Raw genomic sequence first — 72,089 nt, forward strand, 5'->3', positions numbered from 1 at the left:
TTTTCCCTCACTCCAGAGTAGGCTATAGTGTGGTTTTGAAGATATTCAGGGAGACACATTGTAAGGGGGTTTCAATGTGGGGAGATACAAGACCATTGTCTCAGGGTACTAAAGTATGCTTTCTGGTTTTCATCTGTACCCCAGATCATTCCTGGCTATCTTTTTGTTGTTGCTGTTGGCAAAACATTCCATTGTTTCCAGTGCCATCCATTACATCATTTCATCCTTTCCCAGATGAAGTGCAAGCATTTCTCTTTGGCATTCTCAATCATTGATCTGTTGTGCCAGATTAATTCAATGGGTCATAGACCTGAGATCTCACAAATTATCTAGTCCCAACTCCTCCTCTTGCAAATAAAGAAAGTAATGCTGAGAAAAGTGGCTGGCTGGAGTTCACACAGCAAATTCATAACAGAGCTGAGATTAGATCCCAAATCTTCTGCTTCAGAAGATCACAGATCTAGAGCAGAAGGGGACCTGGGGGGGGGGCGGTTCCCTCATTTTACAAATGACACAACTAAGGCCCTAAGAGGTTAAGGGACTTGTCCAGGGTCATCCAGATAGTAAGAGTCTGAGTCAGCTTTGTCTTCCTCCAGAGTCAGGGCTATGTACTATACCATACCATACCTTGCCTGGCTTAGTTCAAATCTGACCCTGATATGGGAATGGCGATGATGAAGAAGAAGAAGAAGAAGAAGAAGAAGAAGAAGAAGAAGAAGAAGAAGAAGAAGAAGAACAACAACAACAACAACAACAACAACAACAACAACAACAACAACAACAACAACAACAACAACTAATTTCTACAGCACTTTCTGGTTACAAGGCAGTTATTGTGGGATCATGGATTTAGAGCTAAAAAGGACTTTGTTGTTGTTGTGTCTAATTCTTTGTGAACTCATGGACCATAGCTCACCAAAACTGTCCATGGTGTTCTCCACTGGATTAAGGCAAACAGAGGTTAAATGACTTGCTAGGATCATAAAGCTAGAATGTGTCTAAGCCCAGATTTAAATTCAGGTCTTCCAGATTTTTTTTTAAACAAAGAGTAAAACACTATTTTTTTAATCAACTGATCAACATTTATTAACTGCTTACTCTGTGTCAGATACTGTGCTAATCATTGGGGATACAAATGTGGGGGAAGAAGAGATAGACAGTTCCTTCCCTCATGGAGCTTATCATCCAGTGGTTGTAGATAAGACAAACTGGTTGACTGTTGTCTTTTGTTCTTGAAGGGGATCAAAATGACAGCATTATGTTGTGGTCAAGGTACAGTGTGTCTGACTGTTGCTTATCAGATCAATACAGGTTGGGATGGCTTTGTCACAGGTCAGGCACAAATAATCCATATGAAAATTTGGAGTTGAGATATCTCTAAATTTTCACATCTCACATTTCTTTCGAGCTACCGCAATTCAGCTTTGCTCATAGAGTACTGTGCCTTCTTTGATGTGGTCATGCCATGCTGGGCAGCCTTCTGCCAATGTCTCCCTTGTCTCACAGTTGATTCCAAAGTTCTTCAGAGAGACCTTGAAAGTGTCCTTGTATCACTTGTTCTGACCTCCATGTGAGCACTTGCCTTGTGTGAGTTCTCTGTAAAATAGTCTTTTAGGAAATGTACTTTGGGCATACCAACAACATGGCCAGGCTAATGGAGTAGCACTAAATAGTTGTGGTAGATAAGATAAAGTTACACTAGGAAACTGAAAAAGAAGGGGTCAGGGGGAGGAGGAGAGAGTCACAGTTTCAAATTAGTACAAATTAGTGAGAAATGAAAGGCACTAAAACACTATTTAAATGTGAGTTATCATTTATCGAACTGAATCCAATGTATATGAATATACCTTGTAAATTCTAAAGGTCAGTCCCTAAGGTGAAGATTATGGCTATTAGATTCTCTCTCTTTTTCTGAGACATTTCTCCAAATGATTTGCATTTCTTCCTACCTATATCATATTTCAAATGGATCTCATTGAATATGCAACGTTGTACCTTAATGACTTTTTTTTTTGTGGGGCAATGGGGGTTAAGTGACTTGCCCAGGGTCACACAGCTAGTACGTGTCAAGTGTCTGAGGCCGAATTTGAACTCAGCTCCTCCTGAATCCAGAGCCAGTGCTCTATGCACTGCACCTCCCCCTGCCCCATAATGACTTTTGAAGTGTGCAGGCAGCCACAGACAGAACACTCTGGGCCCAGTGAACAGAGTGTTTCAGATGATGATTATGGTTTGGTTTTCTTTATGGGTCCCATTTCTAAGCAAACTCCCATTCCTCCATCTTGTGACTATATCTTGACTCTTCTTGAGAAGTATTGGAATTCGGTTGTTTTATTAGAGACCCAGATATCTAACCCTCTTGTGCAGTTGAAGCATAAGAATTTGCAGAGATAGCAAAGAGAGATAGTAATTCAGTTCTTGAATTTGGAGGTAAAAAAATCTGGGTTCCAGTCCTGGCTTTGTCTGCTGACTCTGATAGCTTTAGCCTCATTTTTTCCTAGAAACAGAACTCTAAGACATTCCTTGGTCATCTCCTTCCTATGCTACCTACACTCTTGCTATCATACTTATCTCCTTCCCCCTGTAGCTTTTGATGCTGTCCAGGACTCTTCTGCCTCTCATAGATGATCTTTTCTATTATGAGAATCCATTTCTATAGTACTTTAAGGCAGACAATAAGCATTTATTAAGCACCTCTCTGTGTTAGGCATTATGCTAAGTGCTGGGGATACAAAAAAAGCCACCCCCGCCCTTCAAAAAAAATTTTTTTTAAGGTTTGTGAAGAACTTTCTCCACAACTATCCTTAGAAGTAGGTTATAGGGGCAGCTAGGTGGCACAGTGGATAAAGCACTGGTCCTGCATTCAGGAGTACCTGAGTTCAAATCAGGCCTCAGACACTTGACACATACTAGCTGTGTGACCCTGGGCCAGTCACTTAACCCCAATTGCCCTGAAAAAAAAAGAAGTAGGTTATATATGAATTATTACCCCTAATTTATAGAAGAGCAAATCAAAGTCCATAGAAGTAGAATGATTTCCCTCATAAGGCACAGTTGATAAATGTCTGAGGTAGGATTCAAACTGATGTCTTTTGACTCTAGATCCACCAGTCTTGCCATTATACCATAATATCTATCACCCAACCCATGTGGAGGAGAGTGTGAATGAGGGTGGAGTGGGGAGAGTAGACTGGGGTTGGGTGAATCTGAGCATCAGGGAAAGAGAGAAAGGAAAGTATTGCCCATTTTAAGTGGACATTAACTACAATCCCCTATGGCCTAAATCATATGACAATGTTGCTCCCTTCCTGTTTTCAGGCCCCAGCTTCCCCCAGAAATGATATGTGAGCTGCTTATTCTAACGCCAGGGCCTCCTTAGGATATTCTCCAGGAAAGCACCCTGGTCAGAAGGGCCTGGGAAGGGGCTGTCAGCATGTAAATTAAGGTAATTACCCAGCAAATATGACTTCATTGGAGCTTGTCAAACATGTTGAACTATTTCCCCACCCACATTTGGGACTTTCTGCAGACCAAAATACTTTCCCCTTTGGTTTATACACCCATGTAGACTGGAAGGCAAATTTATTCCTAAGGTTCTGATTCATTTACATTGAACTCACTACCGTGTTATTTTGTAAGAGTGGTTTGAAGTTTAAGAAGCCCCTTGAGACATCTCTATAAAACCCTTTCAAGCCTTTGTGTTCTTAGGAACAGGAAATTATGTTTGGATAAACACAAATAAACTAAAAATCCCAAAGCTAGAGCTCCATCTGCAACCCACAGAACCTCTGACGTTTGTACAGACTCTAAAGTTGCCGGTGAGATTTGGATATTCCTGGTGGCAATCAACAAACCAGGCTCAGAGAAGTATAAGAAATGGTGCCACCACAAAGAACTTGGACACACATCGATGAGTAAAAGAGAGCTTATGACCTACCTGTGTGACCTCTGGCAATAACAAGGAAGACAACAATAATAGATAGCAAATAGTATTTTAAAGTTTGCAAAGCACTTTACAAATGCCATCTCATTTTATGCTTACAACAACCCTTGGGAGGGAGGGATGACTACTATTCCCACTTAATAGATAGGGGAATTGACAGGATTAATTGACTTGCCCAGGTTATACAGTGTCTGAGCCTAGATGTGAACCCAGGTTTTCCTGACTCTGGGCAGGCAGGTGGAACAGTGGATAATGCTGGGCCTGGAGTCAGGAAGACTCATCTTCCTGAGTTCAGATCTAGTCTCAGATACTAGCTGTGTGACCCTGAGCAAGTCATTCAACCCTATTTGCCTCAGTTTCCTCATCTGTAAAAAATGAGCTGGAGAAGGAAATGGCAAACCACTCCAGTATCATTGCCAAGAAAACCTGAAATGTGATCACCAATGACTTGAACAACAACTTCCTATTCAATGTTCTGTATCATTAAGTTGCTTCATAAGGCAATTCATATGACATCTTTGGACCTCAATATTCCCACCTATAAAAAGAGATGGTTAGAGGAAATTGCTGATAAGATCCATTATAGATATAAATATAATTTTTGGGGGGTGGGGCAATGAGGATTAAGTGACTTGCCCAAGGTCACACAGCTAGTACATGTCAAGTGTCTGAAGCCAAATTTGAACTCAGGTCTTCCTGAATCCAGGATAAATGATTTATCCATTATGCCACCTAGTTGTCCCCAAAATATAATTTCTATGTCTTATCTCATATAATTATAAACTCAGGCTGCTACAGAATCACATCTTCAAGAAGGATGTGGAGGGAGGAAGGCAGAGCGAAAGAGAAGTAGAACCTTGGGCTTGTGATGAAGAAACATTAGTTCTAGTCTCAATTCTGTTACAAATAGTTTGTATGACCTTGAGCAAGTTACATGTCCTTTCTGTACCTAACATTCTTCCCGTGCAAAATGAGGGGGCTGAATGAAATACCTGATCTGTAAAGTCATTTCCAGTTATAATGTTCTGTGACTTTAAATTTATTAAAAGAGAATTGGGAAAATGTTTTGTTTTTTTTTTTGTCATGAGATTTCATGGGAGATTGTGTGCAGAAGCAGGTCTGGGAGCAGGAAAGAAAGGGAGTCTACAGGCTATCTGCCTGACCACAGCTAAGGGAGCAAAGACAGCATGCAAAGAAACAGAGAGTAAGAGGGCCCATCTATCTATCTGCCAGTTGGAGAACATTCCTCTGCCCAAGCTGCTGATTCATCTGTGTGAGCACATTGACCCAATGGTGATAGTTGCCATAGAAACTAATAAATAGACTCTCTGGGTGGATCCTGGTGTCTCCCAGTATGTTTCACATTAGAAATAAATGTGAGGGGGCAGCTAGGTGGCACAGTGGATAAAGCACCGGCCCTGGATTCAGGAGTATCTGAGTTCAAATCCGGCCTCAGACACTTGACACTTACTAGCTGTGTGACCCTAGGCAAATCACTTAACCCCCATTGCCCTGCAAAACAAACAAACAAACAAAACAAAACAAAACAAAAAAAGAAATAAATGTGGCATAGTGGATAAAGCACCGGCCCTGGATTCAGAAGGACCTGAGTTCAAATCCAGCCTCAGACACTTGACACTTAACCCTCATTTACCTGAAATAAAGAAAGAAAGAAAGAAAGAAAGAAAGAAAGAAAGAAAGAAAGAAAGAAAGAAAGAAAGAAAGAAAGAAAGAAAGAAAGAAAGAAAGAAAGAAAGAAAGAAATGTGGCATAGAAGTCCAATCTGTATGAAGCTCCAATGTTTATGAAGACAAAGTTGGGGCTGTCTGAGGTGTGCTCAGTGCATTGGGTCGTATGCTTTGGTTCCAGAAACAAAGTGACACCTTTCTATTTGGTGCTCATGTGGACTTTTTTTTTTTTTTAATGTAATGTCAGAAGGCTCAGAATTAACTGTTTCCTTATCTTTCCAGTTCTATCTGCTTTATGCTGGATGGCTTGGGGAAACTGATAGGACATTCAGTTCCAGGGCCCCATGAAACACCAGATGGAGTAGATCTCTAATGCTTGTCATATGCATGCATGTGTGAAAGACATATGCATGTATTCATATATATGTATATATATGTGTGTGTATACACTGCATACCTATGTATATATGCATGCGGCTATATATACACATATCATGCCTGTGGCATGCATGTTTTTATGTATGTTTACAGTACAGCACGTGCACAATACATTAAAATACACATATATGTATACCTATTCACATTATAAATGCACAGAATGTATATTTGTAATATGTACACATGTGTATAATGTATATGTGCATATGTACAGACATGAATACACGCATGATACATGCTTATCTGTTAAGCACATTCTATGTATCAGGCAACAAACTGGATACAAATGCATATAACTAAACGTGGCAGTCCTTGTTTTTCAGAAGCTTGCATTCTAATTGGAGAAGACAATGTATAAAGGGGAGGGATGTGTGTGTGTGTGTGTGTGTGTGTGTATGTGTATGATGGGGACAGGGTGAGCCAGGGAAGAACATGCACCTTGGTATGCTTTGAAAGTGACTCCATAGTTGTGTGGACGCCTAGTTCTGGGCATCAGTGGATGAATGGGAACCTGTTGGAGCTCGTGGCCTGAGGGGCAGAGTCTAGGGTTCCAGTGGGTGGGGGTGAAGAGGAGGATAAAGAGGGTGAGAGGACAGGTGGCCTGGTTTGGAAATGGTCTTTAGTATATGTACAAACCTATGCATTTCCCAAGAAGCAGCGAAGGGGCTCAGGGGATAGAGCGCTGGGCCTGCCGTCGGGAAGACCTGAGTTCACATACTGTCTCAGATACTCACTAGCTGTGGAACCGTGTGCATGTCCCTTAACCCATTTACCTTAATCCACAGGGGAAGGAAGTAACAAACTTCCTTTGCCAAGTATCTTTGCCATGAAGAATCATATATGACTGAACAACAACAATACATTACACAATCACCTATTTACATATAAATGCTGATCCATGCGTATATACTTGAATAGACATATAGTATTGGAGTTGGTCTACTAACTACAGAAGATTCTTATTTATCTGATTTCCACAGATCTCAGATAACTGAAATTTTCATGTTTTCCACATTCTGTATTGTAGAAACAATATGGAATTTTGTTGTTGTTCAGTCATTTTTGACTCTTTGTGATCCTATTTGGGGTTTTCTTGGCAAAGATACTAGAATCATTTTCCATTTCCTTCTCCAGCCCATTTTACAGATAAGAAAACTGAGACAAACAGGGTTTAGCAACTTGCCTTGTGTCATGGAGCTAGTAAGTATCTAAGGACAGATTTGAACTCAGATCTTCCTGAATTCAGGCCTGGCACTCTATGCACTGAAACATCTAGCTGCCTAACATGGAATTAGTGAAAAGCATATTGACGCTGAAGTCAGAAGACCTGTGATGAAGTGAATGTAGGCAAAGTACTTAACATTTCAAAGCCTCGATTTCATAGTCTGTGAAAAAGTGAATTATAACACATATCCCACCTCTCTCCCGGATGTTTGGTGAGTATAAAATGGATAAAAAGAGTTCTCACGTCTATAGTGCTTTAAGGTCTTCAAAGTGTTTGAGATAGCTATTGTGTTCCATATTTAAAACAATCCTGTGAAGTTGTGATATTTTTCTCCCTAGTATATAGATGAGGAAAGTGAATCTTTTTTTTTTTTTTTTGGTGGGGGCAATGAGGGTTAAGTGACTTGCCCAAGGTCACACAGCTAGTAAGTGTCAAGTGTCTGAGGTCAGATTTGAACTCAGGTCCTCCTGAATGAGGAAAGTGAATCTTAAGGACTCTAAATAACTCATACAGAGTCCCACAGCAAGTAAGAGTGAAGGATAGGAATCCAATCCTGATATTTCTGGTGGGTTCAAACCACAAAATAAGTAAAAGGGCCCTTGGAGCTACAAGCTAAAAGTTCCGAGGCCTCTTACTCTATGGGGAAAAAGTTACATAGACATGTAAATTCTCCAGGACAGAGACTGTCTTGCTTCTTTTGCATAGTTACTAGCACAAGGTAATTATACAATAGACAATAAACTCCATTTTTATAGGCTTTTTCATTATGATGTGGTGTCTATAAAGTTTAGAATGTGGAAAACCAAAATTAACCACTCTTAACTTCACATATACATTTGATTATATATGTAGGGGGGAGGTAAGGCAGGGGGAGAGAAAAAGAGACAGACAGTGACAGAGAGAAACAGAGAGAAGAGGCAGAGACAGAAACAGAGAGAGAAAGAGAGAGGGAGAGACAGACAGACAGAGACAGAGAAAAGAGAATATTTAAACTTGGGTTTTTCTTCCTGACTCCAAGCCTAGTACTCTATCCACTGAGCCATGCATATGAAAGTGTTTTATAAACTCTAAGGTTTAGAGATATATGATATATTTTTATCTACTTTTGTGAGAACTTAGATATAAGCAAGTCATCATAAGTTTATACAAAACAGCAACTTTTAGGTTATGTCTTTAGGTCACTATAGATTTAGTCCAATCTCCCACACTTTCTATATCTGTACCTACATTCCTGAACAGTGAATGTTGAGAGTCCTATCTCCAGTCTCCCTAGTTCTAAAAGTTGGCCTCTATTCCTTCCTCTCCCTGTCTCTTCCTCACTCTTCAAATCTAGTCAGTCACTGAGTTCCATTTATTTTTCTTTATAACTGTTGCTGGCAGAAAAACTGATGAAGATTGCCAACCCCTTCTAACCTCTTCTAGTCTTAGTGAGTGATGCTCCTTGATTAATTTGCATGGGATAAGGGCCTTAGGCGAGTTGAAAGAAATTCTCTTACACTGAGCTGCTTCAGGATGAAATTTTCTCACACTTCCTCAACAGAGGCTGAAAAAGAAATCAGTCAAAAAAGGCAGATTTAATGTCTAAGGGTTTCCCTAGCTAACTGACTTCCTGGCTATAGCTATGGGTTCCAACTATGAAAGGCAACACAGCCCTTGAATCTGTGAGCTATAAGTTTTGAGACCTATTGCTATACAGGGAAAAGGTTGCTTATATAAAATTGAAAAAGAATTCAACTGGAAAGAACCCGAAAGATCACTGAGTCTAATACCCTCATTTTATACAGGGTGGGCCAAAAGTCATGAATATTTAATAACTCCTTTATTTTTTGTTTTTTATTTCCAACACCACAGCATCATATACAGTATATCTAGGAAATGAATTTACATTACATGTGAACAATCAAATCTCATAAATACAAAAAATAATTTCCAAAAAGTTATTAAAACATCAGACCTCTTTGTGACTCTTGGCTCATATTGTATACGAGAATGCTGAGATGGGCAGCTAAGTGACACAGTGCTTAGAGCACTGGACCAGGAGTCAGGAAGTCCTGAATTCAAATCTGACCCCAGACACTTACTATGTGAGTCTGGGCAAGTCATATAACCCTGTCTGCCTCAGTTTTTTCATCTCTGAAATGAGTTGGAAAAGGAAATGGCAAACCATTCCAGTATCTTTGACCCCCCAAAAAACACCCCATAAAAATAAAAAAGACTTAGCCCAAATGGGTCATGAGGAGTTGGATTGACATATCTGAACAACAAAAATAACATACTGTGACTGAGAGAAGTTAGGTGACTTGCCCACAGTCACAGGTGTCTAGGACAAGATTTTGACCCCCAAGTCTTCTTTGATTCTAAGCCAGGAGTCTACTGTACCATGTTGTCTTTCAGTAGAGAATCAACAGATAGTAGCAAAATGGAGACAGAAGCACCAGACAAGCAAATGACATCTCCAGCTCAATAAGTAAGCAGCAACATCAAGGGTAGATAGAGAGAGGAGTTCCAGAAGACATATCCTCCTAGGAGCATGAGCATGACTCTGTGTGTTGCCTATGTGTGTGCCTTCTCCTCCCAGTGGAATGGGAATCTGTAGGAAAGTGTACCATTGAGTATTTGGGGGTGATTTTACTTGTCAATTATTTTGCTATACCAGTTAAATAAATACATTTTAGGGCAGCTAGGTGGCGCAGTGAATAAAGCACCAACCCTGGATTCAGGAGGACCTGGGTTCAAATGTGGCCTCAGAAACTTGACACTTACTAGCTGTGTGACCCTGGGCAAGTCACTTAACCCTTATTGCCCCACCAAAAATAAATAAATAAGTAGATAGATAGATAGATAAAAAATACATTTTGCTTCGAATAAGTGTCTTCTTGGTCTGGTAAAAGAAATGTCAGTGGGGTTTTGCGAGCTATGAGTTTGAGTTAATGCTAATCCAAAACAGGTCGAAACAAATATGGCTTTCAAGTGGCTCATGATTAAAAGGAAGCCTAGGCTGCATGATGTGGTGACTAGGTGGTGCAGTGGATAGAGTGTTAGGCTTTCTGTCAGGAAGACTCATGTTCCTGAGTTCAAATCTGGCTTGAGACAATTATTTTCTGTGTGACCCTGGACAAATCATTTAACCCTATTTGCCTCAGTTTCCTCATCTGCAAAATGAGCTGGAGAAGGAAATGGCAAACCACTCCAGTATCTTTCCACGAAAACCCTAAATGGAGTCATGGAAGAGTCAGACACAGCTGAAAACGACTGGAAGGCTCCATAACATTTCCCACATCTGATTCCTTTCTTTTTATTCCTTATGTCTCTGCCAGATCTCCAGAAACTGATCTCCTAATGCCCTATGCTACTGAAATAATCGAATCTCCATGCCCACCTTGGATGGTCCTTCCCACCTGGAATCGATCATATTTAACTTTGAGGCCAGCCCTCATGCTGCCATGTCCTAGGAGGATCCATTTAATGTCAGCTAGAAAACCATTTCAGCAGGGGTAAGAGAAGAGATGCATTTCCTTATGTTATGTTGTATTGATAATATTCTTTCTTTGCCTCTCTTGTTTCTCCAACTCAATTATAAATTCCTTGAGGACAGAGCCTTGAACTCATATATCTGTATATCCCTGGAACCTACCACAGTATCTACCATGGTAAATGTCTATGGATGATGATAATGCATATGATGATAATTCTGAAAACTTACATGATCCTGAGGCTATTTTCTATTTGCAAGGTGTTAGAGTTGGGAGGGTCAGAGGCCATTAAGTCCAGCCCATTCCTGAACAAGAATCCTTTTTGACATTCAGTTTTTTCTTGAAGACCTCTTGGGGAATCTATGGTCTCCTGAGGTGGCCTATTTGATGCCCAGATAACAAACTGTTAGGAAGCTTTTTCCTTACATCAAGCACGTGTTTCTTTCACAAAGTCCCGCTTCTTTACACCTTGGGGCATGGAGATGAACCTTGGCTCCCAAAGCTTATTCCACTGGAGCAGAAGCTCTGGCTGTAAAACCTTTGAATCTCATTGGAGCAACGGATTGTGTCTGCTGACCGAGGACCAGTTAAATAAGTGGAAAAGTATAGGCCAAGTCAGCAAAGAGTTAGTGGTCCAGTATTGTTTGAATGTAGAGTTCAGGAAGGAGAATGATTTGAAATAAAATTAGAAATCCTTTAAATTTGGAGTCAAATTGTATAGGCCCTTAAATGCCAAACTAAGGAGTTCATATTTTGCCCTACTATAGGCAATAGGGAATGATTTCTCCTCCATAGAGACCTTATCCTCTCTGATGCCTTCTTCGCTTCTAGGCTGATCACTATGTATCTCTAGTCATCTTCCACAATCTTTGCATATAAGATTGTGTTGTTTATCTTCTTGTCTATAGAAAGAAGAAAATGTATTTTAAAAATCAGGGGGGGACATCTAGGTGGCACAGTGGATAAAGTACCAGTCTTGGATTCAGCAGGACCTGAGTTCAAATCCAGCCTCAGACATATGACACTTACTAGCTGTGTGACCTTGGGCAAGTCACTTAACCCTCATTTCCCCGCCCATCCCCCCCCCCCCCCAAATAAGGAGGCTTCTATTGGGAAAACTTTCTCATTTGCCACACAAGCAAATCTTCAGTCTCCGAATTCTCATGTCAATTCTTATTAATCATATGAACCAGGGGCAGTTAGATGGTACAGTGGATAAAGCACTGGCCCTGGATTCAGGAGGACCTGAGTTCAAAGCCAGTCTCAGACACTTGATACTTACTAGCTGTGTTACCCTGGGCAAGTCACTTAATCCTCATTGCCCTGAAAACAAACAAACAAAAACAACAAAAGAAACCAAAAACATATGAACCATGCAATATGCCAATGTAATACCTGGCTCATTGTGGTTCCCAAGGACTAAAAACAGGTACACACTGGAGAAGGAATATAGCATAGTACAGAGAGCACTCCAGAGTCAGGGACATGTAAGTTCAAATTCTGCCTGCAACACTTACTCTATGAATATAGGTACGTTGTTTAACCCCAGATGAACTACAGGTTTTTTAAATGCAAAAAAGTAATTTTCAAAGATTTAGAGTTGGTGGATATTACCTATAGTATTGATGGGGCAAGGTTGTTGTAAAGTTCACATTAGTTAATGTAGGGAACATGCTATTATTATCAAAGAACAGAATAAGCAAAAAATTTTTTCAATAACATTTTAATAAAAGGCAGTGTTGCCTAGTGGATAGAGAGGTAGTTTTGGATTTCCCCAGTTGAACACATTGGGCCTAATCTTATTCCTTATTCTTCGCCATGTCCCCCAATCCCTTCAACCCTCAGTTGTTTCTTAGTCTATCAATTTTGCATTGGCTCCACTTTCCTCCCTTTCCTTTCCCTAATCCCTCTGTAAATCTGTTCAATCCTAGATTATGTTCCTCACTCAAATACCTTGCTTCCTTGCCAATTTTGCCTTGCCAAACCTCAACCCTGGAATACACTCACCATCTATCTCCACTCCCATTCTGCAGAATGGCATCAGAGAGAATCACAAAACCAAAGTTGATTGGGTCCACTAATTTTATGTTTCATAATCTCACCTGGGCCCTCTCTGAATAAAGGAAATCTTTTTCTCTTTCTAATTTGAAATTCCACTCATCACAGCAGCTTTTCCAGATCTTTTCATCCCTCTTCAAACTACCCATAACTCCTATCCCCTTACCCTCTCTCATCTGAGGACCTTATTTCATCGGGGAAAATAATTTTGGAGCCATTCACCAAAAGCTCCGTCTTTTTTCCATCCTCCTTATCTCACACCACTAACACATCCCCCTCCATATCTCTAAAAATACCATGGTCATTTTACTAGATGTTATATGACCTAATAATCTAAGAAACATTATTTTGTATCCACATAGTAATTTACACTTGGAAAAACAAAAGGTTTCTTTCCTTTTTATTTTTCTGTCTTTCTGTTAATTATGGGTATTGGTGGAAGGAAGAAAGACATGGAGTAGAAAAAGGGTATAAAGTACCAGAAGAGAAAGAGCATGAAAATTATTGCTGTATAATTCATCCAAGGCACCAAATTACATTTTGTGAATCCAAACTAAAACTTCAGATTTGAGTATAACATTCACCTTGGGAGTTTTGGTGAATTCATCTCCATGTAATGTTGTTATAATTCATAAATCCCATTGTTCAATATGAAGGAACTGACTGGTTGGGAGCAGGGTTGTACTTTCCACATGGTCTAACTCCTACCTCTATGGTTCTAACCCTATAATCTACAGATTCTTGTGAACCTTATCATCTATATTGGTTCTTATTGCCTATGCATTGGTCTACATCCAATCATACATTTTCTCAATTAACAAATACTAATCACACAACAACTACCATGTGGCACTTCTGAAAGTCAAGTTTTCTATTCAATTCAGGTTTTTTCATCACAAATTCCTGAAAGTCCTCTTTTTCATTGAAGTCCCATTTTCCCCCTGAAAGATTATACTCTGTTTTGCTGGATAGGTGATTTTAGGTTGTAGTCCCAGTTCCTTTGCCCTCTGGAATATCATATTCCATGACCTCTGGTCCTTTAATGTAGAAACTGCTAGATCTTGTGTTATCCTGACTGTGGTTCCACAGTATTTGAATTCCTTTTTACTGGCTGCTTGCGATATTTTCTCCTTAACCTGGGATCTCTGCAATTTGGTTATAATATTCCTGGAAGTTTTCCTTTTGGGATCTCTTTCAGGAGGTGGTCAGTGGATTCTTTCAATTTCTATTTTACCTTCTGCTTCTAGAATATCAAGGCAATTTTCTCTGACAATTTTTTGGAAGATGATGTCTAAGCTCTTTCCTTGATCATGGTTTTCAGGTAGTCCAATGATTTTCAAATTATCTCTCCTGGATCTATTTTCCAGGTCAGCTGTTTTTCCAAGGTGATATTTCATATTGCCCTCTATTTTTTTATTTATTTGGATTTGCTTCATTTTGTCTTGGTTTCTCATAAAGTTACTAACTTCCATTTGTTCAATCCTAATTATTAGGCAATTATTTTCTTTAGAGAGCTTTTGTATCTCTTTTTGCATTTGGCTTTTCAAGTTGTTGACTTTTTTCTCATGACTTTCCTGCTTTGCTCTCATTTATCTTTCCATTCTTTCCTCCACCTCTCTAAATCTTCCTTCTATCTCTCTTACTTTCTCTTCAAAGTCCTTTTTGAGCACTTCCATGGCCTGAGACCAATTCATATTTTGGGGGAGAAGGTAAAGATGCAGGAGCTTTAACTTTGTTATTATCTTTTTCTGAGGGTGTATTCTGGTCTACCTTGCCCCCAAAGAAGTTTTCAATGGTATGATGTTTTCTCTTCTTACTCATCTTGACCACCTATTTCTTGGCTATTAACTCCTTCTTAAAGTGTAGTGCTGCTTCCAGGACACTGTTCTGAGCTACAGCTTGGCCCAGGGGATGATTGGGCCTGTTCTCAGCCTGCCTGGCCTGTGAGTAACCACAGCCCACTTTCTCTTTGACCTGGAAACACAAGTCAGTTTGACATATGATTCTCTATGGTCCAAAGCTTGGCATGCCTGTGCCCCTCCCCCACTGGTTAGCTGTCCCTCAAGTTTGTTTGCTGGTTCAGAACATGGGTGCCCTGCCCCAGTTACAGCAGAGACTCCAGCTATTCCCCCCAACTGCTGGACCCCCTCATTGGTCCTTGAGCCAAGCTTCAGATGAAGCAGCTAAAGATTCTGAGACTCTGAAGGTACTGTCTGCCAGAGGTTGGTCCTGCTCTGAGTACTGTGCTCCTCTCTCAGCCTGAATAGCAGGTGATCCCAGTCACCTAATTAAGCTGTCTTTGGCTGGAAAAGAGTCTCACTCTGTTCTTATGTGGGTTATGCTGCTCCAAGAATTGTCTTATGGCATTATTTTTGGATGTATGTGGATGGTTTGTTGGGAGCTGAGAGAGTTACAGCCTTTCTTTCACCATCTGCCCCCCCCCCCGCCCCCGCCATGTGGCACTTCTGTGCCAAAACCTGTACTCTTATCCTTGGAGCATGAGCTCTGATCAGTGATTATTCATCTTAACTTGACCACCGCTTAGCTATTGCCATGCCATGCCACTGCACATGCTCCCCCAAGTCTACTTGCCAAACTCAACACCTGACGACATCCATCAAATCAGTACTACCAACATTAGTCAATTACCTTATTACTTTAATCATAATTTCCTTAGACTTCCCTATCTAAAACCCTCCTCCCTAACATATCCCAATATAAGCTATCTTCCTTTATTAGAACGTCAGATCCTTATGGTTAAGAACTATTTTGCTTGTTTGGATTTGCATTCTCAGTGCTTAGCACTGTGTGACACAGGGTAAGTTCAAAAAATAAGATTTTTCATTCATTCATTCATTTCATGATAAAAAGTTAAAATCATGGTGTAATTCATATACACAAGTCAAAAAGACAGGCTCAGAGTAAGAAGGTCACATCATTTGATTTTTGTCTTTATGTTTCCAGTGGAATATCATATACATAAAAGCATAAAATAAATTCTTCTTGATGAAATAATTGATAATATCCATCTATTTTCTTGATTTTTTTTTGCCTTTTCCATTCCAGGGCATTTTTTCTCTGTCTCTGTCTATCTCTCTTGTCTCTGTTTTTCTCTCTCCCCTAAATATGTCAGTAAATTTATGCTTCATAGGAAAGTGACAAAAGAGTGACCATGTACAGCAAAAAGGGAACAGTCCACAGTGAGCTTTTTCCAAGGTTGTATTTTGGTCAACAGTATCTTTGATCAAAGAATATTGAGAAGTGATGAAATCATGCCTTTAACAATGATACTTGATTAAACAGTGCCGCCACCAAAGTCTTATTCAGATGCCTCATTGTGGACTGGAGGTGACCCTGGATTTTTCAGGGCTATACCAGCAGGCTGCAAATTCTAGCAAGTCCAACCAAGTTCAAGAGGCTTTCAGGACTGATACTCCATCAGACTATGTCTGTGTTGTCCAAAATGCTGCCTGGTTCAGAGAGGGTGAATCCCCAGAAGACTGACCACCAAATGGTGAATTTAATTTTTAGTTTCAATAACTCATGAAACCATTGACTTAGGCGAGATAAGCTGTGATCTAAACCCACATAAGTGAAATCATGGAGTCAGGAAAAATCCAGTTTCAGACACTTAATAGCCAAAGACACATCTTTTAGCCTTTTGGAACGTCAGTTTCTTTATAAAAAATGGGAATTATATTATCACAGAGGAAGTTGAATGGAACAAATTGAAATATATATACATATATGTGCATGTGTATTTGTAAACCTGAAAGTATTAAATTAAGGTCAACTATTATTTACAGCTACACATGAGTACTATTTAAAAAATTTATAATAATTGGCAATACAAAGTAATTAAAACTACACACAGCAACAATTTCTAAATTATGCCCTGATATTAAAATAATTGCAATACATATGTAAGTTATTATTCCTGGCTAACAGGATCAAGGTGGGATCCATGGAGGAAATGACACTTGAACCATGCTTTTAAAAATTATGTGTATTGTTATTACTCTTATTATTCTCTGTGTTTATCATGATAAAAGGAGGTAGCAAGATGTAGTAGAGAGAAAACAAGATAATCATGTTCTAGTCTCAATTCTGCCACTTAACTAGCTTGCCTCAGGCAAATGAGTCTTTGGGACTGAAGATTCCTCATCAGTAAAATTGAATTGGACCATATGATCTCCAAAGTACCTTCCAGCTCAAATATTCTGTAATGCTATGGTTGGTTTTCGTCCAACCTCTTCTCAGATGATAGGCCTGCTCTGAAAAGGGCCATAACTCATTGATGTAGCTTCCCTCATTTCCCATTGGCAACATACTCCAACCTATCACTCAAAACCATTCAAATGAGCAAAAAAAAATTCACACATTGAATACAGCTACATAAATGAAAATGACGTTAAATTTCAAGAGAATTCAGCTTAAATAAAGTGGAGGATATTGGTGCTACCTATTAGTGAATGGTTAAAGCATTCTTCTTCTGGCTCTTTAATACACGGTAAAATAGGTGGTGTAGTGGATAGAGCATTGGATCTGTAATCAGAAAGACTTGAATTAAAATCTAGCCTCAGACACTTACTAGCTTTACAATCCTGGGCAAGTCATTTATCCTGTTTGCCTCAGTTTCCTCATCTATAAAATGAGCTGGATAAGGAAATGGCAAATCACTCCAGTATTTTTGCCAAGAAAAGTCAAAATGGGATCATGGAGAGTCAGATACCACTAAAATGACTGAACAACAACAATAACAAATTATAAAAGTGACCAATCGCCTATAGCAGAGATGTCAAAAATGTGGAACTAGAGAAAAATGTAATTGGGGAATATTAACAAAATAAGTAAAAGCAATAAAACACAGGTAACATTGCATTTAAAAATTAAGTCAATTTGTGACTGGGAGGGATCCTTATATATGAAATAGAGGTTCCATTTCTATTTTAATTTTATAGTCCCATTCTATAAAACCAATTACCATCACTCTTCAGTTCCATAGTATTTATTAAACATGTACTTCCTGCCAGGCATTGAATTATATATAACAGATACAACACCACCAGACCTACAAATAAATAAATGAATGACTAAGCAAATTAATGAGTGAGAGGATGAATGAATGAGTGAATGAATGAAACAGCTCCTGCACCAAGGGGCTTTACATTCTACTGGATCCTCAAGACCCAATAAAAAGACAAAGATCGGCTGATCAAGTGGCAGAAAAGAAGGAGACAGAGAAGTAGAAAAAGGAATAGGCCTTGAGAACAGAATAGCCATTTTATTACCCTTTACTTACTAGGTATATGCATGTTTTATTAGTAATATGGAACTTTATTCTTAGGACCATGAACCTAGATGTGGAAGAGATCTCAGAAGGCATTAATTCAACCTCCTTATTTTTCAGATGAGAAACTGAAGTTCAAGAAAGTTAAGTGATTTAGCCAAGGCTCCACAGGCATTATGTTAGAGGGAGGACTTGAACACAGGTCCTGTAATTTCTAGCTGCCCACATATATCATCTAAGGTCATCCCATCACCATGACCTCAAACTCCATCCCCTGCGTCTATTATCTGTCTTAGGTAAGTTTTTACCTTGTCTTGGAGAGGTCTAGTCTTTTAGTCATATCCCTTAAATATTCTCCTCAGGCTCCTAGGCATACATTTCCCCAATCCCCTTTCAGAACTACTTTATATGTTATCTTCCCCTATTTCAGCGTAAATCCTTTGAGGGCTAGGGATGTCTGGTTTGCTTTAACTTGTATCCATACTGCTTAAATGTTTCTTCTACCTACCTACTTACCTCTCTCTCTCTCTCTCATCTATCAATCTTCTATCTAGCTATGATCTACCTACCTTCTATCATATATCTCTTTATTATCTCTATTTACTTTTCCATCATCATCTATCTCTTTATCTATCATCTCTCTTAATCACCTATTTATCTTTCAATCATCTATGTCTTTATCAATCACTATAAGTCTTTTTATCTTTTTTTTTGGGGGGGGGCAATGAGGGTTAAGTGACTTGCCCAGGATCACACAGCTAGTAAGTGTCAAATTTCTGAACCTGGATTTGAATTCAGGTCCTCCTGAATCCAGGGCTGGTGCTTTATCCACAGTGCCACCTAGCTGCCCCTATTGCTAGAAGTCTTTCCTCCATACCACATATATTAGCAATTTTCCTGACTCTCATTTATAATATACATACAGTAATACAAACACATATTTATTACTGGGGGGGGGATGATCATATTTTAAACCTGGAATTACTGTGATATAAGACATTCCTGATTTGGATATTTTAAAATCTTCTTCTCTATAATATTTTGCTTGTTATCCAAGTATACACATTGATATATTCATGTTATGCATATTGGTGTTCATGTTTACCTGGTATGGCAAAAGAAAATGTATTAATAAAATAAATAAGTGTAATTCAAAAGTAAAAATGACCCAGAAATCTGTGATTATTCATTGAAAGACTAGGAGAAATTCTACTCCCTGCATATACTTTGCCTGCCATCTTCTGGTAGCCTGTAAGAATACCTAAGAGAATGGTTTAGAATTGTATTTTTCTTTTATATTTCTGGCTATTTGAAATTTTCTATGAGAAGATAGTAGTAAATATCTTAGTAGAGTCAAAGAAAAAAATTGTAGAAGGATCCTCACTCATTTCCTTGGAACCAATGCCACGGTGTTTTACCATATTTGGATACTCAGTTATAGTGCGTGTTATACTCTAGAATCATTTAGTTTACAGGTTTGAGCAAATAGTCACCAGGTTGTGAGTGACATAAATATATTGGCATGTCTGGCTTTTATTTTGTATGTATGCATGAATGCATGTGTATATATGCACATGCACATATGTACACACATATACCTACATGCACACATACCTTCATATGTACACATTGTGTTTAAAAAATATTTGATGATATGGGGCAGCTTGGTGGTGCAATGGATAAAGCACTGGCCCTGGGCAAGTCACTTAACCCCCACTGCCTCACCAAAAAATAATTCGATGATCAAATGAGGTAACATATGAACAATGCTTAAACAAACCTTTCTTTTGGGAGGGGGTGGGGCAATGAAGGTTAAGTGACTTGCCCAGGATCACACAGCTGGTCCTCCTAAATCCAGGTCTGGTGCTTTATCCTCTGTGCCACCTAGCTGGCACCAACAAACCTTAAAGTACTATATAAATGTCGGCTTCTCTAGTTCAGTATAACAGGTTTCTTTTGTAAGCCTATGTAGTTCAGTTCATGCATTTAAATAATTCTGAGACATGGTCCACAGTCTTCATCCGACTGCCAGAGTGGTTCATAGAACACGTGCACACACACGCGCGCGCGCACACACACACACACACACACACACACACACACACACACGATAAAGAACCTCTGACCTAGTCCGGCCCTATCACTTTCTATATTAGGAATCTGTGGCCTGGAAAGCATGGGTGATTTGCTCAAGGTCACACAGGTGATAAGAGGCTGAGCTGTTATTTGAATGAAGGTATTGTGACTCAAGGTTCAGTGCTCTTTCCCCCACACCACACATCACTGGGGAGTACAAGGAAGAGCCAGTGTTTTAATCACAACATCATTGGTTATAAACATTTGCTTTATATGAAGGCCTTTACATTGTCCAATTCAATTTCATTCACTGTTTATTAAGTACTTGCTCTGTGCTGGGCACTAAGGATAAAAAAACCAATCCAAAAGCAGAATTTATCCTGAAAGAGCTTACATTCTATTGGGGATACTTGTTCACAAATTTAAAAGTAATGTGTGTATGTATGCATATATACATTTATACATACATCCATAGACATACCCATATATATATATATACACACACATATACATGTACATATGTATATGTGTATGTGATATAGTATATTATATAGTACACGTTATACATATTCTATAGTATAAATCAATAATTTTTGTGAATGTGAATCCTGTATATACATTAATATATACATATATGTACATGTGTGTATATGTATCTCTATGTGGGTATTTGAAAATGTGTATATATGTGTGTGTATATATGAAAGCAAACTTTATGGAGAAGAGAAAGAAGAGAGAAAGAGGCACACAGAGAGAGAACTGGAGGATCAGGAAAAGCCTTGGACAGGTGGCATCTAAGCTTTGGAGGCTGCTAAGAATTCTCTAAGATGGAGTGAGGTGTCAGGCAAAGAGGACAATCTGTGCAAAGTCACAGAGGGGTCCACATACTAGAAATGGTTAATTTGGGTGGAACATAGAGTATTAGAAGGAATAACCAGAAACTGATTTAGGAAGATAGATGACAGCCAGATTGTGAAGGACTTTGAATGCTAGACATCTTGGGTTTTCCTTTTATCCTAGAGACAAAAGGGAACTGAAACCCAAATGTCAGATTAAATGGAAGGTATTGGGTAGAAAGTTCAGGAAGCACAATGTGTTGGAGAGATGAGAAATGCCTCTTTAAAAAAATCTACGTCACTTCTCACTCATTGCTTTCTAGTCATCTTTCCCCCACCAAAAAGAAACCTTCCCCTGTATCAAATCAGCACCACAAAGAAAAACAAATCAATATATGGCTATGTCTGAAAACGAATATCTTATTCTCTACCTTAAGGCAATCATTTCTCTTGCAAAAGGTAAGAGGCACACTTCATTTATTAGTCCTGTGAAGTCATGATTGGTTATTGCACTGATCAGAATTGGATAGTTTTTCAAAGTTGTTTTTCCTTATGTCATCATATAAATGGTCTTCCTGTCTGATCATTTAACTCTGTATGAGTTCTTACAGGTTTTTCTGAATATTTTTTGTATTTGTCATGTGTTATGGAACAATAATATTTCAGTCCATTCATTTGTACATCACAATTCATTCCCCTTCTGAAAAAGGAAAGAATAGCATTCAATAAAACAATTTGGAAAACCACAGAAAAGCATTAAAAAATGAAAAGAAGGGGACACACAAATCAGTTTTGTTACTATTATGTCAATTTTAATATAAGCTTTCAAAAGAAAACAAACTTTAACAGAAATCTATACTTTCATATGCAATACAATTTCTGTTATTTTTGTCCATCATATACCAACATATCAATGTTTACTAATGATTGGCAAGTTAATATAAAATAACACTCAGAAAAACATGTCTTTTTAAAAATTGAATGATCATTCTCATTGTTGTTCAATTGGTTTCAACTCTTTATGACCCCCTTTTGGGGTTTTCTTAGCAGAAATTAATGGAATTGCCATTTGCTTCTCCAGTGCATTAAGACGAAAAGAGATTAAGTGACTTGGCCAGGGTCGAGCAGCTAGTAAATGTCTGAAGTAAAATTTGAACTCAGGTCTCTCCTGACTCCAAGTCCAGTACTCCATCCACTGTGCCACCTAGCTGCTCTCATTCTCCCTACCTCCAGAATTTATCAACAAAAGAAGCAGCAATAACAAATACTGACAGGGTTCCAAACAACCAGGACACAAAGAAAAAATGCTTCTGGGGCAATTTTGTGGCAGGTAGTAAAAGAAAAATTTCATTTTTGGATCTTCCCTTGGACAGTGACTACAATAAAAAGATGTCCAATCTGTAAGTAAAAAAGGTTTTTTGCCTTGGCACTCTAATCTAATGGGACATATGGTAGGGCCTCCTACCAAGACCTTGACTGACTCATAAGGTCTGTTGGCAACACATTCATCAATCAGCATATAGGCACAGCCTCAAGGAAATACTGAGAACAGAGTTGCTATTGTGGCAAAAAGTATTCCATGATATGATGATAGTACTAATTTTTAAAAATTTGCTTCTCCAAGGTAAACTTTAACAGACACCAGCTACCCAAAAACAAATATCAATTTAATCACAAAAGAAAGAGGGGAATACCCCTCTCTAAAAATAACTGAAATAGTCAAATGACATCATGTAAATCAAGGTCTCTGAAAACATTTAAGTAATCTGTTGTTGCTGCTGCTGTTGTTGTTGTTACCTAGGTGGCACAATACATAGAGGATTGGATTTGGAGTAAAAAAGATGAGTTCAAATCCTGTCTCAGATAGTTAATTAGTTGTGTGACATTGGACAAGTTCATTTCTGTCTACCTCAGTTTATTCTACATAAAATGAAGATAATGGATAGAATGTACCTCCCAGGACTGTTCTTTTTTACGTTTTAAATTTAAATTTTTGGTTACATTTTAAGTTCTGAACTGTCTCCCTTTCTCCCTTCCTTCCCACCCTACGTTAGAGAAAGCCACCACTTGATGCACACACACACATACACATACACATACACATACACACACACACACACATACACATACACACACAGATAGATATAGACATAGACATAAACATAGATATAGGCATAGATGTAGACATAGACATAGAGATGTGGATAAAGATATCTACATATGTCAAACCATACTATATGTATTTTTTTTTTAAATCAGTTCTTTCTCTGGAGGTGGATAGCATCTTTTTTTGTTTGTTTGTTTGTTTGGGTTTTTTTAGTGAGGCAATTGAGGTTAAGTGACTTGCCCAGGGTCACACAGCTAGTAAGTATTAAGTGTCTGAGGCCGGATTTGAATTCAGATACTCCTGACTCCAGGGCCGGTGCTCTATCCACTGCGCCACCTAGCTGTCCCATGTGGATAGCATCTTACTTCATAGGTCCTTTGTAATTGATTTGAGTATTTATAATATTCAGAATAACTTAGTTGTTCACATTTATTCTTCAAATAATATTGCTGTTAATATATCCAATGTTCTTTTGGTTCTGTTTATTTCATTCTTCACTATTTCATGCAAGTCTTTCCATGTTTTTCAAAAATCAAACTACTTTGCATTTTTAATGGCACAGTAGTATGTCTTCACAATGCTATGCCACCAAATTTTCAGCCAGTTACCAGTTGATAGGCATCCCTTTAATTTCCAGTTCTTTGCTACCATGAAGAGAGCTGCTATAAACATTTTAGAACATATAGGTCCTTTTTTCTTTTTCCTTGATCATTTTGGGAAATGAACCTAATAATGGTATTGCAGAGTCAATGGATATATGGACAGTTTAATAAATCTTTGGGCAGAATTCCAAAATGGTTGGATCAGTTCTCAATTCCACCAACAGTGTATTACTGTTATTGAGTCCTTTTAGTTGTGTCGGACTATAACCCCATTTAGGGTTTTCTTGGCAAAGATTCTGGAGTGGTTTGACATTTCCTTCTCAAGCTCATTTTATAGATGAGAAAACTGAGGCCAGAAGGGTTAAGTGACTTGCCCAGGGTCACACAACTAGTAAGTGTCTGAGGGCAGATTTGAACTCAAGTCCTGCTGACTCCAGGGTGGGTGCTATATCCATCATACCAGGGCTTTTAAAATTTTTTCCAATTATGCACCCTTTTTGACCAAGAAATTTTTTATGCAACATTGGGTATATAGGTATATAAAGTTGGTATACATAACCTTTTACTCTTGTCAAAATTTTTGTGACCCCCACATTCATTTACTAAATCTCATATGAATGAAGACCCGGTTTAAGAAGCTAGGCACTATACTACCTAACTGCCCTAAACAATATATGTGTCTCACTTTTTTCACATCCCATCCAACATTTGTCATTTATGATTTCCCTCTTCTCTCATTTTAGCTAATTTGATAGATGTGAGATGATATCTCAACATTTTTAAAATTTGCATTTCTTTAATCAATAATGATTTGGAGCATTTTTAAAAATATAACTACATATAGCTTTGATTTCTTCATTGAAAAACTGTCCATTAATATTCTTTGGCCATTTACCAATTCTTCTAAGTGGACAGGGAAGTAAATATAAAATATAAACAATATAAATTAATTTAAGGGGGAGATATAAGACAAAAACAAAAAACAAGAACCAAAAACAACCCTGAGAAGATCAGAAGAGGCATTTCCTAGAAGGTGGTCCCTGAGTGAACATTCAATAGAACTAGGGTTTCTGAGTTAGGTTGCCTTAATTAGTCCAATGCTTTTGATTCAAGACTGAAAACTTCTAAGTCATGTGTTGTTGCGGCTCATCCTTCATTCACCAAGTCTTAACTTGTGCATGGCTTGTATTTAAGTGAGTCAGAGTTGTGCAAAGTCATCAGCCTTCCTCTCCCTGAATCATCAAAGTCCCATGGTAGGACAAAAGTCAAGACAACTGGCAATGGCTCAGGATGCAGTGAATGGCTTTGGTGTCTTTAATGTCTGATCAAGCTCTGAGCACTTCACAGTGTGATCAACATGATGGAGGACTTGATACTTTCCAATCCTTGTGACCCCTCAAACCTCTCCAAAATAGGATTTGTGGGCAAGCAATATAGCAATTTCAGTTGTTCCCACATCCTAAAATACCAAGAAACCTCATGAGGTAACAACTCAATGAACTAAGTGCAGACAAGACTAATCCCTCATACCTAACATGCTTACTCACACTCTGGCAGGGCTAAAGAAGCTGACTCATAAACATGCAGTAGAACTCAACTCCGCCCCTCTCCCCAGCCTATGGAAAGATCAAGTCAGGAGTTTGAACCATACTCTGGCTAAGACAGCAGCATAGCAGCATGCTATAGAAGAGGATGATTGAAATTAGGCATAATTAGTGTGATTCACGAGAGCAAACTGCAGTTCTCTTGTAATATGAGACCCTCATTTTCCAACTATGAAGTTTGGAGATAACTAAAAATTAAGCAACAGAGTAAAAAGACCAGGTTGTTTGTCTAAACACCTATGTCTATTTTTGAGTAGAATCTAGGCTAAAGCAAAGACAGATTCAGAATGATTGGTCAAACCAAGTGGCTGTTATCTTTTGATATCCCATCATATTACCATACAGAACCTTTGGACCACTTTATTTGATGATAGGGAAGTTAAAACTGGAGCCTTTCTTGATACTTAAGTTTTTGTGAATATAGTTGAAGCCTCTTTTCAATCTGGCAATAGGAATATTCACAAGCCCTTGTGCAGTTATGGTGCCATGGAAACAGGATTAGATCTGCATCAAGAGGTTCTAGTTCTGTGACTGACCTTAGATAAGCTCACTTCATTTTGTCATCTGCAAAAGCTTGTGAGTAAAGTGGCTTGGAAACCTTTGAGAACTACAAAATGTGTTGTTAGAGGCATAAGTAAAACAAACAAACAAACAAATTGAATGAAGAGATCTAAGCCAGCTGTTGTGTTCACTTCTGGGCACATTTTGAGAGGGATACTAAGAAGCTGGGATATCCTCAGAGAACATTTGGGACAGTAAAGAGACTGGAGGGTCTATCATACCAGAGTTGAAAGAATTTGGGATGTTTAGCCTAGAGAACAGATTGTCTCCTTTTTGAAGATATGATAGCTGACTTTGAATATTTGAAGGGTTGCAATATGAAAGAAGGATTATAGATGTTCTGTGTGATTTCAGTGGTAGCATTAGGACCTACTGTTAGAAGTTATAGGGAAGCATATTTTTGTCTTACCATAAGTGTGCCATTTAAATTATTGGTCGCCAACTGTTTTTTGTGGTTGGCAAATTGTGTTTGCTAAATTATTGGGGGACTAGGCTGAGTTTTCTAAATTACTGCTACTTATATGTTATTTGCTATTATATAATAATGGCTATTTCACCATTTTGGGCAGTAAACATTTATTATTAAAGTATATTAAATATTAGAAAAGTATTGACCATGTGGCAGTTAACACAAACACAAACCCCCCAGGGCCATATTGTCTCCAAGAAAGCACATGGCCTAACAGCCTACCCTGTCCCAAAAGGAGAGTGCTCACCAACCAGACAACCTTCCAAGCCTAGAGTTGTGTTCCAAAATGGCACCGGCCCCAGAGCTTCATGTGTTCTTGGTTTTTATCCTCTAACTAGAGGTATGTCACTACACACTGATCAAAGCTAAACGGCTAGTATCATTTCAATTCCATTGGTTGGCATGACTTGAGGGTGGTTCATATGAAAATGAGCTCTACCATGACCTCAGGGCCTAATAAGAAAGACCCCCTGAGGGGTAAGGGCACATTCACATAGGTTTGGTATAATCCTATCAATTCACAGAGCTAGTCAAAAGAGTCTATTCTCCATTCCTATTGTAAACCCTGAACAGGATTAGGCCCTGAAAGAGATTAGAACTTTCTCAAGGACTGAGCTTTCTGAAGGAGGGGTGAGGGGGAGCTAAAAACTGGGTCCCTGGGTTTCCCTAAGAAATCCAGCATTAATAATTATTTTCTCACATAAGGAAGAACCTCCTAAAATTAATTAGTTGTTCAATCTTAGTCATGTCCAACTCTCCATGAACCCCTTTTCCTGACAAAGATACTGGAGTGGTTTGCCATTTCCTTCCCCAGCTCACATTACAGATGAAGAAAGTGAAGCAAATTTAGTTGACTTGCCTATGGTCACATAGCTATTACGTGTAGGTGGCTATATTTGAATTTAGGAAGATGAGTCTTCCTGACTCTAGGCCTTCACTCCATCCACTGAGCAACCTGGTTGCTACAGGCATATAATAAAGACCTAATAAGTACTTGCTGACTGACTGCCCATATCTTCCCATCTGCTCAAAAGGCGAAAATATTGAATTTCAAACATTATATAGCATACAGAACCAAACAAATAAGGTTGGGATCCAAGACTGATTTATTGCCAGAATTGTAGGGCTTCAGCAAAAGTCTTGCTTTTTGAAGCTACAACATCCTGTTATATGTCTAAACACTGCTTTTGCTGCTCTCCTCTGAAGTTCCATATACTTTGTTTTTGGAATTTTGTTTTAAAATTAAAATAGGGTTTGATTCAACAGCAGCAATCCTTACCAGGTAGTTGAAAAAAAGCTATTTCCAAGTGATTATTGTTTCCATGTGGCAATCCAGGTGAGCAGGCTGACACCCACAATGGACCAAGATTATAGTGACATCAAATTCATTTGAAAGGCTCATGACAATCAGAATCATAGGGATGGAAGGTACCTTAGGGAGTATCTAGTACAATTCATATATGAAAAATGCATTCTATTCCATGTCCCACAAGTGATCATCTGATCTTTTGTTTGAAAATTTCCAGTGAGAGGAAACTCACTACATCCCCAAAGCCCATTCCATTTATGGATAGTTAACAATTATTAGGAAGTTTTCCCACTGCTCAAGCCTAAAAATTTCTGTTCATTACCCTTGGTTTTGTCTCCTGGGGACAAACAGAACACATATTACTCCCTCTTCCATGAGATGGTTCTTCATATGTTTAAAAAGAGCTATCAGTTTTCCCCAAGCCTTCTCAGAGCAAAACATTAAAATTCTTTCAACTGATCCCCATAGATGTTTACTCAAGAGCCTTCTCGAGACTCTGAACACACTTCAGACACACAATATCCTTTTTAAATGTGATATGAAGGACTGACCACAATACTTTTGATGTGTTCCAATAAGGGCCCAGTATAATAGCACTATGACATCCCTATTTCAAGATAATATGTCACTGTTAATACAAACTCAGTATGCATTATTATTTTGGCTTATCATATAGCATTAATGGATCATAGTAAGCTTGCAAGCTAGGTCTTTTTTTTTTCTCAGATAAACTTTGGATTAGCTTTACCTCCCCAATGTTGTACTTTAAAAAGTTGACTTCTTGAGCCCAAGAACAGGATTTTACAATTATTGCTAATTAATTTGGCCAGTTAAGATCTTTATGAAAACTTCATCATCTGGTGTGTTATCTAACCCTTTTGGCTTTCTGTCATTTGGCAATTTGATAAATTATGTCATTGATTAAAATGTTAAACAGCACAAGGCCAACCAAAGACCCTTTTGTATAGTGTTGCAAAAACCAGAGTCCCTATATGTAGACTACTTAAGAATTTATCGTATTAGCATACATATGAAGCAATGTTTGTCACAGGCCACATGTACAGTGTCAAAGACCTTCTTGAGCTAGAAAATCATACCCTGATATAATTCACTGCACACAGTAGATACTTTAAAACTGTTTCCTGCTTGCCTCCTGTTTTATAGAAAAGCAGGGAAATAAGAGCTACTCTGTACCTCATGCAAATCCATACTCAGACCTTCAAACTAGAATTAACATGGAATTGTCTGAATAAAATTTGTTAGGAAAAGGATTAGCAAATGAATACTTTATTAGATATTTGTAACACTTATAAAATAAATCTTATTTTATTATAGAATTACCAGGACTTTAAAATCATCCAAACATTCTTATTTTTACAGTTTTAAGATGCACAATAAGCTTTTTAAATGCCATAATTTTTGTTCAAGTGTTTGTCATTCATTTCACAAATCTAACACACATTTAATCCACAGAGATAAGTATTCACAGTAAAGATAAGTATTTAAACTTTGTTTTTAGCAATTTAAAAGCAATTCATTACAAAAGCACCTCCAGAACACTTTATTTCAAGAAAACAGTTTGATTTAATGTCACCAAGCACAGAACTCAGATGTCTTACTGGGAGAAAAGAGACACCAGAGCCAAATCTAGCCCACTGATTTCAGACGATTCTACCTAAAAGCCCCTACATCCTTATGGCACAGGGTATTACTCTGTAATATAGAATTCATAATACAAATGTGAATTAATGGGATACAAGTAGGAATGGCAGATTTTCAAAGAGAAGGGGAAGCTTCAGAAAAGACATATGTCAGTGGGATATATGAAGAAAGAAGATGGATTTTCATAAGGCATACACACAAATGAGTCACACTCTAGTCATGCCTCATATGATTCACATCAAACTGACTGCAGTTTACATGTTGACATATTAGGGCATTAAAGGAAATATAATTTGCCCTTTGATCAGCAACTACCCCAAAGCTGCCACCTTTAATGGCTAACCTATGGTTTATGCGGTGGATTGGCTGTCTTGGCTTAGTATTTATCCTCTAAAAAACCCAACATGTGTGGCACCATTTGGGATGGGATTAGTCAACACACAATGGGATGAGTGAGGAGCATTGGAACCAAATGGTCCTCTTATCATAAAAGAACTTCTCTTAAGACAGACTGGAAACACCTTGTTGAGATAACATGAAGAGGGGTGACATATAACTCCCATAGTGTTTACATTCAAGCCTTTAATTCAGACTTTTTGGCACCTTTCCAAAAATAATAAAGGTACATTGCAATCAGTATCTGCATGACTCAATCAGCAGAGGCTTTATAAATATATCCACACATATGTACATACACAAGATATTGAAACACATATGTACACATCTGTGCATATATACATATGTGTGTATACATACACATATATACACATGTATCTATTAATATATGTATATACATATACACTAGTGTGTATACAGACACACACACACACTACTTTAAAAAACCCTAGGTTTTGCACATTTGTCTTCATTTCTAGGGCAACATCAAAGCATTATAATTTTATAGACAGAGTTGCTTTAAAAAAATCCATTCAAATTCAGCTTCAGAAAAATAAAAAAACTATTCAGAATAAAAGTAAACAATTTTGAAAAATACCACATTCATGCACAAACATTTACACAATACACTGAAATATATCTTAAGACATAAATAAATCTAAATGAAAGAAAAAAACTTAAGGAGCTAGATATCAGTTCCAGTGTGCATTAACATGTGTGAGGGCCTCACTTTAGCTAGGGGCAAGAAGAAAAGAAATTCCTTTGGCAGAGAACTCTGGTTCATTTCATATATGAGCTTTTCAAGTAACCAAAATAGTATCCTAAGTGGCTAGGAAGACTCATTATGTCTTCAACAGGAAAACAATTGACAGTCTAACACCCAGGAAATATGAAGAAAAAGTAATGAGACCAAGTTTTACATATGGCTTGGGGAAATCAAGCTTTTCTTGAGTCATACATCCTATGTTCAGGTTTTATAAAAAAATCTCACATACATGAGATTTTATATATGAGAGTGAGGCAAATATTTGATATCTGTTTAGTTTAAAGCATATTGTGTAGGGAGACTTAGAAGGTAGCAAAAAAAAAGAAATAAGGTCTGGGGGATCCCAGTGACCATATATATTTAAGAGACAACACTTAATAGCTAATGATATTCATAATAATAGCTAGCATTTACATAGTGCTTTAAGATTTACAAAGCACTTCAAATACAAGATCTCATTTGATCCTTAAAAGAACCCAGTGAGACAGGAACTACAAATATTATTTCTGTTTTAGAAAAGGAGCAACTGAGGGCCCAAGCAGTTAAGCAATTTTCCCATGGTTACAAGCTAGCAAATATTGAAGGTGGGATTCTGAACCCAAATCTCTTCAAGCTGCCTCTACCCATTGGTTATTATTATTTTTTTTGGCGGGGGGTGAGGCAATTGGGGTTAAGCAACTTGCCCAGGGTCACACAGCTAGTAAGTGTCAAGTGTTTGACGCCGCATTTGAACTCAGATCTTCCTGACTCCATGGCCGATGCTCTATCCACTGTACCACCTAGCTGCCCCGATTATTATTTTTAAAGTGCAGGTTTCTAATAGTAATTAGCCAACTTAACTGTGCTGAAAGGTTCTTCAACTGTTAAAATCATTTTTAAAAGTAAATTCCACCTAGGAAGTGAATGAAAACTTTTTTCACAGAGTATCTCCATACACAAAAAGACTTTGGGAATGTATCACAGATAAAACAACATGTTACCCAAATTGTTCTCACGCATAAAAAGTACACAAACTAAAGTAGAACATGGAGAGCTAACTGATCTGGAGTGTTATGGTCGCCATCTTCGTAAAGCCAGGGCCAGACTGCAACCGTAACAAGCTGTTGTCACAAAGGCAAAAATCTGAGAAGGAAAATTAATACATTAGAATTGACACTATGGCTTTTATAAAACACAGAAATAATTTCATCAGATAGTATAAACTCTGAGGTCACCTCCCCCCTACTCAATAGTTTTGTATTTTCATCAGAGAATTGTTGCCATTATTCTCAATTAGTAGCATTACCCTAGATCAATCACTTCCAATCAATTTTGTTTGTGTATTTTTATGTTGAGTGATTTTTATGTTGTTTCCCCTACCTAATCTAAGCTCTTTAAGGGCTAAGACTATGTGTGTGCACTTCTTAACACATAAATAATATACTCAATTATGCTGGAAATGCTTGATTATGATACTTTAAAGACATTTTAAATTAAATTTCTTTTTTTTTCAATGATCAAGAAATTACTTTTTTCCCTTCTCCCTTCCTCCTCAACTCAGAAAAACTCCAAAACCTTGTAACAAATATGCATAATCAAGGAAAAAAATCCTATATTAGCTATATCCAAAAATGTGTCTCATTATGCATATTAGTTCATCACATCTTAGTCAGGAAGTGAGTAACATTCTTCATCATGAGTCCTCTCAGATTATCTTAAATTTGTAAAAAGTAATTGACTTACCTGAACAGACCACTTTGACACAAGTTTTTCAAACATTTTATATTCAAGTTGATTCTTTCTGAGCCCAATTACAAAAGTTTTGACTTTTAGAAGCATTACTCTGCCAACCTTTATTGCTCTCCTATTAAAATTACTATTTTAAATAATTTTCACATTTGTTAATGGCCATTTGGCAAACATTTGATCATCCATTTTGCTTTTGAATGTTTATCCCATCCTCCTCTTCCCAAAAGAAACCCAAAATAAACACCCAGTCAATATATTGAAAGATTCACTATAAGATGACTTTCAATGTACTTATTTACCTGGGCATGGCCAAGGTGAAGAGCAGCTGTCAGAACTCTGGCACATATCAATTTCTATTAAAAAGGGGTAAACTCATCCAGGACTGAACCAAGGCAACCCACATAAATGAATCATCAAGCTATCTCTATCCTAGATCTGTGTGGGAATACCATATGTATGTGATGGGCCCTACAGAATACTAACTTGATTCTCCAAAGTGCTTAAGTACAATCTACATTACATAAATACTTGGCACTGAACTAGGTATTAAGGTGAATGCAAAGGAATAAAATACATAGCCCCTATCTCTGAGTATTTAGTTATGTTATATAAAATGATTTTTTAAAACATTCATTATGTAGTTACTCATGCAAAGTACTTTTTTAGGCACTGAGATAAGCAATTTAAAGAAGACAGTTCTTGCATTCAGGGATCTGACAATCCACTTAGGAAAGGGAAAGGGCATGATGAGTTTTCACTTGAGCATAACAGCAAGTGAAATATGATTGGAGAAAAGGAGAGATTCGGACAGAGTTTTGTGAAGGACATGGCAAATAAGCTAACTTGTGAAGTAAGAAAAGGATGACAATTGGTAGACATAAGGGACAAATATAATGTACAGCGGTGAGGAAGTGTAGGATGATATTGGTAATAACAAAAATAAGTTTATTTGTTCTCAAAGGGTAATATGAAATAAGGTTGGAAAAGTACATTGAAGCCAGACTGTGGAGGTTCTTCAAATTAACCTCTAGGCTAAAGAGTTTGGATTTTATCCTATAGGTAACAGAGACACACTGAAGGGTTTTGTCCAAGGGAGTGACATAACACACAGAGAATTTATATATCTCCTTACAACTTTTCTAAGCACCTTACATATCATTATTTCATTTGAGGCAATCCATGGAATGATTAGATTTGTGTCTTAGAAAGATTATTCGAGCTACTATGCAAGGTATAGATTAGATAGGAGAGACTGGAAGCAGGAATACTACTTATGTAGCTTAATTCATAGGAGTTACTCAAATGTTGACTGAAAAAATTACACTGATTGAGAAAGTCTTGATGATATCAGAATATATACCCTCCCTCTTACCTCTTTAAGATCCTGATTAAAGATGTTTTATTGGTTGTTGGATGCAAAAGATTTTGCCTACCTCAGTAGTGCAATCTAATGTAATCCAAGTGAGCAAAAATCTATAGGCAGGAGTGCTCAATTTCTGTTTCATTATCTCTTCCTCTCTCCTGGATTCTTTCCTTCTGTCTACTAACATATTCAGTTCAACCCAATTCTTGGAAAACCTTCCTTAGTCCCTTCCATCTTCTCTCCAGCCTACCAAGTTCCTTTCTTCCAGATACCTAGAAAAGGAATCATCTATACTTTTCTTGACTTCCACAGCACTTAGTCTTCAATACACTACAATCTAGCTTTTGTTCCCACCACTCTACTAAAGTCACTTTCTCCAGGGTCATCGTTGTTGTGGTTGTCTTAGTCATCATCATCACCATAATTGCTAGAATTTAAGTAGTGCTTTAGTGTCTGCAAAGTGCTTTCTGTGTTATTTAATTTGATCAATTGACTCCTAGTTTACAAATCCCATGAGTATTTTCCTCAGTCTTCACTTTCCTGGACCTTTCCATTTGATCATATGTTCCACCTCTCATTCGTTGGTTTCCATGCTTTTCTAATTGCTCCTTCTGAGTCTTTTCTTAGGTATGTGTATCCCATATCCTTTACCTTCTTTTCTAACTTGTCTATCCTCTCAACACTGGTGATCTCATCTACCCCCAAAATTTTAAATCTTATCAGTCTACGAATAGCTCCCAAATTTCTATATACAGCACCAGTCCTGTTTCTGAGGCTCCAGGACAGTATTTCCAAGCAGTTTCTGGATGTTTCTACCTGAATGTTTGACTCTTGAAACTTAACTCAGCCCCTAAACTAAACTCATCAATTTCCCTACAATGCCTACCCTTCCTTCTAGATTCACTTTGTTGATTGGCACTACCATCCTCCCAGTGACTCAGGCTTAAAACCTAATTCACCTTTACCTTATTCCTCTTCCTTGCAGCCCACATCTGATCCTTTGCAATTTCTTATTTCTATCTAACAACATAGCTTAGGCCTTCATCTGTTCTTCACATAGATTATACTGAGTTTCTAAACTGGATTCCCTGTTTTCAGTCTTTTAGCAATGCAATTTATCTATCACACTGCTTTCCAATATTTTTAATCCAGTCTCTATACTCTGTGGAAAAAATGACCTATAACTAGCCATTCTCTGATCTCCTTCTACCCTCTTCTGCCCTGGGTGTATTCATCCAGATCATCCATCCTCTATGTCAGAAAATGGTTTCAATCTACAACATTATTTATTGAAAGCCTCCCCTTCCTTAAAAATCCAGTTCAGATATTACATCCTCCAGGAAGCATCCTTTGATTTCCCTGAACCAGAAATGATCCTTTCTCCTCACCTTTCATGCTTCTGTTTATCCTCTACTCTACATGCACCACCCTACACATTATTAGTAGGCTACTTGATGAATGTCGATTGATTTTAAGTCATATTAACTTTCATTGTGTACTTGTTTCAATCTCTACTAAACCATAAATTCTTTGAGACTGGAAATGTTATTTTAATGCCTTGCACATAGTAGGTCCTATGTCAATTTTTACTGAAATGAAGACTACTAAAGTCCAGAGTCACTCTGATGCATTGTCATGTTTAATAATGGCATTTTGTGAATGATTTTGAAGAACACTTTCCTTATTCCATTCTTAGAGAAAAATAGAGTTTCTGCCATTTGTAGAAATCACTTTAGAGAAAATCAAGACATCCACATAAATGGCACTTTTGACATTTCATAGATAATATTGTCCATTATTTTGTACACAATTACTCATACATAGTAATTAAATCATAATTTAACATCATCTCTAATTATCATTTTTTCTCTTCTACTTGGGAAAATCCTTATTTCTTCTTTACCTATCCCCCATTCCCAACTACTTCCTGGAAAATTGTGTCTAGCCAATTAGAAAATTTATGTTGGGCAGACACATGTTAGCTGTATCTGGAAAGTAAAACTATTGAATCTCTCATTTCCTATGACCTCTCCTTTTAAAGTTTTTATATTCCCAATTTTGCTGTCCAGGAATGAATCTCTTTCATGATATTTTCCCCATAGTAAAACCTCTCATTCTGTATTCATCAATATTGTATTTTTATGGGCTCAGTTAATGTATGTGTGTGTGGAGGGAGAGAGAGAAGTGAAAGAGTGAAAAAGAAAGAGGTGTGTGTGTGTGTGTGTGTGTGAGAGAGAGAGAGAGAGAGAGAGAGAGAGAGAGAAATAGAGAGAAAGAGAGAGAAAGAGAGAGAGAGAGAGGAGGTATATGTATATAAAATAGGTTGTTTTCAAAATGAATAAAGTTTTAATATGGCCCTTGACAGGATGATTAGTTACACATTTCTTGAATATTAAATATGACTCTTAAATGCCCCCTATCCCTCAAACCATGTTGAAAGATAGCTAAAATCCTGACACAAATCTCATGAGAAGATGACATAAAATATCCTCTTACCCTAGGTATAAAAGCAAAATTGATTCTTGCCCCCCCACCCAAGGTTCCAAGTGTTGGAGGTGGGGCACAGCTAAAAAAGCAAATAAAAAGGGACATTGATACTTACCGTAGCTGCTACATTTATATTATACTGGTTGTTATTCAAAAGTGGATGTACATTTAGGGTCACATTGCAGTGTAAGTTGTGCAGGGAAGTAGCTGCTGCTTCCAACAGAAAAGCTCCAAAGTAAAAAACGAACACAACAAAATGATAACCAAAATCCTAAGGGGAAGAGGAAAAAAATTATTTTTTAGATTAGGCATAAGTTCTTTACCCTTTTCTCTTCTCTGGCATCATTCAAGAATGGTTTTCCTGGGTATCAAAGTGAGCCTGGGCTCTCTAGCTACATCGGCAGGTCCTGCTAAGCTGGACAATCTTTTAGTACAGTTGTTGTGAGGTGTCAGCTGTCCACTGCCCAGCTTAGCTAAGGCTGAAGAGGCCAAGCACAAAATTGTCCACAGGGCAATGATACCACAACTCTCAGGGCACCTAAATTATATAGGGATTGGGATCTATGTCAGTGCATAAAACCCCTTAGACTGACAAATTACATTTCCTTTAAGTATTCATGTAGTCACTTTCATATGATGCACCATTTTATAGTGGAAAAGTCACTGCACTTGGACCTGGCTGGGTTCTATCAGACACATTAGCTATATAATAGCTAGCATTCATATAGTGTTTTAAGGTCTACAAAGTGCTCAACATATGTCAACTCATTTGATTCTCACAAAAATCCTATCAAACAGATAATTTTATTATCCCCATTCTACTGATGAGGAAACTGACAAAGAGACACAGAGAAGTTAAATAATTTGCCCAGGGTAATACAACTCTTAAGTATCTGAGGCACAATTTCAACTCAGGTCTTCCTGATTCCAAATCCCATTACTTATCTACTGTGGCATCTAGCTTCCGAAATTCTCTGAGAGTAGGAGGAATCCTATAACTACTCTGTGACAGAAGTGAAATAAACATGGGATTTAGAATCATGGGATATGAATCTAATCCCAGTACCACTAGCTCTATGACAAAAGTAAATAACTAAAACATCTAATCCTAGCTTCACAGACTATGTGATGAAGGAAAGTCACTATAACACTCTCTTAGTCACAGGGTTGTTATTGTTGTTGTTGTTGTTCTTTTCTTTTTTTTCTTTTTTTTAGTTGTTCTTTTCATCTGCAAAGCAGAGGGTTTAGACAATTTTCTTTAAGGTCCTTTTGGTTTTAAAGCCTATGATTTTATGATACCCGATTATTTTTAGCAAATTTCATATACTCTTGGGATAATGTTTAGTATAAATCTATTAAATAGTTATGCCTCAACCATGTTAATATAGTGAAAAACTGCTACTGTTTGTTAACAATACTACATGATATGTGGGATATGATTGTGATGAAATACTACTTTGCTATAAAAAATGATGACCAGCATGTTTTCAGAAAACTTGGGAAGATTCATGTGAACTGACGCAAAGTGAAAATTGTACATAATAACAGCAATATTATACGATGATCAACTGTGAATGACAACTATTTTTAGCACTATGATGATCCTATACAATTCTGAAGGGCTGATGATGAAAAATGTTATTCACCTTCAGAGAAAGAACTGATGGAGGGAGTCTGAATGCAGAATAAAACATACTTTAAAAAAAACAGCACTTTCTGAGATCATGCCCCCAACAAATTTCTTTTTTAAAAGAATGGGTTTTGCATTTTTAAGCTATCTTTCATAATGCAATTTACTACATTAAATGTTTTCAATAATTTTGTGTACTTTCTATGTTTGGTCTTAACTAAATTACAAGCAATATGCACATGGGAGATCATGAAAGAAACCACTTATATCAATCTTTTTGCACTAGACCTGATTAAGCAAAATGGGGTGGCAACTTTTTCTGGCACAGTGGATAGAGCACTGGACCTGGAATCAGAAAAACCTGAGTTCAAATCCAGTCTCAGATATTTAGAAGCTGGAAAAGTCACTTCATCCTGTTTGCTTCAGTTTCCTCATCTGTAAAATGAACTGGAGAAGGAAATGGCATACCCTTCCAATATTTTTGCCAAGAAAACCTCAAATGGGGTCCCAAAGAATTGATACAACTGACATGATCAAATAACAACAACAAATTTTTCTGGACCAGATAAAACCTAAGGTCTTTTTCTCTTTTATGATTCTATTAAAACAAAATCTCAACAGAGCCAATCCAAGAAATAATTGATGTGTGCTCCTGAATGGAAAATCTCAAACCATGGACACCAAGACAGTTGCTGCCTTTGAAATTCACTTTCCATGTTTACATTTGTTATACTTGGTATCCTACTCCTTTCCCTACCTATAGGGAGGGGTGTGTGTGTGTGTGTGTGTGTGTGTGTGTGTATGTGTATGCACATAATATGTAATATAATATATATAAAATATATAATACACCCCTATACAATATAGAAAAATGCAAAATATAATATATTGTAATATAATTATATATGCATAAAGAAAAATTATAATTATTTATAATACACACATGCGTGTATGTGTGTATCTCACACATACATAGAAGAAGTGGGAAGTTCAGAAATCTGTTATCACTGAATAAAAACTCTGTCCAGAGGGCAGGTTTGTTTAAGGCCAGCTAATTCATTATTTTGAAATAACAGCTCCACCCTGGATGTCAGGACTTTCAAACACTAAATGTCTACTTAATGGGACAGAATAGAATATACAAAATGCTTTAATTAATCTGCTTAGTTATTACCCATTGAGGTTAAAATAAGCTTTTTTAGACAAGCTTTTTCCTGAGACATTATTCTCACTCTACAATTTTTCTTAAACAAGGAGAATTAAATTCAAATATACACATATACTACATCCATTTACCAAAATTAAGTGTCAAAATCATTCCCCATCCCTCAAGCATAATACAAAAAACAAATCCACCAAAAATAAAATATTCATTTTCCACTCTTAGGACAGAGAGTTATTTAAGTATGTAATTTATCTAGTCTTTTTTTCCCCCAAAGACATTTATTTCAATTACTGACTGTGAAGAGAATTTTGCTAGGCAGTGGGACAGATACAATGATTAAAAAGACCCTGTTCACCATTTTCATGGAATTCATAAGCCAGTAATCATTCTATTTTCAACTTTCACAATCCTAATCGTACCATTTTTCAGATTATTGGTGGAAGAAAATACCACTGAAACAATTTATCAGATATCAAAAAACAACAACAAGCAAAGAACAAGGATGAAAAAGTGAATTCAACTCCATATTGAAAAGGAAAACTTAATCACTGTTTAGGTTTTTTCAAATGGTGAGGGTTCCCTTCAAATGTCACAAACATGTTGAGAATGATAGAATTTTGGAGTTGACAGGGAACTCAGCAACTACCTAGTTCATTCAATCTATCCTTGAAATAAATCTTTACCATGGCACACCAAATAAGTAGTTATCCAATCTCTATGTGAAAACCTCTAGTCAGGGAAAAACAGACCCCTTATGTAGGTAATCTAGTCTGCTTTTGGACAATTCTATTTATTAGCAAGTTGTTGTTGTTGTTTTGTTTTGTTTTTACTAACAGTAAGTCTAAATTTGCTTCTTTGTGGCTTCTACCCCTTGCTCCAAGTTCTGTCCTTTAACAGAACCTAAACAGAACAATCTAATCTCTCTTACACATGATATCTCTTCAAAATACTTTGACCTTTGTCTTAGGATATGCCTCCCTTGCATTTTCCCCATGCTTAACACCCCACTTCCTTTAACACATAGCTATTCATATGGCTTGGACCTAAAGTTCTTTACCATCCTGGTTGTTCTCTTTTAGACCAGGAATTCGTTGGGTTTTGGTTTTTTTTTTTGGTGGGGCAATGAGGATTAAGTGACTTGCCCAGGGTCACACAGTTCGTGTCAAGTGTCTGAGGCTATATTTGAACTCAGGTCCTCCTTAATGTAGGGCCAATGCTTTATCCACTGTGCCACCTAACTGTCCCCCAACCGGGAATTCTTAATGTAGAGGTCACAAATTTTGAAAAAAAATAATTGTATTTTAATGTAATTGCTTACCTTTGTAGTCCTATGTATTTCATTTTATGCACTTAAAAACTTTATCCTGAGGATCGACAGGCTTCATCAGATTGCCATATTGAGTCATTATGCACACACATGCACACACACACATTCATTTAAGAATCTTTGCTCCAGACACTCATAGGCTCATCACAACACACAATAATTTAGGAGGTTTTTGCCTACTACATGCAGGATGTAGTAATTAAAAGTAATAAACATCCCATAGTTACTCCACAGAACTTGTGCAAGTTCTACCTAGTGCAAGGTGTCCATTAATGTATATGAAAAGGCAGCCCATTTGAACAGAGGCTACTTTCAGAAACACTCTGAATAAGTTAAGAATAACAAAGCAGGGGCAGCTAGGTGGCACAGTGGATAGAGCACCGGCCCTGTATTCAGGTGGACCTGAGTTCAAATCTGGCCTCAGACACTTGACACTTACTAGCTGTGTGCCCTTGGGCAAGTCACTTAACCCCAACTGCCTCACACACACACAAAAAGAATAACAAAGTTAAAAATGAAAGGAAAATCTAAATAGGGTAGAAAATCAATAAACTTCTCAAGTATATCAAAATCAGGGATCAACTTGTGGCATTTATGCCAAGCATGACAAAACAGTGTTGTGGGTATCTATTAAATCATAAGATTTCAGAGTATTGTAGTGAGACAGATTGTAAGAGGCTGCCCAATCTAACTCCCTTATTTTGGAATTGAGGAAACTGAGGCCCAAGAAGGGGAATGAGTTATATTGTTGAGTTGGGACTAGCACCTATATTTCCTGGCTCTCAATTCAGTGCTTTATGAAACTAAATTAGCCCCAGGCTTAGCTTTGATCAATGGGTACTACCAATCACAAATAATTTAATTTAATGTTTAAAAGCTGCTATCCATACACAGACTTAGGGTCAATTATGCAAATGTGATTATCCCCATTTTATAGATGAAGACAGTGAAATTCAGGAGATATTAAGTGACTTGCTCCTGGAGTAGGAAGGGGCAAACACTAGCTTTTGATTCCAAATTCAGCGGTAACTCTATTCAACCGGGCTGTTTCCTTGACAAACACTGGTAGTCTTTCTGTATAGCCTCTTGAAAGGACTGTTAGTTACTCATTGACTTTTCTGGCCATCCAATTTACATCATAGGTGTTTAAGAAAAATACTCTTTTACACATTTATCTGAGAGTTAGAGTGGAATGTCCTTCTCTAGTCCAGGCAAACTGACAATCCATCTCCTATGTCTGTAGCTTTGCACTGTTCACCCAACATAAATGAATATACTCCCTCCTGTATTTTGGGGTTTAATGGCTAATCCCATTCTAGATTATAGTTCTATTTGTTAAGGGTTTACTTTGAACACATTATAGAATAATCTGCTTTTTCCTTTAATATCTACAAATATCTACAAACTTAGTTTCTATTCCTGAACCAAACTCTTGCTATAATTCAGAGGCAACATATCATTCAAGAATGAACATTGCTTTTAGTATCATTTAACAGTTGTGTTGTTTTGTATCACTTCATATGTATAATGGTTATCATATTTCTTGCCTTCTCAATGAGTGGGGCAAGGGTGGAAGAAGGGAAAGCATTCGGAGCTAAAAATAAAATTTAAAAACATAAATAAATAAATAGATAAATAAACATTTGTGTAACCTTGGGCAACAAACTGAGCCTCCACACTCATCAGAAAAATGAACATATCTATTCTACTTATCTCAAAGGGCTGTTGTCAGGAATAATTTTTGATAATGAATATGCATCCAAAGGCTGAATTGCTAAAGGTTTTTTTTTTTTTTTGGTAAATGATCTTTTTATATGGTGGACACATTGCATGGATCTTAAAGAAAACATTAGATATTCTTTTGAAAACTGGGCTAGTCTATTATTATGGTAGGAATTTTGGAAATAACTATAAAGTTATCTGTGCTCTTTTCTAGGAATTTGGATATGGTGTACAGGACTGGATGTATCAAATTTCAGAAGAGATTCTGACACTTATGGGTAAAAATCTTAATAAAAAATAAAAGAAAAGAAATTTTGCAATCTACCCAAGGCAAGAATTCAATAGCCTTATTGAAATCATTTGCTGACCAAAATGAAGTAAAACAGGTGTAAAGGTAATTTTACACACTAAAGGACAGGACTACTCCTTTGCTTAGAAGATAAGATGCTGCAGTGGAACCTGTAAAGCCAATATGTATGTGGTAAAAAGTTTTAACAGATAATGGAGAGACGCCAGTTTTTTTTAGGACCACCCTTTTGGGGAGGAGACCAACAGCATGAGCTACGCACACCAGTCCGCCTGCAACGCACGCCAGATTGCCTGCTGAGCACTCGACTTCCGGGTGCGAGCTTAAAAGGCAAGGAGAGAACGGAAGTGGGGCCTTTTTTCCTGCTCCGCTGGTCTCCTGACTGCGCTGCACAGACAGACGCTGACTGGAGTTTGACTTAGCCCGGCTCTCGGTTAACAGCACTGCGCTTGACTCGGTCTTTCTCCCTAAAGGTGGCCTTGGGTTTTGGTGAGTTTTATACGGAATACAGACTAAGCCTAGACTTAAGACGATTTGTATTGTATTTCTACTTTCCTATCCTTCTAATCAACATCACCTTGTGACTACCATATAATAAAAGCTCTAACTAGAAAACCAGAAGCTTCTTCCATTTACTAGTCTGGGAGATAAATTAAGGGAAAGGTTAAGTAGGGGAGATTTATGACCTAATATCCAATTTTAATCTCACATGTAAGTACCTATGGACTTAACACTCTTAGTTATCTATTTGAATAGGTACCTAAGATGAGAGGATATGGATAGGATCTATTACCAGACTGAATGTAAAGCACTACGCAAACCTTAAAACACTATATAAATTCTTTGCTTATTCTTATCAATAACTCTTAAGTCATACATGAAATTATTCATTTGTTTTTGATATATACTTTAAAATGTGTTCTCTTACCAAGAAGTTCCAGTTGGCATCAATTCTATTCACTATGCCCGAAAGGAACACAAATAGGAAGAGGAGGGAAAAGAAAAAAGCTGTCACTGATACAAACATCACCCATCCTTGTAGCAGAGGTAGAGGCACATTGGAAGATGCTACCAAAATCCAGACAAGTCCTCCAAACAGCTGCAAAGAAATAAAAAGAAATATTTGTATGTCAAAAGGCATTTCTAACACAAATCCACTCTGGTACTGCTAGCTACCCTTTCACACAAATATGTTTCCATGCTCGAGCCAACTCCAGTGGGCTCTTGAGAACAAATTGTTCAATCTTTAGCGTGTTGCATCATAAGAACAGTGAAATATATGGGTCACTGGGAGAAAAGGAATATGTATTTATATAGAGCTCATATGCCAGGCAATGCTAAGCACTTTAAATATTTTATCGCCTTTTCTCCTCACCACAGCCCTGAGAAGTAGCTGCTATTAGGGCAGCTAGATGGCTCAGTGGATAGAGCATTGACCCTGGAGTCAGGAGGATGTAAATTCAAATCCGGCCTCAGACACTTGACACTTACTAGCTATGTGACCCTGGACAAGTCACTTAATCCTGACTGCCTCAAACATCCCGGGGCCATCTCTGGTTGTCCTGATGTGTATCTTGCCACTGGACCCAGGTGGCTCTGGAGGAGAGAGTGAGGTTGGTGACTTTGCATAGCCCTTTCTCACTTATATCCAATTCATTCCAAGTCAGGACATCACCTCCCTGATGTCATGGTCCTCTTCGGGAATGAAGGACAAGCAACAAGGTGCTAATATTGTCTCCATTTTATAGTTGAGGAAATGAAAGCAAAAGAAGTCAAGTGACTTGCCCAGGGTCACCCAGCTAGTAGGTGTCTGAGGCCATATATTTAAATGAAGGTCTTCATGACTCTATGCCCGACACTCTAACTATTGTTCCACTTAGCTGATGAACAAATTTATACCTTGGAAACTGAATATTGATACAATAGTTTTGTTGATAGTCTAGACTTAAAAAAATGTTGGTAATGTAGATTAAAATTAAGTGTGCCATGAGAGTTTTTAGAGAGCCAGTTGTGAAACATTTAGCAGAATAGCCATTCCCTTAGCTAGACATAACCTTCTTGAAGAGCAAGGACTATAAATCTCTTTTCTGTACCTAGCATAGTGGCTTACAAATAGTACTTGTTTAATGAAGGTTTTTTTGGGGGGAGGGGGATGAATGAGAAAGGGTAAAAATCACTGTCAATCTAGAGAATTAACCTAAAATAATTACTTAAATATATAGGTACTGAAGAAAAGCATAACAGATGCAAAATCAAACACATTTCACAATATATCCATAGTAATCTATTTTTGTTATCCATGCCAATAATATCAACATATTTGAACTATAATACCTCAGTACACTCACACATCATATGAAGAAAAGGCACTTACAATTAATTTGGGAAGAATGGTTGACCAAGACCAAATGAATACAGAGGAAAAAAATGTAAATGACAGTTTTAAAGACATTTGGGGAATGTTTTTTGAAAGACAATTTTTTTATTGATAACTTTTGTTTTTATATCTTTTAGATTTCCCCTTGTACCTCTCCCTTTCTGAGAGTTATCTCTTACATTATAAGAATGGCATTTACTGATTCCAATTTCTAAGTCTGCAGTAATTACTATATTCCTGGTCATCGTTTTGCAATGACAGCGGTCATCATCTGGAATTGTCTTCTTTTAGAGGTCTTCAAAACTGATCTCTGATAATGGTCATACAAACAACTGTATATGAATATAATGTAATCTTACAGTGTTATAAGAAAAGACAAAATGAAAAGACAAACAATGGATTTTTTTTAAACAAAGGAAAAACAAAAAGAGGAAAATGCCTTGAAAATATCATAACATCTGTGGACCTTAATCTCTGCAAAAGATCAGAGAGAAGTATCCTCATATCACTTTTTTGGGGTCAAACTTGTTTTTTGCAATTTGACAACATTCAGGTTTTTTTTTTCTTCCTTTATTTTTGGGTGGGGCAATGAGGGTTAAGCGACTTGCCCAGGGTCACACAGCTGGTACTAAGTGAATGAAGCCACATTTGAACTCAGGTCCTCCTGAATCCAGGGCCAGTGCTTTATCCACTGCACCACCTAGCTGCCCCCTTATACTGTTTCAAATTATAACCATTAAAATACCAATACTCTCCTGGTGACAATATATGGTTGTGAATCATGGAACATCACAATTTCAGAAGAATCAAAACTGAAGATGACCCAAAGGACAAGGTAAGATGCATGGTGAGTATAAGTAGGGTGAAGCAGATTACTAAGGACTTGTAGATAAGACACTGTATAAAATACACCCTCTAGATGCATGATGTTATGATTTTTAGGACACTCTTTCTGGCCCTTTGCCATCTATTTATTAATTCAGCAAGCATTTATTAAGCTTATACTATGTTCTCTGCATGGTGTCAGTACTCCAATGAGAGAAATGAAATAGTCTCTCCCTTCAAGGAGCTTAGCTTCTGTTTAAGAATATGTTCTAGGAGATGCAGAAGGAAAGTGAAAGGGCATAGAGAACTAAAAGTCATTTAAAATGTTTATTTTTATTTGCTCTAAGTGTTGAAATGGTCAAATAATCTATCACCTAGTGGCCAACCAATTGGTGAAAAGCCTCTCCATTCTCAGGTTGGTTGGCCTGCTGGCAGCAGACTCAGTCTGTCACCAGAATAATACCTAAATTCTTTCCAATGACATAGCTTTCAATAACCCCAGGTCATCTGGACACCCGAATGAGGTATCAGAGGAAGGTTTCTGTGCAGGTATGAAAAATTTAAGGTGAAATTAATTGCTTTAAGTATCATAAAATCAACTTCAAAACTAAAATGAAGAGAAATCAATCTATTCTCATTTGAAAGGCAGAAATGTTTAAAACAATCCTATTTAAGTGACTCACAGGTTCTCCAAAAGCACATTTAATTTTTCCTACCACCTACTCAGGGATCCATCAGAGAGAAACTGAATGTGCTTCTAGTACAAAAGTACTGTGCACCTTGGGGTGTCTTAACAAGAATCTGATAGTGATTAAAAACATAACCCACACACTACAACAGCATGCTGGATCTGGAAGTCATCTTGAAGTCCTACCTGACTAGTACAGCTTTTGAAGTTAGGCTGAGGTCAAGCCTGAGAACAGCTCCCATTCTGGGATATTTTATGAGAGCCACAGACAAGGTTGCTTGACCACTCACTCTTTTAGCACCACCTTTATAATCTTCTCTCCATTTACTGCATTATTCCCCAGGTGCTCATCTCTGAAATTGACTTTTAATAAATAATATACACAGACTAGAACTTTCTCCCTGATGAGCTCAGAGCATGTTATGACCACAAATACAACTATGTTTGCAACATTTCCTGTTTCATGGGCATGGATCTAGTGGCATCCCTGTTTTCACAGGAAAAATAAAAAGAAAGAAACATGAGTAGCCAAAAGGTGAAAATCTTTCAAAGACTCCCAAACAGTGGCAGAAAAAGGAAAGAAAGAATACCAGGACAAGTGCAAAGTAGGTCTTTTCTCTTTAGCCTTGAAACCCTTATTTGCCACTTTTGCTTTGCTCTTCCTTCTCAATCTAGGCTGTCATTGACATGTGGGGGAGAAATTTTAGGTGGGGGTTCTAAACTTGTATGTGTGTGTGTGTGTGTGTGTGTGTGTGTGTGTGCATGTGACTGACCCCTTTAGGAGGTCTGCTAAATCCTATGGACCCGTTTTCAGAATGGTTTAAGTGCATAAAAGTAAATACATAGAATTACAAAGGACAGTGAAGGTTCATGAAAGTAATGGTTTAATTTTTTCTACCTGAATTCACAGACCCTCTGAAATCTATCCACATCCAAGAAATCTGGGGAACAGTCTATGTAGCACAAGTTAAGGACACTTGTCTTTCTTCTTACTTTATGATTTCATCTCTTATCTACAATTCCCCCAGTGCTGGCCCTCTAGTAATCTAAAGAGAAGATGAGCTCTATACCTCCCGAAGTTGTTGTGGGAACCAAATGAGATCATAATTATAAAGTGCTTAGCACAGCGCCCAACACACAGTAGGCACTATATAAATATTAGTTGCTATTATTACAATGTTATGATGAACAGCTAGGTGGCACAGTGGATAGAGCACTGGGCCTTGAATCAGGAGGATCTGAGTTCAAATCCAACCTCAGACACTTGACATTACTAGCTGCGTGACCCTAGGCAAGTCACTTAATATTGATTGCCTCAAACACCCAGGGCCATCTCCAGCCATCCTGATGTATATCTTGCCACTTTACCCAGATGGCTCTGGAGGAAAGAGTGAGGCTGGTGACTTACACATCCCTGCCTCACTAAAATGCAATTTACTGTACAAGCTATGACATCACCCTAATGTCATGGTTCTCTTCGAGAATGAAGGACAAACAACAAACAAATTATTGTTATAGCCCTCTGGTATTCTGGAGAGATCATGCTCTTTGTTAATTATAGCAAATAGCTCAAAAAGTTGCTGTCAAGATCAAATAGGTAAAGCTTTATAAACCAACAAAAGGCTTGACTGTAACACCTACTCCAAATTTTTCTTAGGATATCTCTTGATTCCTAACCTGTATCCATAATATACTACTTATTAACTCACTTATACTGTGGTCTTACAATTTACAAAACACTTTCTTTATAAAATCTCTTTGAGGAAGTAGTGAAAGTATTATTTCCCCATTTTACAGATAAGGAAACTAGAAGTCAGAAGGAAGAAGTGACTTGACCATAGTCACAATGTTCATAAATATGTAAGGTGGGATATGAACCCACATTTCCTGTCTTCACAATCCAAAGGCCTTTCTGATATTCCACATTGCACAATTAAAGTAATGCTTCCAGGTAGAATCACTCATAACCAATAACAGAGTTAATAGTGCTTTCCCCAGGGACATGAGTGGGATTGGCCACATGAGGTGATTGAGTTTCAATCCGGCTGGACCTGCTGTTGTATGAGAAGGCCCAAATCACTTCAGCTCTGGTGATATACAAAGTGCCAGCAGAGCTCCTCAGTAACATGCCTATTGGTTTTCTCTAAAAAGAATTGACCTTTATAAAAAATGGGCTTCTTTGGGGACCTAACTTTGCTTTGCAGTGACCTACTTTCACTTAGGTGACTCAAGTTGTAAAAACTTTCCCCAAGAAACTAATCTCATTTATGAATTTATGGTCTCATGCAATTTTTATTGCACAACACTTTCTCTTTTAGGTCTTTGTGCTATGGATAGGCCCTGACATACTTAAAGGGAGTGGCTTGGCTGGGTTTTGTTTTTTGGTTCTTTTCTCCCCAAAGGAAATTCAGAAAGTTTTTATTTACCAAGAACTTGCACAGAATTTAACCCCTAGAAATAAAATTAATGCTTTTCCCCTCTCCCCTCCTGAGGAGAAAAGTTAGGAAAATATGCAGCCCTGTGTGATACACATGTATTAAAGATAAAGGATGGGGGGCGGCTAGGTGGCGCAGTGGATAAAGCACCGGTCCTGGATTCAGGAGTACCTGAGTTCAAATCCGGCCTCAGACACTTACTAACTGTGTGACCCTGGGCAAGTCACTTAACCCCCATTGCCCCGCAAAAAAAAAAAAAAAAAAAAAAAAGATAAAGGATGGAAGGATAGGAAATATTGGTTGAATTTTTGGAGGCTGTTTTCCTCTTCCTTGGATTCCATTCCTATCAGACAGGAAGGGCCCTGCCAACATTCTTCCTTCCAAATTCTTTCTAAGATTCTATTCATTTCCTCATTGATTCTTTTCTCTTAATCATATCTCTTTAAACTTATCTAATCATTTCCTAACCAAAGATTGTTTGACACCTGTAATATATATAATGAAGTATTCATTCTCACCAGCATGTTATGGAACCCTTAGCTTCCTTAAAATCATGCAAAGCCTTTCATGACTCCCTTAGTTATTTGTACTTCTTCCTTGAAATTACATTGTAAGTGTGTGTATCTATCTACACACATACACACACACACACACACACACACACACACACACACACACACTTTGTACTTAATTACTTCTAGACCTTTTAAATCTTCCCCTAGGTAAGCAGAATGTAAACTCATAGAGGACAGGGAATTTCTTAGTTTGGGGTCTCAAGTGCCTAGCACACACTGTGCCCAAATCATAGTTAATATTGGTTGAGTTTGACTAAATTGCAAACAATGGTTACCCAATCCACAACCTCCTGGGGCAACTCTTCTACTTTTGGTCAGTTCTAACAGCTAGGAAGCTTTTCCTCATGTCAAGTCTAAACCTCACTCTCTTTAACCTCCACCTATCATTCCTCTCTCAAGAACTTATCATCAGGGGCAGCTAGGTGACACAGTGGATAAAGCAATGGCCCTGGAGTCATGAGGACCTGAATTCAAATCTGACCTCAGACACTTGATACTTACTAGCTGTGTGACCTGGGCAAGTCACTTAACCTTCATTGCCAAAGAACAAACAAAAAAACTTCTCATCTAGTTCTCACACACACACATACACACACACACACACACACACACACACACACACACTCAACCCCAGAGGAAGTAAGTACAACTTAAGAGATGAGTCCTGTCACAAAAGTTTGCTTCTGTGGGAAAATGCATAGCAGATTCTTCCATCATAATATTTACATTCCCAGTCTAGCCTGTAAAAACAAAATTATGGAACCTGTTTACTATTTAATACATAACATATGACATAGTCATAGTTAGGACATTCTCTCAAAGTGACTATAGAAAAGTATCTTCAGTGTTCAACTTGGAAAGCCAGCAATACATTTCCTGCTGTAACAGTATCAGCAAGATCTGTAGCTCTAAACCACTGGCAACTCTAAGGTAAAAAAGGATTGGGCGGGGGGCAGCTAGGTGGCGCAGTGCATAAAGCACTGGCCTTGGATTCAGGAAGACCTGAGTTCAAATTAGGCCTCAGACACTTGACACTAGCTGTGTGACCCTGGGCAAGTCACTTAACCCTCATTGCCCTGCCCCCCGCCCCCCCCCCCCCCAAAGGATCCAGGGCTGGAGCCTCTTGCCACTATTATGTAATGATTGGAATGACGCCACCTGCTGGAGACTTACTGTAGCAAAGCTCCACCATGAGGAGAAGGAGTCTGAGGGCAAGACATGTGGCTCTTTGGCATCAGGAAGTGATGTTTGCTTGTGGGAGGAAGAGGGGGTGAGGCTAGTGCTCTAGATCTTTTTCATCAGGACTCTGGTTGAAAGTGGAGCTAAAGATGTGCTCTCACTTTGATAGATAAGATGAATCTAGGCCTCTTTCTCTCTCTCTTCACCAAATTCTTATTCTCCTTAATAAATGCTTAAAAGTCTAACTCTTCCTAAAGCTTATAATTTATTGGCAACCACTCATTAGATATTTTAGACAGACTAGCTAGAATTCTAGCCCTGTGCAATTAGTTCTGTGCAGCTCTTCATTTTTGTTTCCTTCTGAGAATTTCACCTACCTTCTTTCCTTTCCAATTCTACCACCTATGGCTTTTGACTAAGATTCTTCCCCTGTGGAACAAAAGAAACAAAAGAAAACAAAAAAAAGTCTCAAACTTCTTCTCAAACCTCCCTGTCCCCAAGGCAAGCAAATATCCCCTCTAAGTTTTTCAAAGGGTTTTTGCTGCCAATAATAATGGTGGGACACCAAAGTGGGGGGAAAAAACCCAACCCTATTATCACTCTTATGTCTTGCTCTCTCTTCAACTTTTTAACTTAGATCCTACTAAGAAAGAGAAAGATTGACAAAAGGTGATAGTTTTGATGCAGATTTATTTACATTTCAGGAAAAAAAATACACCCAGAAAATCTCACAGAGCTTTAGAACAGTTCAATGAGTTATCTGAAGAAAACGAGGAGAAGCCATGGAGTTTTGCTTCTCTTATCATGATCCAACCTGCCACCTTACAGAACACTGAACTGGGGAAAAGGGACTAGAATTGGGGGGCCTGGGTGTGATATTGATACCAGCCAACATTGGCTCCAGGGCCAGTGCTTTATCCACTGCACCACCTAGCTTCCCCTATAATTTCTTTTCTATCTACTAATTGTAATCATCTTTCAAGGTTCTATCCTGGATCTTCTTCTCTTTCCTCTGCCATTTCTCCCTTGGTGTTTTAAGTGGTTTAAGTCTTCATGGGTTTAAGGGTTGGATCTGAAGAGATAAGTCCCACCTCAATAGACTGGGCCATAATCTGCCTTTTGAATTCCAATCCTACAACATCAACTGCCCTATTAGATGTCTCTATGTTGATGTCCCATAAGCATCTAACATTTAGTATGCCTAAACTAAAACTTTTCCCCTCTTCTTCCATTTTTGTTGATTGCACAACCATCTATTTGGTCACACAGGTTTACAACTTTGGAGTCATCTTGGTTCTTTTCTTTTCCTGAATTAGTTGTCAGGTTTTTTCAGCTCCACCTTTACAAACATTCTTAATATCCATCCTCTTGTTTCTATTCACACCTCTAGTTAGGCCTTCATCACCTCTCACCTGCATTATTAAAATGCCTCAAAATTGGTCCCCTTATATGCAGGCTTTCCTCTAGAAAATCCATCTTCCATATAGTTACCAAACTGATATTCCTAAATCACAAATCTTACCAAGTTTTTCTATTTGGTATTTAAAGTCCTTCACAATCAGAATCCAATCCATTTTTCCAGATTGATCTGGCCTGTGTTCTATCTTTTACTTCAATGCCTTTGCCAAGGCTATCCCAAATGCTAGGAGTGTTCCCCCTCCTTACACCAGCTTCTTGGAATATCTAATTCCTTTCAAGGTTCATCTTTAGGTTCTGCCTCTTACTGGGAGACTTTTCATTGATCTCACTAGTTGTTAGTCTTCTCTAAGTCCAACAATTACCATTCATCTATTTTGATTTACCTGTGTACATGTTGTTTCCTCCTTGAAGTTTAGCAACTATTTCATGCCCTATACATAGAAGCTGTTTAATAAATGCTTACTGAATTTAATTGAACACTTTCAGTGATGATGAACTCAATGCCTCTTCATAAAGCCCATTCTAAGGTATGCTTTGAGAGCTTCAGTCAATTTAACTTGGGAAGCATGTTGTAGTAACTTTCAAGTCTGAAAATTTAGCCTATAGTCAAGACCACAACTCAAAGACATATTCTCAAGTTCATCATATGGCTACATCTATCCCAGACCCCCAAACAACCAATATCATTCTCCTTCCCTCAAGAACCCCCCTTTTTCTCACTTTAAAACTCCATTTGGATTAAGTATTAAATTCAGGAGAATTTTACATTTTCTTAAACAGCACACCAAATATATTGGACTTAGCCAGAAACATATACTACTTCTCTAGAAGATAGTATTAGAAACTACAAACATATTTCACTGACGTTCAAGACTACATAGAAGGGTTGTGTCACTTTTTTTTTTCCTTATCTAAAGATTGAAAGTGTGAAACCTATTAAAATCTCCAAAGGTCATAGGGTTTAGATCTGGAAGTGGCCTTAGAGATAATTTAATTCACCCCCTCCCTTCAAAGATGAGAACACAGAAGTCCAAACTTACAATTCAAATGACTTGCCCCAAGGGCATACAGTCAGTAAGTGTCAATGCCAAGTTTCCAATCTGAGTTTTCAAACTGAAAACCTAGTGCTCTTTCTACTTACATTAAATTTGTCAGGCATTTTCCCTGAATGCTCTCGCTACATTCTTACAAGGTTATCTTGCACCAGCCCATACCAGTCTCCTTCTACCTCTGGCCTTAATCTTGTACATATTGGTATTCAAAAATTAAATTGATGTTAATCAAGACCTTTTCCTTCCAGGAATTTAACTCTGGAAATGTGAGACACTGGGTTGCCATGCCTTCTCAAGTTGGATTTTGAACCAATGATGAAGAGACTAAGAATCACAAAGCTGATTATTTTGGTCACAATGTCAGGCTCCCAAAGTGGTGGGTGTAAGCAAAAGCCGAAGTATGTTCTTCCTGTACACAAGTATGGAACATATCTGCCTGTTAAACCTTACCCAAGATTATGAGCATGAATGTATTCTTCATGCTTTAGGATGTTACTGATCCACTTTGCTTTGTTTCCTAAAAGAGCTGATGGATTTGTGATATGTGTTCTAAAATATCTATCTCTCTTGTTGAACAATACTAGGCATCAGAGGAACAGTTGACTGTGGCTAGGAGTGAAGACCATGGCCACCACATCATTCTGTTCTTTGAGTGAAACTAATTTCTGTGTAATTCACACCTATATTTTTAGCCCCATTCTATCAAGAAGGTGTCATAAAAAGAGCACTGGATTTAGATGAAGACTTGGGTTAGAATCTTGCCTCTTGTACACTATGACACTGCATAAGTTACTTGATGTTTCTGAGACTCAGTTTCTTTATCTCCAAAAGGAGGAGACTGGACAAGATTTTCCCAAATGTGCCTTTCAACTTGAAAATTCCATAGCCCCTAGTTGACTATACCATTGTAGTAAAAGTCTAATTTGAGACATGAAGTTTTAAATTTAGACCAGATAAACAAATCACAATGTTCAGCAGACAAATGGATATGGGAGAGATCAAAACTTGACAAATAGATTTGGAAGTACTCGCATACTAACAGAAGTTCCCAGAGGACAAAGGACAGAGTTTAGGACTGAGTCTTAGGATATTTATATACACAATGTGCAAAAAGAAGAAGCAATATTGAAAAATAAAATATCATCCAAGACACAGAAAGGGGGTCAAAAAGTAAAACCCAAGTAAACATGGAAATTCTAGAGTAATGAGTTCCATAAGGATATGACTAATAAGGTCAAGTGTCCCTGAAAGGTGTAGAAAAATGGAAAATAAGGAAAAACATGTACTGGACCAGGAAAAGGTAACCTTTTAAAAAAGCTTGTGTGTAATCAGAGGTCAGGTACATAGAGTGACCTTAAAAAATGCCTTGTGTGGGACAGCTAGGTGGCGAAGTGGGTAGAGCATCAGCCTTGGATTCAGGAGGACCTGAGCTCAAATCCGACCTCATACACAACACTTACTAGCTGTGTGATCCCGGGCAAGTCACTTAACCCTCCTTGCCCTGCTTCCCCCCCCCAAAAAAAATGCCTTATGAATTGAATTTAAAACAAGCAACAAGGAATTTATGCAGTCAATTTAGGCTGCCCAATAAATATGGCCATGCAAGGGGAGAGAGAGAAATGGAGTGCTAGATGGAAGGTGAGATAGGTGGTGAAGGTCAAATAAAAATGTGTTTTTTTTTCTTTTTCTCTTTTCAAGTATAAAGGAAGGCCTGAAGCTGTGTAAGTGAGAAAGACAGAAGAATGGGAAAAGAAGAAGTCAATGATTCTAAACAAAAGGGAAAAGTTTTTGAGAGTGAAGGCCTCTCCTGAGGTGGGAAGGGATGGGACCTTAAACTGGCTATGACATATGTACTTTTTGAAGATGAATATGTCAATCTTTTCTCCTAACATGAAGAGCTGATGAAAGGGGGAAAAGAGCTTTGTTTCTGTGTAGTGTGATGAAAACCAATTTATCTTCTTATCAATAAAACCTCTTTCAAAGACTTGAAACATCACCCTGCTTTCCTTTTCAGACTAAAGCATTCAGAACAGAACAGGGTTTTTTTTGTTTGTTTGTTTGTTTTAAAATTCTTCTGAGTGTTACTTTTCAAGCTGCTTCCCTTTCTTACAGGCCCACATCAAAATCAGTCCCATCTTCCCTCCATGAATTTTGCATAGATTCCCTGAACCAGTCATCACTAGGTTCACTTTCAGATGCTTCTGATCTGGGCTCAAATTTAAAACTGCCTCCTTCAGCCTTGCAGTATCTTATTACTGATGTTGGTGGCATGTAGTTTAGTTGAGTCTCCATTTCCAGATTTAAATCTGAGCTAAACTTGACTGGGGGTGCCTTGGCAATGGTGGAATAATAAGGCAGAATACCAAATGATCCAGATCCAGCTCACATCACAAAACAGAAACCAAAGCACCCAGATCCAGGTTATGCAAACTCCAAAGAGGAGGAGTAAAGAGAAAGGCCTAAATCAATCTATCCAACCAACCTGCAGAAAATAAGGCTGTATCTGGAATTCATTCCTTTATTTGTCATTCTAAGGGCATGATGCAACATAAAGTTACCCAATTTTTATTTGCACTGCCCCCCCCCCTTTTCTGGCCTATGATAAACTAAAGCTCTCCAACCCATAAAAATCCCATTTATAAAAGAGAGAGAGAAACTCCCCACCCCAAGAAATTTGGACTACAGTCTAGGTGACACAGTATGGTCAGAGGTGACCCCACCCACACCTGCAAAAGTCATGCTCATAAAAGATTGTGTGTGTTGGAAGGAAAGTGAAAAAGGGCAGTGCCAGAGTCACATTTTTACCCTCCTCCCAGATTTCTCACACCCACCTGGTTTGGAAGCTGCCAAAGATCCTAAACCTAGACTAGGAGCCTGTCCTCACTGGGGGGAGGGGGGGCGCGGGGAGGAGGGAGAGGGGGATGGGGGAAAGAGAGAGAGAGAGAGAGAGAGAGAGAGAGAGAGAGAGAGAGAGAGAGAGAGAGAGAGAGATTGAGACTGATTTGTGGGGAGGCCTCGCAAAAATTCGCACTTTCCTTCTGCTGCCTTCCTCCTTGAACTCCCCCTTAAAACCTCTCCTTCTAGTCCCTAAATGGGAGCCCAGGAGGTTCCATCCCTTCCTCAGGGTCACCGACTCACAGAGGTAGCTACACCTTTTCCCAGCCAACAAAATGGCAGGTTAGCAACAGGCGAGGCTGACAGCGAGTCGCTTCGCTCTAGGCTCCAGCTGCCCTCCTTGGCACGGCCCTTCTCCATGAGCTCCGGCCACCCCGCTTCCGACCAAAGGCGAGCAATCCCGACCCATTCCCCATTTTGGATCTTTTCCCCTTTGCCCCTGTCTTAAGCAACAGGCAGCGAGTACCCAAACACGGAAACCAGGAGCCAGGTAGCCAATGTAACAGGTGCCAGCGCAAGCGGAGGCCCAGGCCACGATGGGTGGGCTGCATCGGAATAGCTGTGGCGCGGAGTGGGGGAAAGCTTGGGGGTGGTCAGGCAGAGAGGGTGTAAGTAGCGGGATTTGGGGGTTGGGGGGCAGAGCATGGGGAGTGAGCAGAGGAGGAAGGCACCTGAGCTTAAAGAGTCTGGCATGCACAGAAGAATGTTTCTTCATTGACTCCCTCTCCCCTCGTGACCCTGGTATCCTAGTCCCCACCTTCACCGCCCTCCTCCCCCGTTCACTTTCCTGCCCCTCTGCCAGATCTTTGCCCGCCACCCACTTACAATCTCCAGGCAGACGAAGGCTCCCGAATAGGTCCGGAGGATATCGGGTCCCACGGGCAGGGTGACCCTGGGCGCAGGGAAAGACACAGCGGGGTTGGGGGTCGGTGGCATGGGCGCTCCGCCTGCAGACATGCTGCTGCTGCTGCTCTAGCTACTGCTGCTGCTCCAGCTACTGTGGCTTACCCCTGCTGGGTGTGCAAAGGCTGCGCGGCGCCCGCCTCCACGGCTGCCAGTGCTGCCACCGCTCAGGCTGGCGCGGGGATTGCTGCTCTCCGCGCGCGGAGAAGGCGCGCGGGGAAGGGAAAGCAAGGGAAGGGGAAGGAAAGGAAGGGAGTGGGGGGTGGGGGAGACGCGGCTGAGTAGCAGCAGCGCTTCCCTTCAGGCGGGCGGGGGTGGCTCGCGTCCCGTCACGTGGGCCCAGGTGAGCCCCGATCCCCCGGGGCGTTCTCCTCGAGTCACGTGTGCGCCGGGCTGGCACAGGTGCCAGTGACAAGGCCCTTCCGATGCACAGCCTTCTGTTGGCGGTCCCTCCTTTCCACACGCTTTTCTCCCTCTCTGGGGCCTTGGGTACTCAGTGAGCAAGTCTCAGGAGCATCTGGGCTCTTGTCTTCCTCCTACCAAGGATCAAGGGGAGGTCCACTAAACCTATTGTCTCCTTCTTTCTTCTTCCTCCCTCCCCCTTCTCAATTCCTTTCTCCCAACCCTTTGACCCACTTTTGTTAGTTAGATGGAGTACAAGAGGCTCACTACCAGTCAAGGTGACTTAGGAAGTGAAATCACAAGCTACCTCCAAAAGAATGGATTATTTTTAGGAGATGATGGGAAGAGGTTAAGTGGATTTTCTAATTTTGACTTTTTGGGTAAAATCACACTTTCTTGTAGTAAAAGAAATTATTTTGTAGTGCGAGTCAAACATATTTCCCATTTAGATCCTTTGTTCTTGAAGATGGATGCCTGAAAAGTATACTTCCCCTAATTCCCTGTTTATGCTTTATTGCTGTTGTTAATTCGGTTCAGTCGTGTGACTCTTCGTGAACCTGTTTGGAGGCAAACATACTGGAGTGGTTTGCAATTTCCTTCTCCTTTCCTTCTCATTCATTCATTCATTCATTTTGCTGGTGGGGAACTGAGTCAAACAGTTACTTGCCCTGGATCGCACAGCTAGAAAGTGTCTAAGGCCACATTTGAATTCAGGAAGTTGAGTCTTCCTAGGCTCAGCACTGTAATCCAGTGTGCCACCTAGCTGCCCTTTTATGCTTTATTAAGGGGTTCTTAACCTGGGGTCCACAAACTTTTTTTTTTTCAGGGCAATTGGAGTTAAGTTACTTGCCCAGGGTCACACAGCTAGTAAGTGTTAAGTGTCTGAGGCAGGATTTGAACTCAGGTACTCCTGAATCCAGGGCCAGTGCTTTATCCACTGCACCACCTAGCTGCCCCTGGGGTCCACAAACTTTTAAAAAATCATATCTCTTCCAAAAACCAAAATGGTTTTCTTTGTAACATCATGCATTTAATTTTATGCATTTTAACATATCCCTCTGAGAACACATCATAGTCTTTACCAAAAGGGTCCATGCAATAAAATTAAGAACTGAATTAGAAAACTATGGAATCTAGACCCAGATCAAACCATACTATTTCTATCATGGTTTTTTTTTTTGTTGTTGTTGTTTTTCTTTTTTGAGGTTTTTCCTTTTTGCTTTGATTCTTCTCTCATAATATGGCCAATGCAGAAATATGTTTAATGTGATTGAACATATATAACCTTTATCAGATTACTAGCTGTCTTGGGGAGGGGGGAGGGAGGGGAGGGAGGGAGAAAAATTTGAAACTAGAAATCTTATAAAAACAAATGTTGAAAACTCTCTAAATGTAGCTGAAAAATAATAAAATATTTATATGGAAAAAAAAAACTGAGTTAGGAACCTGAAGGTTTAGACTCTTGTAGATAGGACATGTGAGCTCTGAGCCTGTTCCTGCTTCATTGCACCTAAGTTTTGTCCTGAATTTAAGCATTTTTTTTTTATTTTAAGAGGAAAAGCATTGACGCTACGAGGGAGGGGTGGAACCTCCTCCCCAAATGCCAGCTGAGGGTGTGTTAGCCAACATTCTCAAAACAAATAAAAAGGACCAGGTTAAATACCAGAAAAGTAGGCTCCCATTTAAACCTTAATCTTATATGTGATTTTTTAGTCACTAACTCCAATAGGCCAGTGAGAAGTGAGTTTGGGTATGTATTCTGAAAAACTGGCATAGAGTCAACAATTCAGTATGTGAAATTGTTAGGTGTGGTACCAGGAAATAATGATAAAACTGGGTGTAGATGAAACTCTTTGTAACTACCTCTCATCTTCACACCCAAGGAATCCCTTCCTTTGTACTTGATTTTTATTCCTTTGAGAATTTACAGCTTTCCAATAGTGTTTCAGCAATACACAAAGCAATTAATATGTACATCCAAAGGCGCCATTTGGATGTATTTGAATCTAATCCCTTTATCTTCTACAGATGAATCAACTGAACTTTCCTCTAATTAGTGATTTGGAGAGCAGAAGGACATTATCAAATAATTTAATCTATAGACAGTTTCTTGGATCTTCACAGAATTTAAAAGTTGGAAGGGACCCTTCTAGAGAGCCATATCTGAAGAAGTGCCCCCTCTCTCTATAATAAACTCATCATGTGCTTGAAGACCTTTCATGAACCCATTATCTTCCCAAATAGCTCATTCCATTCTTGGGTAGTTTTCATTGTTAGGAATTTTTTTTCTCTGTTCTGACATTAAGCTTAAATCTGTCTTCTTTAAAACTTCCTACTCTTTTTGCTCCTACACTTCCTTCTGGCATTGAGAGGGACAAGTTTCCAGTATAAAAGGGGGAGGTAGTTACAAAATGCTAAAGAATCTTCCCAAAATGCTGGTTCAACCAAGTCTCTTTCCTGTCCAATAATCTTCAAATGTTCATGTTTGAAATTAAATTGTCCACAATCTAGCTTCAACATACCTTTCCAGATTCACACTTTCCAGATCTATCACTTTCATGTATTCTAAGTTCCAGACAATCTCCTTGAAATTAATATTCCATCTCTTGACTCTGTGCCTTTTCATATGCTATATTCCCTGACAGGACTACATTTTCCTCCTCATCTATGCTTCATAGAATTCTCATAATCCTTTAAGACTCAACTTAGGTACCACCCTCTATGAGAAATCCTTCCTTCCCCTTCCCCATTGCTTACTGCTCCCTACCTCCTCAAATAATATTATTTATTAATCTGTGAACATACTCTTGCTTCCAGGAAACTGTAAGCTCCTTGATGACAGGTTGGGTTTAGTTTGTGTCTTTGTATTCCTACTGATTAGTACAGTGTCTTACACATAAAAGGAACTTAATATATGTTTGCTGAATTTAAGTATGAGCAACTGTTCTTTTTAACCTCTGCCAAGCTTTTGTTTATCCTTCTTAAATTTTCCTTTCATATTTTCAGCTAATTTTTTCCAGTTCTCAGGATCTCTTTGTATCACTATTCTGTCATCTAACCTGTTAGTTTGATGAAATTCATGTCATCCATAAATGTAATAAACATAACATTTATGTCAATTCAAATTGCTGATCAAACCTTGAACAGAAAGAAAAGGGCTAAGAATTAAGTCTATTAAAAATTTTCGTGTACATTCACACTGAACTCTTAATGTATTTGTGTCTGATCATTCAGTTTCTGAATCACCTAATTTTGTCAACCAGTATAAATCTTACCAGATTATTCTCAAAGATGTTAGAAGAGACTTTTTCATGTCTTGTTGACATCTAGACATATTGGGTATGCTCATTGAATCTCTTTCCTTGAGGTTTTAAAAAAATTGCATGGCATCCTATCCACATGAAATGCTTTATCTGTGGTCTTCCCTTAATGTTGGCATTATGTAGTGAAGTGGCTAGAGTTCTGAACTTAGTTTCAGGAAGACAATTCAAATCCTTTCTTGGACTCTTTGATGCATAACCCAGGCATAGCACTGAAACTTTCCTGGATCCTGCTTCCTTATCTGTAGAAAAAGGATAACAATAGCACCTATCTTACTGGACTGATGTGAGGATTGAACAAGTTAATATACATAAAGTGCTTTGCAAATCTTAAAGTGTTGTATAAAAGCTATTGTTGTTTGTTGTTGTTACTGCTGATGTTGTTACTTATGACTTTTCAGCAGTATGAATCTTTGAATCCACAGCACTTTCCTTATGCACTGTGCCAAGCTTTGGTATTCCTCTTCCATTACCTGATTTTGCTTTAAGATTTCACATGTCTTTTTGAAATCTAAGTTAGGCAAGTTACTTTTGTATTCACATCAGTTTCTTTAAACATTTCCCTCTTTCCTCCTCACTAGACCTGTTTCTATTTGTATCTTCAGAATTTCATTCTTAGAGCTTCTCCTGAGATGTTTACCAGGAGAATTTTATGCTTCCTACAGGTTTTCAACAGAAGATCCTCCCAACGTACTAGAGGCCTACCCCCTGTCCTTTTTACTATTTCTTGGCTAGCATAGAATCAGTGTTGCTGGCAATACACAGTCTGGTAACCTGCCCCACCCTGTCCTGTAACCAGATGTGTAGAACTAAAATGAGTTCATTGCTAGGAGAGTCTTCTTTTAATTAGAAGGACTAGATTCCCCATTCTCACAATCATCGACTTGCTAAGCCTTGATGGTAGTACTCCAGGGACAATGTTACTTTTTGGCTAGAGTCTATGGCCTCCTCCCAAAAAGGAGAACTGGGAAAATAATTCTTCATTATACAATATGAATGAAGATGATAGAGCAGTTCATTTATTCCAACACAGAGAACAACACTAAAACTGAATCCCAGAGTGAAACAACATTGATTTAAATGGGATTAACCACTTAAAAGTATAGTTACAGTCAGTTAGGAAACTAATATTTTTAACCTCATTATTATATACAACAGTTGTACAAAGCTGCCAATTAGCCATTTTATATTTCACCTTTGCCTTGAACATAGTCCAATCAGATAGTCAATCTTGATCTTCTTTTTGTTGCCTTTTCTCTCTGATGCAGATGCCTCCCCTGCTGTCAGCCACTTCTGCTCTGGTGGATACCACCATCACTCCCCTGTAAACCTCCTAGGATATTCAGACCTTTGGGAATTCACAAGATCTCAGCTCAAATATGGCCATCTGAAAGGTGCTTGATCATCTCTTTAGGCAGCTCAAATCTAGGCTCAGACTTGCCTAGTCAGGACCTAGGACCATAGCCAAATGATAGGCGACCATACATTTAATTTTAAATGTCACAATGTAAAGCTAATGGAAGAATGGCACCAGCTGCTCTTCCTCTAGAGAAGCTGCTCAAAGAAGGCCCCCATATTCAAAGCAAAAAGGAGGGGGAAAATCATTGAAATGGGTCCATCAAATACCAGCTCATCAACCAATTAAGGAACTTTTTGACATCTCCTTGTAAGCCCCTAAGTCACTCATGGACAAAAGTAGGCTCACCCACAAGCTGCTGCTTCTTCTTCTTCTTCTTCTTCTTCTACTTCTTCTTCTTCTTCTTTCTTCTTCTTCTTCTTCTTCTTCTTCTTCTTCTTCTTCTTCTTCTTCTTCTTCTTCTTCTTCTTCTTCTTCTTCTTCTTCTTCTTCTTCTTCTTCTTCTTCTTCTTCTTCTTCTTCTTCTTCTTCTTCTTCTTCTTCTTCTTCTTCTTCTTCTTCCAGGAATGGCAAATGCACATGTCAGGGGAAATGGGGGAGGGCATCCATTACACTGTGATATCAATGCAGCACTTGTTCCAAGTAACACGCAGTTTCAAACCACATTCCTCTCCCCAGGTCTACAGGTGGCTTTGTTATTCTCTTTTGAATAATTATGTATCTTCTTGAAAAGTTTCTGCAATATTCTGGGTCTCATCACAACCGGCAAGCTGGAATATCTGTATCATCTATTTGGCTTTTGAGAAGGATTTTCTCTGTTACACTAGTAAACACCGTTGGTGTTTGATGGCTTCTTCATTTTTTATACTCTGCATATATGGTTCAATAAAGTAATTTCCCTGATTGTATCTATCCTTGAATCTTTTGTCATCTTAACATATGTGTGAGAGGTAGCTTCTTATTTGATTACAGCTTAAGGTAACATTTTATTTCACCTTCACTTTTTTGTGTGCGTAAGAACAAACAATAAATGCATCAGTTTCTTATAGCCACCACACTTCTTAAGCAATTGTGACTTTGAGGATGAAATACTCTGTCAAAAACTATCTATTAAAGCTTGACTTTAGCCTTTCCTGAATGTCATTAATGATATACTTGGTGCATGCATAGACTTGTTTAAAAAGATTATATAACACTTACTAGCTTTGTGACTCTGGACAAGTCACTTAACTCCAATTGCCTCACACACACACAAGAAAAAAGTTTGTATAGACATAAGAAAAAATCATACAAATTGGTAGCATAGATAATTAATAAATACTTGGTGTCTAGGTGTTGCAGTGGATAGAGCATTGGGCCTGGAATCAGGAAAACCCATTTAAATCCAGCCTCAGACATCAAGTAGCTGTTTGACTCTGGCAAGTCACAACATTTGTCTGCCTCAGTCTCTTCAATTATAAAATGGGGATAGTAATGGCATCTACCTCCCAAAGTTGTTGTGAGGATTAATGAGGTAGTATTTGTAAAGCAGCTTAGCACAGTGCCTGGTATAGTAAGTATTTAATAAAAACTTGTTCCCTTTTCCCTAGTTCCATTACCTTAATTGGCTAATTGATTGCTGTCCTTTTTGCACTTTTTAAGGGTGATAATAGTATCTGCGAGTTTTTCTATTCTTTTGGACTCTCCTCTCCTTTATGATAGCTTGAAAATCAGTCTTTGAGTTCACTTAAAGTTGTTTCACCTATAGCATAGGTTCCTTATGTGTATTTTTAATCAGGTCCAGTGAACCTTCTTTTTCTTAAATGACATTGGCATATCATATATCAAATCAGGTACTAAAGTGCTGAGTTTCAAATGTTCTTTTATCATTGTGTTAAGGCTAAAATTCTAGCTAAACTATCTAAAATATCTAATGAGTGGTCGCCAATAAATTATAAGCTTTAGCAAGAGTTAGACTTTTAAGCATTTATTAAGGAGAATAAGAATTTGGTAAAGAGAGAGAAAAAGGCTTAGATTCCTATCTATTAAAGGGAGAGCACATTTCTAGCTCCCTTCTCCGCCAGCGTCCCCAGGAAAGAGAGCGAGACTGAGCGCCAGTCTCTTCCTTCCTCCTCCCACTAGCCCGCGTCACTTCCTGCCTCCTGGTGTTGCCCTCAAAGACCTTCCCTTCATGGGCAGAACTCTTCTACAGTAAGTATCCAGCAGGTGGTGTTATTCCAATCATTACAATTGTAAATGAGTCATCATCAAAATCCCAAGAAAGTCTTTCATTTCCCCATCATTTATAGTCCTCCTTTCAGTTTCATCCACAAATTTTCTCAGCAGGATCTGATTTACTGCAGTCTCACACCAAAGTTTTTTGAGCTTATGTTCACTTCAACTAAATGCCATTATTCTTTGAAATGCTACTGCTGGGCATTTTCCATTGTTCTCCTATTAAATGTTTGACAAATTAGCTTGTACTCTGGACCAGCAAACCTCCTGGCTGCCCTTTCTTCCTGCTTGGCAAAGAAATCAAGAATTTGCTAGCTGAGATGATTTCTAGACATTTATATCCTGTTTTTAACTGTTAAATTTCTCTAAGAAATTGTAATATTAAAAGTAATTCTGAGTTAACAAGTAGTTTAAATAGGTTGAGTTGGGGGGTGCTATAATTGTGTGTCTTCTGATCTTTCAGCATTCATCTAATTTGGTATTAATTTTGACATTAGTTCATCCTGGTCAATGATCTGTATCACAAAGACTGCTAATTCTGAAATAATTCCCACATTAGTAATTGCTCAATTCATGACTGATAAGATATAGCAAATTTCATTTGTTCTGTTATTAGATATGTAGCATATTTAAGACTTGGATTCTTCTTGGACAAAAAATCATTATATACTGTATAAGTTTGATATTTATGACCTGTCTTTTTAATTAACCCAAAACCATGTTTTCCAATATAATTTCTACTATGTTTCTACATGGCCACTTCATTCTGGAATCATAAAGCATCAAATAAAATTACAGGATCATAGATATAGAACTAAAAGGGATCTTAGAGGTCAGTTAGTCCAAATTCATTTTATAGATGAGAAAACTGAGGCTCAGAGAAGTTGTGACTTGCCCAAGGCCAAACAGGTAGCAAGTGACAGAGACAGGATTTGAAGACAAATCCTCTTACTACAAATCTGGTCTTCTTGCCACTGTATCACTGCCTCTGGAGTAAATGTTGACATAGGTTGGAGAATGCTATGAAGATTTTTGTAGTGTTTCTCCATTTGCTTTTGTTGCTGTTCAGTTGTTTCATTTTGGTCCTACTTTTTGTGACCCCATTTGGGATTTTCATGGCAAAGATACTGGAGTGGTTTGCCATTTCCTTCTCTGGCTCCTTTTACAAATGAGGAAACTGAGGCAAACAGGGTTAAATGACTTGCTTAGGGCCACACAGCTAATAATAAGTGTCTGAGGCCAGATTTGAACTCAGAAAGATGAGTCTTCCTTACTCCAGGCCCAGTACTCTATCTACTATGCCCTCTCTATCCTTTAAGAAGTGTTGTTTCATATTGCATTTCAAGAATTCCAAGGAATTATATTTCTTATTGTCTCTGGATGCATGATGAAACTAATTGCTCCATTTGCTTCATTTACTTCTTTCAGAAGAATCTATTATCTATTTTTTCCCCTTTAGCTTCTCCATATCACCCATTACCATTTATTGAAAGAGTGGCAACCCGAGTTTGATCCTACCCCAATGTAATTCTACATTGTATATTTATTATCTGTTGGACTAAAATTACACATTAAAGTTACCAAACACTTTAATATTTATAAGTGATCTAAAATCTACCTCCTTTTCATTCCATGCCCCCATGATCAATGCAGAAATGGAAAGCAGCCAAACAGGACTAAGGTCCATTTTGTATTTTCCTCTGTTTTCATGGGACTACAAGGTTAAAAAAAAAATACAATTCATCTCCTTTTGTGTTACAATGAAGGCATCTGATAAATTTCTTATAATTTCAGCCTTTATCTTGGAATTCATCTCTGTAATACATTTTGTTTTATCCTTTCTATCCCAAAGATCATGCTATTTGGCAAAGAAAAGGGAAGCAAAATAAAAGTTCACTAATTCTGCCATCCTCACCCTACCATGCACATACTATAATGGTTTTATCCCCCCACTTTTTTGTGTTACTCTTTCCCCCAATATAATTGCAGGTGGGGGTGGGGATATTATTTTTCTCTTGTTCTCAGAAGTCATTGCAGGCTCAGTCATGCTGCATTTAGTGATGCTGAAACTATTCTTGGAAGACCATGCCACCCTTTTCTGTTCCTCTTCAGGTAACTGTCCTTGTTTCTATCTTCTGTCCTTTAAAACAAAATTCCATTAGCATATTGCTATGCATATACTTTATTCTCTTTGCTCTTTTCCTCCCTCATTAAAATCATTCCTGTTGGGGCAGCTAGGTGGTGCAGTGGATAGAACACCGGCCCTGGATTCAGGAGGACCTGAGTTCAAATCCGGCCTCAGACACTTGACACTTACTAGCTGTGTGACCCTGGACAAGTCACTTAACCCCAACTCACTCACCAAAAAAAAAAAAAATCATTACTGTTGTTTCTGAGATAGAACCAATACTTTCCCATCATTTCTTCAGCTTCATTTCTTTTCTCTCTCCCACTTCCTCTATTTTTTCCTAATAATAACAACATTTATAATAATAATAATAGTAGCTAGCATTAATATAGAGCTTTAAGATTCGCAAAGTATCTTACAAATGTTATTTCATTTGATCTTCCCAATGACCCTGGGGGCGGAGGTAAGTGCTATTACTATCCCCACTTTACAGATGAAGAAATTGAGAAAAAGGCTAAGTGTCTTGGCCAAAGTCTAGTAAATGTCTGAGGTCAAGTTTGAACTCAGAACTCCTTATGTCCAAGTCTAGCAGTCTATCCACTGTGACACCTAGCTAGGATGGTCCTTGGACCATCAAACACATTTTATTTCTAGGAACATACTTGATGGTTCTTCTCAACTAGCCATAACTTATGTTCTGCTGCCATAGTCTTTGAAAAACCTGGGTTTTCTTCCATACCAGAGTGAAGAATCACCATAGGATTTTTTTGTATGTGTGTATCAGTAGGAAAAAACAACAACAACCAGAATAAATCTAGAAGTTCAATAGTTTTATCTCCTTCTGTTATCTGTAATGTTTTCCCTATCCATACTAAACATCATTCCTGGATATTCCCCTTACCACCCACTAACAACAACAACAACAACAAAACAAAAGCCTTTGTTTCTTTGTTTTACATAGAGTTCAGCATAAAGCTTGAGCTTTAGTGTTCCTGAAAGCATTTTTATGGGGCTTTACTTTTCTTTTATATTTGTTCCTGGCTACAGGTCTTTGTTTCCATTTCTTATCTATATCCTCTCAGTTTGTATTCATTTTTTTGCATTGACAGCAGTCTCTTTGTCCTCCTTTGATTCCTCATCTGAAATGAATTGTTACGGTATTACCAGACTATGCATTTTGAAACCCTTCCATTTTCTCTAGAGCCAACTTCTCTTTCTTTAAGTATTTCAGGGTATGAGATCCAACTTGTCCTATTTCTGAACCTTCGAGTTAGTTCTGTTAAAATCTAGGGCAAATGTCAGATCATGCCCAGAATTTTCATCTTTATCTGTCACAACATCTAAAATGACATAGTTACTACTTTCACAATTTTGTCAGTGACTTCTTCCTTATTGGTCAAGATTGGATCGTGAACAGCAATATTATTCATAGCTTACTCCTCCTTCAGAAAAACAAAGTTAATAGCAATCATAGCAAAGAATTCATCAGTAACTTTCCTTTTAGCAGACATCTTAGGGCTAAAGATTCCCATCTTAATCATATACTACTGTAACGATTGGAATGACGCCACCTGCTGGAGACTTACTGTAGAAGAGTTCTGCCCATGAAGGGAAGGTCTTTGAGGGCAAGACCAGGAGTCAGGAAGTGACGCGGGCTAGTGGGAGGAGGAAGGAAGAGACTGGCGCTCAGTCTCGGGCTCTTTCCTTTGGACTCTGGTGGAGAGCGGAGCTAGAAATGTGCTCTCCCTTTAATAGATAGGAATCTAGGCCTTTTTCTCTCTCTTTACCAAATTTTTATTCTCCTTAATAAATGCTTAAAAGTTTCTAACTCTTGCTAAAGCTTATAATTTATTGGCGACCACTCATTAAATATTTTAGACAGACTAGCTAGAATTTTAGCCCTTAACACTACTTTTCCTCCAGGTTTGTAATTTAGTTAGGAAGATTACATCCATTTTCTCCAACTATCATGGCAGTGTGGAGTTTTTTCTTACCATGATTTCATACTTCTTCCTAAATGATCATCATCCAAATATTTCTGGGCCATCTCCAGTTGTCCTGATGTGTATCTTGCCACTGGACCCAGATGGCTCTGGAGGAGAGAGTGAGATTGGTTACCTTGCACAGCCCTCCTCCACTTAAATCCAATTCACTGCAAGTCATGACACTGGGTCCTCTCTGAGAATGAAGCACAAACTACAACAACAATCATCATTCCCCTCATAGTTTTTGATTTCAATAATCAGACATATTTCCACAGTTTCTGATTTCCAGTCTATATCCTATACCTAAGTCATACTTCTAAGTTGTGACAGAAAATGGAATATTAATTGATCTATTAGTCATTCTAGCAATGTCAGGAATTCCAGTAGTGTTTATACATTTTGACGCTTAAGAAAAGTCAGCTACATTGATCTTAACCATACCCTATGTCTCCACCCTGAGATTTTGTCTTGTAAAGGAACTGAGCTTAAAGTTGCATCTAAGCCTCTCAAGTCCTCTCCCCTTCAGTTGGGATTCATGGCAAGATGGGCAAAATAGCCAGAATGAAGTGGTTTTCCTTGTTCAGAATACCAAGGGAGGCTGGGATCTCATGACCAGGCCTTGCTACCTCATTCTACCTCCTAAAAATGTAAAGAACCCTTCATGGGTCTCTTGGTTGGGAAATCCATTGTGTTCTGTACTCATGAGACATTTCCCAGGGTAGCATGTTTTCTTACCCAGTTATCTCAATTAAAGACCCTTTATTCCTCAACACATTGCTTTGATTTATTTCTGGAGGAGACAGGTGATATCATAACAGGCCATGTTTACCTTTTGTTATTTAGCTTTCTAGTTCAGTTGATTATCCATACTCCATTCATTGATTTGAAATCATGAGCATTTTTTTCTGTTATTCTTCTCTATAATTATTTTCAGAGAATTACTTGATACTTCTATTGATGCTGTTCTGGTATCATGCTGCTATTCTCCCCACTGTGTGGATTAAGTACCTTTGTTGTTGTTGTTCAGTCATTTTTCAATCATGTCTGACTCTTCATGACTCCATTTGAAGTTTTCTTGGCAAAGATACCAAAATAGTTTGTCATTTCCTTTTCCCAGCTCATTTTATAGATGAAGAAACTGAGGCAAACAGACTTGCTCGGGGTCATACAACTAGTAAGTGTCTTAGGCCAGATTTGAATTCAATCCCTAACCCAGCACTCTATTGACAGTGCCACCCAGCTGCTCTACCTTAGCCACCTTACCTAGGTACTTTTAGTCCCTTTCTATTTTTTTATTCAAAGTAATTTTGGTTGAATTAAAGCTTATTAATCAGGTTACTGACTTTTCAGGTGTGTAATATCTTCATTTATTAGTTATTGTAGATCAGGTCTAAAGACTTTATTTTTTTAGAAGGAAGGAAACAAGTATTTATTAAGCACCTACTATGTGCCAGATACTGCGCTAAGCAATTTACTATATTATCTTGTTTGATCCTCATGATAACCTGGGGAAGTAGGTGCTATTATTATCCTCATTTTATGAATGAGGAAACTGAGACACACAGTAGTTTAGTTACTTGTGCAGGGTCACACATTTAGTAAGAATATAAGGCCAGATTTGAACTCAGGTCTCTAGGTCCAGTGCTCTATCCACTATGACACTTGGTAAGCTAAGGTGAGTGGAAAATTGGGAGGGATGCCTACTTACAGTAGACAAAGGAGAAGGGTCCCCTCCCTGAAAAATAAAAAGAACTTCAATAATTTTCATAGTAAGATATTTATTTAGATCAGGGCTTCTTAAACTTTTTCAACTCATGACCCCTTTTGACCAGAGAAATTTTTACATGACCCCAGGTATGAAGGTGTATAAAATACTTATACATAACCTTTTACTGTTGCCAAATGTTTTGTGATCTAAAATTTAAGAAACTTTGATGTCGATCATTAATGTTCTCCATTATTCCATGTATAATGGAAAGAGAATGGAGTAGGTCAGAACCTGGATTTGAATCCTAGCTCTGACCATATTGACTGATTAGTCTCAGTTAAGTAATTTAACTTATTTGAATTTCATTCTTATCACCTTTAAAATGAGATGTTTATGTTAGATTTTTTTTTCCCTAAGGCCCCTTCTATCTCTAAATCTATGATCATATGGTCTTAGTGTTAAGCCTAGCCATTATCCACATGTAAGTGTGAATTAATCTAATCAGATTCCTTTAACATCTGAGGTAAGTCACTGAATGAAACAGAAATTTGATCAAAGTGGGATGAAAAAGGGAATGAGTACTAGATATGGAATCAGAGGACTCAGGTATGAATTCTGGGTCTATCATTTACTACCTGTGTGACCTTGGGAAAAGTCCTTCCACTAAGATTCATTAAGGGGAATTGGGTGAACTAGAAAATCCCTAAGGCTCTCTCAACCCCAAATCTAAGAACCATTTAACAGAGCACTGACTATGTATATGTGAAAAAATATATATATATATATAATTGCATGTGTATATGTATGTGTGTGTATAGACATATATACATATACACACATATATTTGTAAATACACGCACAAGTGTGTGTGTGTGTGTGTGTGTGTGTGTGTGTTTGTATGTACATGCAATAATAGGACTAGCCAAAAGGTTTGTGATTTCTTTCAGGGCATAGAGTATTACTTATATTTCTCACAATATATTAGGTATTCAATAAATATTTGTTGAGGTAGGATATAAAGAAAAGGGGTGATATAGAAAAAGGGATGGAAGAAAAGAACAAAGATAAATGTAATACATTATATATGTATGTGTGTTTTCACTAATTGTTAAATGTACTATTTTTCAAATCATCTTTATATAGACATTAAATATCATAGAGTCATGAAGTATAGACATTAAGTATCAGAAAATCAGAAAGTGACTAAAAATATCTTCTAGTCCAACCTGTCCCTGAAAAGGAATTATCTCTGCCACATTTGGTGATAAGTAGCCATACATTTGTTCCTTGAAGATCTCCAGGAATGGGTAACCCATTATTTTGTAATATAACCCATTATACTTTTGGATAGCTCCAGGTTTTAAAATTTCCAAAAATTTCAGTTGCAGGGGAAATAGATCAGAATAATTCCATTAGAACCTTCTTTATTATTCTATTCTCCTCCCCCTCACCATGAGTCATTGCATTTAAGGAATCAATGGCAGGCTTATATCAGAGGGGCTTGTGATTGATTACTAGACAAGGGTAATAAAACCCTAGCCTGATCTTGATATTCACTTGTTTTATCTTTTTCCACAGTACTATCTCTAGCTGTATTCCACACTTCTTTAAAGACTTTATAATGTCTAGAAAGTTCATCTCTTTAAATTAGGTATATTTAGTTATAGTAATTAGCCTACTCCATGAATAAGTGGAAATGTCTGTCATTTTATTTTAAAATCTGGCCTTTTCCAGCCCTCTGTAGCCATGGACCTTTACTAATTCCATTTGTAAGTTGATTGTCTCAACCCTCTTAGGAAGTCATCAAAAAGTACTGGATAATTTAAAATTAGTTCCATTTAGGTTTTGATGGCTTAGAATGAGTGTAAACAGCAATTGTTTTCTGTTTTGGCAAGAAACTTTGAGGATCTTCCCCTCCCAGATTGATATTTTTAAAATGGTAAATTAAAGCCATCAATTCTTACCAGGCCCTTAGTTTTTGAATGGGATGTTGCCTCAAACTGAGACCTGGGAAAGACCTTAATTTAGAAAGGCCAAGATCACCCACTGTATCCAGAACCATCAATGGTCATTTAGACTTTTGTCTTGTTACTGGGCTTTGATGACTAGAGGAGAAGTTTAGGCTGATGATTTTGCACAGCTCTGCCTCACCTAAATCTAATTCATGAGCAAGTCAGGACATGACCACATTATGTCACTGGTCCTCTTTGAGAATGAAGGACAAACAACTACAAGGAGGAAATCATCAAAAGCATTGGAGGGTGGAGGTAATGGCAAAGGGGCATGATGTAAATTTAGTAATGAAATATTTTAGGAACATTGGAGCATGAGGGTCTATTTTCATTTGCTCCAAAGACTAAATGTTATCACAGGTTCATCCCTGAGCAAATTTGGT

General features: G+C 38.1%; 1 protein-coding gene across 1 annotated transcript; it reads right to left on the reverse strand.

Moving 5' to 3' along the window:
* Positions 1-30,274: 30,274 nt before the first annotated feature.
* Positions 30,275-57,071, reverse strand: MAL2 (mal, T cell differentiation protein 2). Its single transcript, XM_043976601.1, has 4 exons — positions 56,503-57,071; positions 43,161-43,331; positions 36,197-36,352; positions 30,275-31,625 (listed from the first exon to the last, which is right to left on the reverse strand). Exons 1-4 carry the CDS (start codon positions 56,632-56,634, stop codon positions 31,554-31,556), a joined length of 531 nt encoding a protein of 176 aa, XP_043832536.1. The 5' UTR covers positions 56,635-57,071; the 3' UTR covers positions 30,275-31,553.
* Positions 57,072-72,089: the final 15,018 nt, after the last annotated feature.

Source organism: Dromiciops gliroides, chromosome 1 (assembly GCF_019393635.1).
Source record: "Dromiciops gliroides isolate mDroGli1 chromosome 1, mDroGli1.pri, whole genome shotgun sequence".
NCBI lineage: Eukaryota > Metazoa > Chordata > Mammalia > Microbiotheria > Microbiotheriidae > Dromiciops > Dromiciops gliroides.

What these genes read in the sequence shown, in the direction of transcription:
- MAL2 (XM_043976601.1), bottom strand. Translation starts at nt 56,634, where the DNA reads ATGTCTGCAGGCGGAGCGCCCATGCCACCGACCCCCAACCCCGCTGTG. An exon ending in CCTTCGTCTGCCTGGAGATT is followed by an intron (nt 43,332 to 56,502) that starts GTAAGTGGGTGG and finishes ATTTCTTTGCAG; the next exon opens with CTGTTTGGAGGACTTGTCTG. An exon ending in ATATAAATGTAGCAGCTACG is followed by an intron (nt 31,626 to 36,196) that starts GTAAGTATCAAT and finishes TTTCCTTCTCAG; the next exon opens with ATTTTTGCCTTTGTGACAAC.